Below are 72,089 nucleotides of genomic sequence, written 5' to 3'. Positions count from 1 at the left end.
AGAAGATGAAAAGAGACAAAAACGTAGATCAGATATCGGAGCTACAACCCTTCATAAACGTAGATCGAACAAATATGGCGCCATCAGAAAACTCTTCGTCGGAGAAGGCGGAGGGACGTCTCTAGTGGTGGACAGCGTCATCGACTTCGTCGTATGAACAAATCTGGATTTCACCTTGATCGTTTAGGAAAGCTTTGATAGAGATGACAGATTTGAGGGTAATGAGTGCTTGGTGGTCAACTGAGAAGACGAAGATGGCGGATTTGAGGGTAAGAGACGTGTCTCCGGTGGATGTGCAATTTTCCGGTGAATAAAGATTGAGCACATCTGAGAGAAAATGGAAGTGTGGGAAGAAGATGAATAGGTCGATTCTTGGAGAGAGAGAGAGAGAGAGAGAGAGGTATTTTATTTTTGTTATATTTTTAATTGTTTTTCAATTACATGTAATAAAACAAAAATGAAAAATTAAACAATAAGGGCAAAATCGTCTTTACAAAAAAATTCAAACCAAATTGGACCAAACTTGCAAGGAAATGAAACTATTGGACTATCCTTGCGAGCCAAACCCATTTTGGACCAAAGTTGCTATTGACATACCACAGGGACCATTCTGGCAATTTTGTCTTAAGAAAATTATTCAAAAATTTATAAATCTAATTTTAATCCTACAAAAAAGCGATTAATCGGCGATTAGGTCCGACTTTGACCTGCGTTGACCAAACCCGATTAGGTCCGGTTAAGTCTGATTAGGTCCGATTAAGTCCGATTAGGTCCGATTAATTCCGAATTTGACCTGTATTGACCAAAATTTATTATAGTGGCCGATTAACAATAAATCTCATCGGTGGAGGTCAGATTAGCTATTAATCGTCGATTAATCGACCGATTAGGCTGATTTTTGCAACACTGTATAATACAATTAACAAGTAAATTAGCATCACATGTGACAATCTACAAGTTTACCTACCTAACAACATACAACAGTATACCCACATTCTATCACCCTAAGACACATACTCAATACATAGTATAGTGAGGAAACTTACCTTACACACATAAGCATAAATCCCTATTACACGTTACACTCAACAACCGGTACCACACCCACATAGAGAATAAGGATAAATCCTCAGTCTACAGTCTAGAACCCTCAAGATATGTACGCTGGGCGAACTCAACTGCCTTGGAATTTGACTTTTGTTGACTTTCGTTGACCGTTGACTTTTTGACCAAGTTTGACCTTGGGCCAAACTTTAGGATTTTAGGCTATTGATTAAAATTTTATCTGGTTCTGGTGTTAGTGGATTTACGGGAGCAAGCAGTGCAGAAGGGAGCATATCGCAGTCTCTCAAGGTTCTTCGATTTAGGTGAGTTTCGCCTCAATGTACCCGTGGGTCGAAGGCACCAATGCTGGCCAACTAGTTTTGGTTATGTTTAGTATAAGGATACCATAGGGACAATATATAGTCATATAGGATAGACTGATGACTCTTGATCTAGGCTCTTTTACCTGTTCCTTGTTTGGTTGTGATTCCATAGTAGGATCATCTGTCCGGATGTCTATCTCACCTCTGAGTATATACGGTTATGCATTCCTTAGATTGTTGGTATTTAGTATTTTGTTATGCTGTAGTGATATGTTAGATCTGTATCCTGGTATATAAGATGTTGCTATGCTATAGTGATCTGTTAGATCTGTATCCTGGTATATAGGATGTTGCTATGCGGTAGTGATCTGTAGATGTATATGTTTACATGTACTTGTTGGTTATCATCTAGTGGAGTGCCTTAGGGACTGTATGTGGTCATGTAGGATAGCCTGAGAACTATTGATCTAGGCTTTCTTGCCTATTACTTGTTTCGTTATGGCTCTAGAGTAAGATTATCTGTTCGGGTGGCTATCTCATCTCTGGTTACTTATGGTTATGCATTTCATGGAGGATAACTAGTAGCGGGAGAGTGTGCGATGTGAGGACTGGTAGGCGGTAGTGAGATGTATGATCGTTGTTTGTCGATATTATGTGCCTACTTGATCCTGATTGTTTATATGTCGACATATGGTAGTAGTGGGCTGAGGCCGTCCTGCTTTGTGTTGTAGGCCAAGATACCCAGTGCGGGCCGACTGTAAGTCGTAGGCACGGAGGCTCGGGAAGAGCGGTTAGGTTGATGCGGTAGGCCAACAAACCCTGGGTATTCCAGCCCGATGGCTGAGTAGACCCGATGCATGCTTGTATGTTTATCGTATGTGGTATTTTGAGGGAAACTCACTAACCTTTACGCTTACTCAGTTGTTTATTGTTTCAGGTATCATCGGTCGTCATGGGAAGGCGAAGGCATGACTATACACATTCACCAGCAACAATGAAGATTCCACGATTTAATATTCCTATGATTTCAATAAATTTTTTCGGAATAAAAGGTTTTTTTTAAGATGGATTTATAAATATGAAGCTCTACTTAAATAAAATGAAAAATTTTGGTTGTGAAAATGGGACGTTACAAAAAGGTATATGGTGATCGCGATTCTCAAGCGTTACTTGAGTCGGATCCCATTATAACTTTGCATGGTTGATTCACCATTTAGATTCATGATCCTCGGCTAATCCAGTCATGAATGCAAAATGAGCCTTAGAAGAGACTAACATGCTATTGACATAAGTCAATAAAGCCCGTTTTCTAGGAATCTCATATAGATTGAGATTGACAATAGTTTGTCCACCTAAATAACTTCATTTTGTAATTTTCGGCTAATCCACTTTACATTGTGAAGCCAAATATGGATCCTATCCTTTTGGTTAATAATTTGTTATTGGGTAATTATAATAAAAGGATTCTTTATCAAACTAATTGTGTTTCTTTTCTTAATAGATGACCAATGGCTCTGGTGCTACTCCTCATCCTCCTCCTGCACCAACCACTTCATCAAACTTCTCACTACTCTCTATTATTTCGCGAGATAAGCTCACTAGTACTAACTACCTTGATTGGATTCGTAACCTGAGGATTATTTTGAGATTCGAAAGGAAGGAGTATGTGTTGGACGAGTATCTTGATAAATAACTTCATGATGATGCTATTGAAGAAAAATAATCCAAACACGGAAAGCATCGCTACCACTCTATCGAGGTCTCATGTTTGATGTTGGTGACCATGTCTTATAACTACAAAAGAGTTGTGAGAACCTTGGGGCATACGGCGTGAATGAGCAGCTCAAAGACATGTTCCAAGAGCAAGCTTGAACTGAGAGATTCAAGGTTATGCAATCAACTCTAGGTTGCAAGCAACATGAGGGTGGTTTTGTAAGTACACATGTCTAAAGTTTAAAGGGTACTTTGACATACTTGAACGTCTTGGCTTCCTATTCACTCAAGAGTTGGCTATTGATGTCATTATTAACTCTTTGACTAGTGGATATAAGCAGTTGACTATGAACTACTACATGAATGGTTTAGAAAAAGAGTATCAAGGAGCTACATGGGATGCTCAAGACAGCTGAAGAAATCATTACTCTACCTAGGAGCACAAGTTCAACCACTCATGTGTTGTCTATTAGGGAAGGTGGTGTCAATAGAAAAAGATCAGCTCATCCCAATGTCAAGGGAAAAGGGAAAAGGAAAGTTGGTGATCCCAATTCCAAACCTATGAAGTACATTTATGACATATCTCCAGTGAATGGCCCTAAAGAAGCCATTTTCTACTACTTCCAAGAGAAGGGTCGTTGGAAACGTAGTTGCGCTAAGTGTCTGGAGGATCTTAAGAAGAACAAGGCCAAAGGTGTTGTAACTCCAGGTATGTTTACAATTGAATTACATTAATAAATGGATACTTTACATAGGATGTGGAACCCACATTTGTTATGATGTGCAAGTACTAAGACGAAGTAGGAAGTTAAGTCATCGAGAGCTTGACTTGATCATGGGGAAGAAGAGAAGAGTGGTTGTTACCAAAATTAGAGATTACGAGCTTTCGTTACCTTCTAGTTTTTCAGTTGTTTTAAAAGATTGTTGACATTCGCCTTACTTGGAAAGAAACATTATTTCATTTTATGCATTGTGGCTAGATGGTTTTACTTTTGGATTTAATAATAATGATGCTTCTATTTTGGTTTACAAAGATAATGCTATTTATTTTAAAGCAATCCCTTTTAATGGAATATATGAATACATGATTGGTGTAAGTAGAAACAATAACTTAATCTTAAATGATGGCTCATTTACTTTGGATAAATCATGTCTATGACATTTTCATCTTGGCCATATAAACAAGAAGAGACTCGCCAAGCTCCAATCGGATGGAATCTTGGAACCATTTAACCTAGAGTTTAATGAGTATTGCGAATCTTGTTTACTTGGGAATATGACAAAGTCTCACTTCACATGTAATTGTGAGAGAGGGACATATATGTTGGACATCATCCATTCAGATGTATGTGGTCCGTTCAGACATATCACCAGACATGGTGAAAGATAATTTGTCACATTTACTGCTGATTTCAGTAGATATGGATATGTTTACTTGATTAAACATAAGTCTGAAACATTTGATGTATTCAAGAAATTCCAAAGTGAAGTTGAGAACCAACTAGGCAAGAAAATCAAGATACTTCGTTCTGATAAGTACATAGAGTATCTTAGCGATGACTTCTATGACCATCTTATAAGTTGTGGGATAGTATCATAACTAGCTCCACCAAGAACACCACAACATAATGGTGTGTACGAAAGGATAAATTGAACCTTGCTTGACATGGTTCGTTCTATGATGACTCATGTTACACTTCGAATTAGTTTATGGGGTTATGATCTAGAAACAACCGATTATATTCTAAACCTCGTACCAACTAAGAAGGTTGAGAAAACACCATTCGAAATGTGGAAAATTACTCGTCCCTCTATTGCACGAATCAAGGTATGGGGTTGGGAGGTTTTCGTTCATCGAGAAGCACTAGACAACTTGAATCCAGATCCGAAAGGTGCTACTTCATTGGTTATCCTAAAGACTCTTTTGGATACTTGTTTTACAAGCCTACTGAGAACAAGATCTTTGTTGGTTGTAGGGCAGTCTTTCGTAAGAAAGAACTGATATCTCAAGAAACTAGTGGGAGACAAATTGATCTTGATGAGATTCAAGAAACAAACAATGAAGAACCTGAATTTGACACTAGACCTCAACAAGAGATTGAACAACCTGTTGAGGAATCTAATATACTTCCAGCTCCACCTCGTAGATCTGATAGAGAACATCATCAACCTGAGTTTAAAGGATTCCATATTACTCTAGATGATGACAACCTATTAGGAGATAATGAGCTGTGTAGCTATCAGGAAGCCATGGCGAGCCCAGAGGCTGTAAAATGGAAAGAGGTGATGGACAGAGAGATTCAATCCATTTATGATAACCAAGTATGGAACTTGGTTGATCCTACACCTGGTCTTAAAACCATTAGATGTAGATGGGTCTTTAAGAAGAAGACTGTAATGGATGGGAACATACAGACTTATAAAGCTCGATTGGTCGCGAAAGGTTATACTCAGACTCAAGGAATTAATTTTGAGGAAACCTTCTCACCAGTAGCTATAATTAAGTCTCTCTGGGTACTACTTGCCATAGTTGTATTTCATGATTATGATATATGGAAAATAGATTTAAAAACTTCTTTCCTTAACGGGAATGATTGAGGATGTTTACATGGCTTAACCATAATGTTTTTTCCAAGACTCCTAATATGGTATGTAAGCTTGAGAGGTCCATTTATGGACTTAAACAAGCTCCTCTCCAGGTGGAACATCTTTTTCAATGAGAAAATCAAAAAGTTTGGTTTCTCGTGAAATGGAAATTAACATTGTGCGTATATTAGATCTAGTGGGAGAGCAGTTTTCGTTCTTGTCTTGTATGTCGATGAAATTCTACTCATAGGAAACAACATCCCTACACTTAATAGTGTTAAAGCATGGATTGGGAAACGTTTCGCTATGAAGGACTTGGGAGAAGCTGCCTACATACTTGGTATCAAGATCTATATGGATAGGTCTAGGCGTCTAATCGGACTTTGCCAAAACACATACTTAGATAAAATGTTGTAGAAATTCAAGATGGAAGAATCTAAGAAGGGATTTGTACCCATGAAACGTGGAACTGTTTTAAGTAAAACCTAATGTCCTAGTACTAGTGAAGAACTGGATAGAATGAGTCGAGTCCCATATGCTTCTACTATAGGATCGATCATGTACGCCATTATATGTACAAGGCCAGAAGTCTCATACGCCATTAGTATGGCGATTCATTATCATACCAATCCTGCTGAAAGTCATTGGACTGCAATCAAAAACATTTTGATGTATCTTAGGAGGACAAAGATACGTTCTTGGTTTATGGTGGTAAAGATGAGCTAAGCGTCAAAGGATATGTGGATGCAAGTTTCCAAACTGGTAGATATAACTCAAGATCTCGGTCGGGTTTTTTGTTCAAACTAAATGGTGGAGCACTGATTTGGAGAAGTTCCAAGAAAGAGAGTATTGTTGATTCAACTATAGAGTCATAATATATTGTAGCCAATGAAGCAGCTAAAGAAGCAGTATGGATAAAAGAGTTCATAAATGATTTAGGTGTTGTTCCAAGCATAGCTGAACCGGTTGAAATCTTTTGTGATAATGAGGGTGTTGTTCCCTTAACTAAAGAACCTCGAGATCACAAGCAAACAAGGCATATTAAGAGAAAGTTTCACCTTATTAGGAAGCTTGTTGATGATGAAGACATTATCGTGAGTCGGGTTCCATCTGAGGACAATCCAACAAATCCGCTCACCAAACCATTGTCACAGATTAAGCATAATGCTCATACTAGGTTTATTGGCATTAGATTTGGTAGTGAATTGGTTTGATAACACAGTTTGTAGTATGATCTATTTTTGGGAAGTTTTGGATATTTTGATTCGGTAATTATTAATAATAAGTTACTATGTTTGTTCATAATATATGTGTTCCTACTTTTGCATGTTTAGAACCCCTTCCAGAATAATTTATTATTCAAACATTCCACAATCAATCCTACTCTTGGAAGATAGTATTGAATTAAGATTTTCATAGTATTGGTAGATTGTTCATGGAGATTAGTTAAGCTTAGATCCATATGTTTCGAGTATTAGATCAAGTTGTTTATTGTTTCCGCTACCATTTTGTTTGTTCTAATGAGGCTTAAAACCCATCACTTTCACCACGTCAAGCCACCTACGTTGCCTTATGTTCAAATTCGGATGGTCCATAAGGTATATCAAACTCTTGTGATTTGTGTATATAGTACAAAGGACACCATAAAGGTAGTGTCGCCAAATCTTGAGGGCAAACACCATTGCCCCCAGCTCTAGATCATGCGTAGGATACTGCTCCCAAACATGCGATCGAAGCGTCAAAATGTACCAACAAGTCCTCGACACCTTCGGGAATGGTCAATACTGGAGCCTCACGTAATCTCTGCCTCAGAATCTCAAATGATTCCTACTGCTCATGCCACAAATGAAATTCAACACTCTTCTTCGTCAAGAGGGTGAGAAGAACAACGATCTTGGAGAAATCTTGGATGAATCTCCTGTAGTAACCCGCCAACCCAAGAAAACTCTAAATCTCAGATGGAGACATTAGAACCTCCCACTGCATCACCGCCTTGATTTTATCCGAACTGACCAAAATTATGTACTGATTGACTAGGTGTCCCAAGAACTGCACCTCGCACAATCAAAACTCACACTTGGAGAAATTAGAATATAGGTTCTCCCTCCTCAAAACTCCAATAAGCTCTCGAAGATGCTCCTCATGCTGCTCTTTGGTCTTGGAGTCGACCAAAATATCATCAATAAACACAATAACCAATCGTTCGAGCATCGGCCTGCACACCTGATTCATCAAATCCATGAATGTCTCTTGTGTATTGGTGAGGCCGAATGACATGACCACGAACTCATAATGGCCATAACAAGTCTGAAAGGTCGTTTGCTCAATGTCCTCCTCTCTGACCCTCATCTGATGGTATCGTGACCTCAAATCGATAATGGAGAACCAAGATGCACCCTGATAAAAAATGTCATCAATACTCAAAAGTGGATAATGGTTCTTCACTGTCAACTTGTTCAACTCATGTTAATCGATGCACATATGATGAGAAACGTCCTTTTTCTTCACAAATAAAATCGATGCTTCCCAAGGTGAACTACTCGGTCGAATGAACTATTTTTCCAACAACTCCTAAAGCTAGGGGCCGCACCAGTGATCAGATTGATCTTGAACTCAACCCGACTCTCCGGAGGCACACCGGGAAAGTCCTTCGGGAATACATCTAGAAAATCACGAACTACAGGAACATCAGATATCAAGCAATTCTTCTCCACTCGAGTACCAACCACGTAAGAAAGATATCCCACACAACCATGTTGAATGTGTCTCTTAGAGCATATCCAATGGGGACTTTTTTAAAGCTTATTCTTATTGATCAATCACTTATTACCATTGGAGCAAAGAGCTTATTTGCCTTTTTTATTGACCACTCAATATATATTGAATGGTCAATATACTTTTAGTTTTTGTCATTTAACCCCCTCATACTTTAACTATATTTCATTTTACCTTCTTAAATATATTTTATTTATTTACTAATTACTTATTTCTATTAAATATTTAATAACTTTTCATTTATGAAATATAAAATTATAATGATTATGTAATTTTTTTTTCAATATTTTTTATAACTGTTCTGTAATAGTTTTTTTGTATTAATTTTTCCAAACGATATGTTGTAATATATTTCTTTGAAACAATGTATTGCAATATTTTTAATAAAATTAAAATACAATGTGTGTTTAAAAAAAGAATAATTAAATAAAGGGGTTTTATAGAACATTTTAGATAGATGTGGATAAATTAGTTAAATTTTTATAAAAAAAATCTATTAGAAGGGGTTAACCATTGGAGTGGTTATTTAATTATAGGTTAAGTTATTAGAATGATGATGTGGCAAAAGTTTTAAGTCATATTATAACTTAACCATTGGAGATTCTCTTAGCTCTCGTTACATAGCAAAAAGCTGAACCAACTCTAGTACCCTCACCGTATACAGTTAACTCTCCCCCACTTGGGGTACGAATCACTACAAACTGTCTCTCGCAATCAATCAGAGCCTCAAACTGGCTCGTCCTATCCATCCCCACAATCACAAATACGACCCCCATAGGAACGGGGACCAAATCAATCTGAAAGGATACCCCAAATATCTCCAAAACACAATCACAGAAAACTCCTGAAGCGGAAACCTTGTCCTCGTCGATGATGGAAACTCACAACACGCACTCTAACTCTCCAATAGTCATATAGAAACACCTACTAAAAGACTGAGACACAAATGACCGACCTGCACCCGAGTCAAATAACACTAAATCAGAAAGAGAGTTCACTAAAAAGGTACATAAGCAGAAAACATAAACATAAGCATGCAGGAATAACTAGAACAAAATATAAATGAATACATACCAACAACAACTTAGGGTGCCACCCTGGCCTACAGTCAACTGAAAAGCGTGTCCTCTGGCCTTCGGGGCCTCAGTCGTCCCCTGGCAACGATCAGTGATGCGTAAGGTCGCATGAGTTGGAGTTTGCATCAGTTTAGCTGTAACTAGTGGACAATCGGCCTTCACATGGGCCATCTGGTTGCAATTAAAGCAAACCCGCATCCCCTAAGGGCAATCCCTCAAATAGTCGCCCTCCTTGCCATACTTGTAGATCCTGGTGTAACGCCCGTTTTTCTAGGCTAGGCATTAATATTGACATAATAGTATAGGTTAACCTTTGTAACCCATTTTGAACAAATGAAAAGGAATTATGTGAATATTATGTGAACTATGTGTTTTATGCTTAATTACTAGGATTTAATTAATTAATAGTTAAAAATAAGCGTCGAAAATAAATATTAGATAAAGCCAATATCTATTAAGAAAGTTGTAGTGGTCGTGACAAGGATTCCGGATATATAAAGAATACCGAAATCCGAGTTATAACGAAGAAGATATGACTTGTCGAAGTTTCGCGACAAAACCGACACGATGCCGAATGACGTAAAAAGTGAGTTTTTGATAAACTACTTTTTAGCTTTAGTGATCTAAATGAAAGTCGTAGTGTTCGTTAAACCGAGACTATGCATAAAAAGAACGCCCAAATCTGACTTCGTATGAGGAAGTTATGATTTTTCTAATTTCCAGCTTAGCAGTAGACAGCTAAAAATTCGAATTTTAGATCAAGTGATTTTTAGCCGACATGACCTAAACGAGAATCGAAGGTCTCGTCAATAGTAGTACAACGGTAAAAAAACAGACGAAAACGGACGTCGGATGAAGAAGTTATGAATTTTTAACGGATTTCCTGTCCCGGTCTGTTAAAAATAATAATATTAAAATTAAAGTCAAAATTAGCCGACGAAGTCTAAACAAAAGTTGTAGAGCATAATTTTACCTACGCATGCATATAAAGAACGTCAAAAACGAAGCTCGTATGCGAAAGTTATGGATTTTAGAAGTTTTGGCACAAAAATCAAGAAAAAAACACGAAATCTGAGGAATTTCGCATGGACAAACTTCGGCCACGTCACCCGGATTCTCGCATGCATGCCACGTGCTCGTTGCTGATTCGACCGAAGGGAGGCCCAACCAAAGCAGGCCGCGTGTCGCCTCGTGTCCGAAGGAGCTTAGTCACCGATGCGTTGTGCAGTCGAGAGTCCGACACGTGCCCAGGTGACTCCTCGCATCCGAAGCCGCCTCGCCTCCGTCCGACGCGTGTCGCACCAGGTGTCCGAGCTTCGCAGGCGCGCCACCTTCCACTCCTCGGACCATAGACCTCGGTCTAATCAGAAGCCAACACCTGGAGCCTCGCACGTGCGTACCACCTGACCCTCACATCTGCTGACACCTGTTCGCTTCTCAGCCCTCGGATCATAAGCCTCGCCCCTATAAATAGAAGGGTGCGAGACCTCCCGGGTATATTTTGGAAAAGTGTCATTTTTCACCCCTTAAACAATATTTCTTCCATTCCAACTTCTCCCAAAGCCCCGATATTATACCAAACACCCAAAATACGTCCCAAAGTGCCCGAAGACCCCGGAAAATTTATCTTTTCGGTTTTGAAGCCCAACCCTCGCAGAGCCCGGTTTCTCAATAAAACTCCCAGTTTTATTAGAAACGATCGTTTTAGGAAACGAAGTGCTGCCCGATTATCAATAAATCAAGTGAGTGTGTAGTCACTTTCACTTTACACATAGATATGACGTATTTTCTTTAAAATACGTGCTATGTGTAATTATATTAATTGTTTATTTGAGGTGACTGTTGAATAGATGTTTTATACAAGTTTTAAACTGTATATGTATTTTATCTACAAATATGTTGGGTAAAACATGGGTAGACGAAACAGTCGATGTGTGTTAAAATGATGAGGCCTCGATGTTGTTGTTGTTGTTGTTGTTGTTGTAGTCGTCTAGCGGAGTATAGATGACGACCACAGACCTTTGTAGACAGTCCAGTGGAACGCTAGTAGGTTCGCAACCTGTAGGTTTTGGTGAACTATATGTTCGTTGGCGTACTCCATCCCCCTCATGGTTGCCTTTAGGACATGTATGGTTGAGGAGTCCCCTTAGCGGTAGTGTCCATCCCGATGATATTCCTTAGGCTAGGTCCCTTGTGATAGGTGTTTAGGGACGTAAAGTGAGGATAACGGGAATGGGTAATCATGGTTATTGTTGATTGATGAATCTAATAGATTTATTATTATTGTGGGTTGAAAACCCTATATGTTCACCAGGCTCCCAAGCCTGACCCACTCAGCTTTTTATACTACAGGTAGTGGATCCCGAGCATAGTCGGATGATGATGAGAGATTTTTGGATTATAGGCTAGTAATTGTAAATAACTGTTGTAAGGATTATAATGTCTTGTTTATGCTTTTGATCTGTATCGGAACATGACATCCCGAGGTTTTGATATAAAAGGAAAATATATACTTTCTTAAAGAAAGGTTTTGATAAATTTTTATCATGTTTTGTTTTGGGGACCAATTCCGCAACATCTTTTAAAAGGATTTCTCTGAATTTATTTTTAAATCATAAATTAAATCGGTCTTTTCTGGCCGAGAAATTAGGGGATGTCACACCTGGATCCTGACCGACATGGTCCCTGATGAGTCTTCCCGCACTTGCTGCAACTGCAGCCTCTCTTCCCTCCAGATCTCGAATCAACAAGTTTGAATCGCTTAGTCGTCGACTATGACTGGATTGATTCTGGCCCCTCTCCTTCTTTTGTGTCTCCATCTCAATCTCTCTCCTCCAAGCATTGGACTGCAGCTCAGCCAATGTCTATTACTTGGTGTTCACCATGAACTCTATGATCTTCGTCTTGATCATACTCAAGTAATGAGACATTTGTACTTGTTTCGATGAAACATACTTAGGATAGAATATAGACCTTTCATGAAACATTTAGTGATTACAATCACTGAATCTGTCGTCTACTTGCGCGACGGGTACCCCTGAGCCAGTCACTCCCTCTACACAAATGAAACGTACTCAATGTGGAATATCTCTAAAAACTACTCCCAAGTAAATATGGCCCGCTTTGCATCAACATAGGTTTGATTCGGAACTTCCATCAATCCTTCGCTCCCAGACAAAAAAGGTTCAATGCAAATTGAACTTCTAGGTTCTCCGGACAAGAAAAAGTGTAAAAGCATCCATCCACATCATAGATCCATCTCATAGCATCAATCGGGTCCTTGACCCCATCGAACTCCGGTGTTTTCATGTTACTGAACTCACGGTACTGCATCGATCCACCTCCTTGAAGTCCAACAGCGGCAACCTCAGTGACGACAGCATAGCGCTCGTCAAACATCGTGATCAGTGGGCCGATAAGATATAACATCCCAAAACCATAGAACTTTTTTCATTTTCAAAATACATTTTCATAAAAATCATTAGCCATCCATTTCATTGTTTCAAAACATAAGCATAAAATCAGAGTATCAAATAACATCTCTCAAATATAAATCCACAGGATGATGTGTACAATCATGCCTTTGCCTTCCCCGGTCCTCAGAAGTACCTGAAACATTTAAATCAACAACTATAATAAAAAACTTAGTGAGTTCCCCAAAATACCACATACGACAATATACACATAAGCATACATGCTACTGGGTCTGTATCAACCCAACGGATGTCTAGAGTCACAACGCTCTAGCTGATCTTGTCATTAGCCGGACCATTGTGAATATCTAGACTCACAACACTCAATGTTGGTTTTATTGTCAACTCACACCTTTATTGCCCCCTACCTAACGTTGTAGCACCCGTACTATTGGCCATCCTCATAAAGTTGGATACCTCAACCCTTCACAGATATGTCGACATATACATAATACATATAACAAACAAATCAACATCACAAGTAACAATATACAAGTCTACCTACCTAACAGCATACAACAATCTACCTACATCCTAGTACCCTATGACACATACTGTAATACATATTATAGTAAGGAAACTCACCTCACAAACAGAAGCAGAAATCCCTATTACACGTCACACTCAACAACCAATACCACGCCCACCTAGTCAATAAGGATAAATCCTTAGTCTACAGTCTAGAACCCTCAAGTTGACCAAAAGTCAACTTGTTCAAAAAGTCAACAATCAATTTAGCTAACCACCACGTCATGGCCAAGCATATGTCACGTTGTGGTAGTCTCATGACAAATCTGTCGGGGGAAACCTTTCCACCACGTCGTGGTGAACACGTCGCCACATTGTGGGAACTGTCATGGACAACTTAATAGATTAAGGCCTTAATCCATTAAGCCACACACTCATACTCTCCAGAAGGCTTCCTTACACCCATAAGCATCATAAAAATCCATGCTTTATGGACATGCATGTCCAATGCATGTCTTGAAATCTAGTTAGGTCAAAGATGGTGAAAATGAGGTCCAAACCTCATGTATGGAGCCAAAACTCCATAGAATCTCAAATCTGTAACATATGACCACAAAGGGACCTCAATGATCCATAAAGTTTCCAACGTTATGGGATCCAACCACTCAAATAACCTTAAACATGGAGAAAAGTGTTAAGCCTAGATCTAGAAAGAGGGCATATAAAAGTCATGATCTTTAGTACTTACAAAGGTCCAGAAGGGGTGTAAGAAGGTGGTGAGGAGCTTGCTTGCTGAATCTTGGATCGAGAACACCTTATTCTTGCTTCAAACCCACAAAACACCACCAAAAAGATTCAAGATACAACTAAGGGAGGCTAGGGTTTGTTCTAGTTCAAGAGGGAGTGATGGAGGCTGAGGGTGAGAAAACCCTTGCCATCACTTCCCTTAAATAGGGGCACTAACCCCTAAAATTAGGGTTTTACACTTCAGCAGCTGCCACGTCGTGGCCAATTCCTTGCCACATCGTGACACTTACGAATTCACAATCTTTTACCAGTCGAGACCACGTTGTGGTCACCAAAAACTCTTGGTTTGAAGGTCTAAATAAATTAGTCCCGCAAGAATAATACCTAGAACGGATGTTACATAAAAAGGTTGGAAAAAGAGCAAATAAAAGTACTAATTAGTTGTTATGTCTAGTTTCAAATTCAAGATTTAAGGCATGACATTGTTGACTTCGACGAATGAACGTACGTGTATATGTCTAAAGTGGTCAATTTATGGCTTACCTTAGGGACATGTCATATACACCTTAAAAGATTTAAGACGCGATGGTTGTTACAAGATAGCCACCAGATACTATCACGTATATTGTTACCCATATACATACGATGAGTTAAAGAACCTTCTTCATGTCCTTCTGAATCGTGTGATTGTTAAAGAACCAATAATGGAAAAACAACAACCCGGTAGGCCCAAACACATTGACTGTATTCCATCAAAAGGTGAGGTCCAGTTATAAAGGAGTGTTCTCAATTCCACCGAAAATGCCATACTATAAACAAATGTACATATTTTTCCTCGAACTGGAAAGAAGAATCATAAACATACATGGTAAAATCAATTAAGAAAGAAGCATCAAGTACGAACGGGGCGAAGGTTTTACGTAACGACTCACAAAGCCAAAGTGTTTATCCAACTTATGACATAAGAGATCATATAGCAGGACAAAACATTATTATTTAGTTTAAAAAGAATCCCATACAATTTTGAAGACATTTACGACTTACTATTGGAATTAAATGTTTTTTTTTTTTGTAAAACATTTACATTCCACACATATTTATAGTGAAATGTTTCCACCATATTGCAAATTTCACCAAACAAACATAATAAATGTTGGTTGATAAAACATAAATCAAACATTTTGATTACTAAGTTAACTCGTTACACGATATTAACTTATTAAAAGACACTACATAACATTACGAAATAAAATACATAATAATACTCATTATACTAAACAAAGTACACAATGCTACTCATCCTCTACTATCCTCCGATCTAGAAATTTGTATGGGAATTTTTTCTGCTCGTTAATAGATGTTTGTTATCTCTACCACCACATCCTATATCTATTATTTAAATTTAATGATTTCCTATCACGCAACTTTTATCCATTTGTCATTTTCCTCCATTTGTGATTCTATGTAAACTACCTCATCCCCTACTACACGAACATTGAAAAAATGCATGTTGATTTCTTTTTCTTTGGAAATTATAGACTCCTTCATCTTATCGGTCATCCTCCAAGCTCCAAGTTTATCACTAGAGGTGGAAGTGTCAAGGTTGTTCACCATGTGGGTGATTTTTGTAATTCACTTGATAGAAAAGTAGATGATTTTCTTCCTATAAAATAGAAGCTTGTGTTTTCATATAAACTAAGAAGTTTTGGTATTGATTTGTTTGTGTTTTCATATAAACTAAGAAGTTTTGGTATTGATTTGCTTTGTGTTTATACTCTTTATATAAAAATTTGTGGTGGTGGTAGTTGGAATGGTAAGTGAGATGGTGGGAGGAATTAAATAGATTACTCATAAAAAACATTATGTAATATTAATACGTTAATAGACAAATTACATTATATTAATCAATAAAACATATCATAATATTCATGATACTACTCATCATTACCCATTATATAATTGTAATTGGACGTATTTAAGTCATTATATTTTATGTCACTATGTTTTATGAAAAAATTAGTAATAGACTTTGCATGTATAAATTAAAAACTATCTCGGGTTTCTAGTCGTCCCCACTTAAACACCCCCTCCCTAGTTTGTTGGAACCAATATTTTAAAAACCGGTTTTTTAGTTGAACCGGTATGGTACCGGTTCACGGTTTAACCGGTTCGACCGCCGGTTGAACCAGTTTCTATAGTTTTTATGTTTTTTTCTATTTTTCTACACATACATACATATATAAATTATGAATTTGATATTTACAAGTTCAAACATTAAAAATACACATAAAAATACGTTGTAAATGAATCCAAATACATTAGAATAACACATAAACATAAGTTTTAGTGTTTATATCAATCCATATACGTTAAAAAGAAAATAAAGTATAATACCGAAACGAAATATAGTTTTAGATGAATACAAACACATCAAAAAACTTTATAACATTTACCATATGTTTTTATTTAGAGAAAACGAAATAGATTTGAAAAAAATCACCAGAGTTTATTATGTAAAATGATTCTTTTTCATGTGTTTTTATTCGGTTTAACCGGTTTATTTTGACCGGTTCAACCGGGTTTTTCAAAAAATCGGCCGGTTCAATCCGGTTCAGAAATCAATGTAAAAACGGTGATCGTTGAACCGCTCATTCTCCCGGTTCCCGGTCCAACTGCTTCGACCGGCCGGTTCAAACCGGTTTTTAAAATATTGGTTGGAACTAGATGTGATCTTTGAAATGAGATCGATTGATATTATAATAATTAATAGATATTTATCTTAGCATATAACTCAAATGAAGTTTAATAAAATATCCACAAAATTTAATAACGTAACTAAAAATAGCAAAAAATTAGCATTTAGTTGAAAATAACCAATGAAATAGCATATGAGTAAAAACATTAATCTATTTTTGGGTAGTTTTGTAAAAGCATTAATCTTAAACTATTTTTGGGTAAACCATTAAAAACTTATGGTTATTTTTGGAAATTCTCTCAAAATAATACAATACTAGTTGTGACACTCATATATTATACGGGCTGGTTAAAACAAAATGTTAAATAGAAACCATTACATTGGAAGTTTATTTGAATTTAAAATCAAAAATAAGTAAAAATTATGAGAAAAAAATCATCCGAAAAATAAATAAATTAAAATTATGTGTTTAATTGTCAGACACGTATACTAAACATGTTAATTATATAAATATGTTAAATATAAAGGTTTAAACTGTAAATTTATTTAAAATTGAAATTGAAATTTGAAATTTGAAATTTGAAATTAATAGTAATCTTGGTCGGTTTAATTTATGGAACTAAATTAATGATATACTGGAAATGAAAAATAAAGTAAATGACAAGTGGAAAATAAATATATCTCAAAATTATGACAAAATGATATGTGACCAATTGAATGGGAGATGGACATGTGGCAAAAATCATTTTTATTTATTAGGCCGGACGGTATGGTATGCGGGGAGGTGTAACGCCCGCAGATCCGGGTTAGTCAATTTAGAGGCAATAAGTGTCGAAAACGACTTTTCGACAAAAGATTATTTAGAATCTTAACCAAGTAGTAGTATATGTTACAAGGGTTCCGTACATATAAAGAACGCCGAAATCCGAGTTATAACGAAGAAGTTATGACCCGTCGAAGTTTCGCGACGGAACCGGCACGACACCGGGAAGCGTAAATAGTGAATTTACGATAGAGCGATTTTTAGCCTTCGTGATCTAAAAGAAAGTCGTAGTGTTCGTTAAACCGAGAGCGTCCATAAAAAGAACGCCCAAATCTGACTTCGTATGAGGAAGTTATGATTTTTCGAAGTTTCGGCTTAGCAGTGTACAACCCGAAACTCGAATTTTAGTTCGAGCGGTTTTTGGCTTATGCGACCTAAATGAGAGTTGAAGATCTCATTAATAGGAACTCAACGATAAAAAGACAGACGAAAACGGAGTCCGTATGAAGGAGTTACAAATTCTTCGCGGTCATTTAACAGTCTAATCTCCTCCTACTGTTAAATTTAAGATCGGTCGAGAATTAGCCGACGGAGTCTAAATTAAAGTTGTAGATCTTGATTTTACATACGCGTGGAAAAAAAGAACGTCGAAAACAGAGCTCGTATGCGAGAGTTATGATTTTTCTAAGTCGGGAGGCTGATTACGCGAGTTTGGGTGACGTGGCACCACCAGAAAGAGGACACGTGGCACCACCAGAAGGCTGCCACATGCACCAACTCGGCGAGTTTGTGTCAAGACTAGGCGAGTCCACCAGATATTTTCACTATAAATAGAGGTGTCGGGTCTTGCCATTTCTTCACACCTCCCAAACTCACTTTCTCTCTCTAGTTTCTCTCTCTAGCCTCCCAAACCCCCCCTAAAGCCTAGGTAAACCCCCTAGCACCCGAAGGAAGCCCCGAGGATCCCGAAGCCCCGAGAAAAGAGCCTTTCGGCTCGGGAACGCTGCTCCGGCGAAGCCCGGTTTTGAGAAAAACCCGCTGTAAGTAAGCTACGCCTACCCTATCTTTAGTATAACTTATGTTTCAATATAGTAATGTTATTAGGACCTTATAATAAGTACTTGGGCTATTATTATGAGTTATATAAGTATCGTTTAACGTTTATATAATAGTAATAATAGCTAGTCTATTAATTAGTCTTGGTGAATATTAGACTAAACTCTAGTGGTAATGATACTAGGTTTTGTCGATGGAAATTGTTTTAAGAAGTAACGAAGCGCTGTCCGAATTCATAATCACCACCTAATCAGGTGAGTGCATAGTTACTTTCATCTTACACATAGATATGAAATATTTTATATAAATTACGTGCTATATGTGTATACTGTCTGAATACTTGCTGTCTATGCTGGATGAAACGTTTTATACATGTTTTAAATGATATAAACTGTATATGTATTTTATATCTACAAAATGTGTTGGGTAAAACATGGGTAGATTAGATGTGAGATAAATGATGAGCGATGAAAGATGAGATAAATGATGAGCGATGAAAGATGAGTGATAAAATATGGTGCGAAGCGATGACCTAAACGATGAGCCAAAGCGATGACCTAAGCGATGAGCCAAAACGATGACCTAAGCGATGAGCCAAACGATGACCCAAGCGATGGCCCCGTCATCTAGCAGAGTATGGATGACAACCATGGACTATTCTAGACAGTCTAGTGGAACACTAGCAGGCTCGCAACCTGTAGGTGTTGTGAACGATGTGTTCACCCGGTGTACTCTAAAAACCCATTGACAGGTATTACGAGTGGATTCTTAAAAACGATGTTGTCAATAAACGCGATAAACCCTAGTGACTATGCAGACTTAGTGCCGATTCCTTAGGATACTCCTTAGAAATGAATGAACGATGAATAACTGAATCTTAGGGTAGATCCCTAAGAGTAAAGAAGATAATGGGGGATGGGTAATTGGGTTGATTGTTTGATGTTTAACATAATAATTATATTATTGTGGGTTGAAAACCCTATGTACTCACCAGGTTTCCCAACCAGACCCACTCAAGCTTATTTGTATCACAGATGTCGATACGAAGCTACTTTACACTGAGGGATTTAAAAGAGATGTAGATCACTAGTGTAAATGAATGTAAGTTCTGTTTATGCTTATGTTTCTGTATTGACGATGACACCCCAATGTTTTAAAATGAATAAAAATACATTTCTTCAGAAATGATTTGATAACGTACTTATCATGTTTTACTGGGAACAAATTCCGCAACATTTTTATCAAAAGAAGTACTCTGATTTTTATAAAGCATAAACAAAATCGGTCATTTCTGGCCGTGAAAATGGGGATGTCACAGGAGGGGTGCGGGAAGATTCCCGCATGCGGGAACACCGCACCGTGGGTGCGGAAACGAAGCGCGGGAAGGAGGGTGGGGGTGGGGATGCCGCGTTCTCACTCCTCATTTGATTCGTCCGTTATTTTTTTTCTTTTTTTTGTTCAAACGGCTATATAGCCGTTAATATATATATATATATATATATATATATATATATATATATATATATATATATATATATATATATTCCTTTTATTAAACTATAAATACCACAACATCCAACCATTTTTTAACCCATACCTTATAATTCTCTCCAATAAATATTAATCAAAATGTCATCATCTTCATCATCCGATTCGACGGCTCTAGAGGAGGCTAAGTTTATCGGTTCCGTCATGGCGAAAACGGTTGCATACTATCAAAATCGACTAGGCGAAACATCACGTGCACGATCTAAACCAAGAAAGTCGCGGTTGCGTAGAAATCACGAAGCCGGACACGATCGTCTTATAGAAGATTACTTTGCAGATGACGCCATCTACGCTGTAAAGTTTCGACGTCGGTTCCGGATAAGGAAGGAACTATTCTTACGTATTGTTGGCGATTTGGAAGGCCGCTTTCCATATTTCCAATGGAAAATGGATGCGAGGCGGATAAAATGTTTCTCTCCCATTCAAAAATACACGGATGCAATTCGTCAGTTAGCATACGGCATGAGCGCAGACAAATGGGACGAGTATTTTAGGATGTCAGAGCGTACCGTGCGGGAGTGTGTGTACAAGTTCTGTAAAACGATCTGTTTGGTTTATGGGCAACGATATTTGCGCAAACCAACTATCAACGATATCCACCAATTGTACACGGTGCATGAAGGCAAGCATGGATTCCCTGGAATGCTTGGTAGTATCGATTGCATGCATTGGTGATGGTCATTATGCCCCAAGGCATGGCGTGGTAAGTACATGAGAGGCTACCACAAAGAGCCGACGATCGTTCTAGAGGCTATCACATCACATGATCTTTGGATATGGCATGCATTCTTTGGTCCAGCTGGTGCAAACAATGACATCAATGTGTTAGACCAGTCGCCGGTATTCAACAATATCTACCTTGGAAAGTCGCACGATGTACCTTTTCAAGCAAATGGGGTAGCATATAAGCGTGGATAATATCTTACTGACGGTATATATCCTCCCTTGTCTGTTTTTGTGAAATCGTTTACATGTCCTAACGACCCGAAAAGGAAAAAGGTTAAAGAGGCGCAAGAGTCAGCTAGGAAGGATGTGTAGTGAACATTTGGTGTACTTAAGAGACGTTGGCAAGTACTAACAGTCTGGGCAAAGTCATATGAAGTGAAAAGATTGCAGCACGTAATGTATGCATGTATCATATTGCATAATATGATTCTTAAATACGAAGGAAGAGTGATATGTCGGTACAACGAAAATGAAGTTTTGCCAAATGTTGAAGGAGTAGCCGTTGGTACACAAGAGTATAGGGCAAATAGAAGAGAAGTACACAATCGCGACATTCATCACGCCCTTCGTGCTGATTTGGTGGAGCACATTTATAGGGCTTATATTCAGCCGCCGATAGAGTTTTCTCACGATGATTTGTTTGACGAATCATACGAGGATTCTGATATGTTCGTCGAGAGCGAAGATTCCGACGACGAGAGTGACGTTCGAGAGAATGATGAAGACGATGAGGTCGATGACGAGGACGATGATTCCGAGTGACGTATTTTGTTTTTTTTTTAAATTAGGATATTAATTATGTTTTCTATGTTGTGGTTTGTTTGATTTTTTGTTTGCGTTTTTTTTTAATTTTCTACTTATTTAAATATTAGGTTTAATGTAATTTTTATTTTAATTAATGAAATGATTTTTATTTTTAATTAAATTTTATGTTTATTATTAATTTAAAAATTATAAATCATAAAAAAAAAAAATTTATTAAAGAAAAAACGAAATAATGAGGAAAACTTCCCACCTATTCCTTGGGTTTAGGTGAGAGAAAGGAAAGTGAAGGAAATAGCGGTGTGGCCCACAAAAAGTGAGAGAAACTCCCTCCCATACCTTCCGGTCTTGGGGTAGATTTAACATCTACATATTATAAAAATTATAATTCAAAAATAATAACGACAATTATTTTAACAACATATATTATAATATTTTAATTATACACACGAATATTTATCTTGTTCTATATATAAATAAAAGATGAATTGATGTTTAAAATTTTTGTAGTTGATATTATATAGATGAAAACGGATCGGAGTTTCCATGATGAGGAGAAGCCCAAAAACATAGTGGAGAACCCAACCATGCGTTTGAGTGCAACTGGACTGAAAAAATCGTACATTCACGAGACACCGATTTCTGTCAATCATTGACCCATACGACGTGTACATTTCGCTGGGTAGGAACTTGACACAATTTTCATAAACTTCTTTGTTTTAGAACGATTCGAACCATACTCTGTTTATCATTGTTTTTGTTCTTTAGAGGCCAAGAATCCTTCAACCAACTTTTAAATTTAAGATCATTTTTGTGTTGCCTTTTTTTTTAACATCAAATATAGAGATCTCTAAAAAACACAATTTGAACATTCAAATTTAACACTATTTTTGTGTTGTCTTTTTTTTAACATCAAATATAGAGATCTCTAAAAAACACAATTTGAGAGGTTCGTTGGAGTTGAATCACAATTTTGATGTTAAATAATCACTATATTTGTGTTATGTGTATTAGTTTATATGTGTTTACATTCGATTTTTCTTTTATGTGTAGTATATGGACAGTAGCGAATCTAGAACAGAATAACACATGGTTCCTACTTAAGTGAAGGCGAAAAAACCAAAGAGTCAACTCTATATATGACAAACTGGGTTGAGTCGAACCAACAAAAAAACAACCGGTTTGTAAAAACTGGAGTTCAACCGGACCAATAGAATAGTTAAAAACCGGTAAAATCAGTCTACTTAACACTAAAACCTGATTTTTGCAACAAAAAAATAACTACTTTGCACGACCGAGTCTCTTTTCTTTTTAAAAAGTTTATTTGCAACAACAATTTTTTACGACCAACAATATGAGAAGAGTTGTTTTGTTTTTTTTAAATTTCTTAATAACCATTCATAATTTATTTTTATAACATCAAACAACTTCAACTCTTTTTTTTTTTATCTCCGATGTCTGATAAGTTTTGAAAGTATTAACCATTTGCTTTGAAATGTAAGCAACAGTTTTCCATTATTTTATTTATTTATTTGTTTTCTTATTTTGTCAAATATTATTAGGTAGGTCCTAATTATTTTTAAGGTAATTCGTATTCTTTTTCTATTCAAATATTATATAAATTAAAAAATTAGGTGGGTCCTAAGACCCACCTTGCTTGTAAGTGGCTTCGCCTCTGTATATGGAACTCCTTGTAATATATATATATATATATATATATATATATATATATATATATATATATATATATATATATGTGGAGAGAGAGGTTCAAATGTTTCCTACACCTATTTTGTGCATGTAAGAACCAATAGGAATTTAGGAATAATTAAATAATTAATAATTCTTATAAGGGTAATTATGTAACTTAGCATATGATAATTAAAATAAAATCTTTTGATCCATGGAAACTTCCATAAAAATATCTTTGACTAACTCTTTAACCCTAACCACTCATATCATACTTATTCTAATTTTGACTCCTCCCATTTGCTTATTAACATCACCGTTCCTGTTTCTTCCCCAAAACTTCTACAACAAAACCCTATCAACGATTGATTCAAGCATCTGCAACATAACCGATCATGAAATATAGTCCAACACTTCCTAAAAATCTTTTTCTAGATGGCGTTCTTAATGTCAGATCTTCGATTCTTTGAGGTGTTTTTCTTAGCTAGTTGTAATCAGGTTCACAATCCGAAGTTCAGATTCATCAGGTTCGTTATTTTCTCATTCTTTGACTTCATATATTTATGTTTTATCCAAGTAAATCTCGTTATTTCACTTCCTTTGACGTGTATATGTAAACACTGATGCTAAAAAAAGTTAGATATTCCATCTCTAGTCTGCCTAATATGATTCCGCCATGGCCTCCATGTGTTCGATAAAATGCCTCAATGAAAAAATAGCTAATAATCTTTAATTTTTTTTTTACTTCGTTTTGTTCCTTATTCTTTTCAAAAATATATAACTTAATTTAGATTGGGTTGGATGCCCTTTTCATAACAACAAGTTGATGCTAGTTGATTTGGATTAAGTTTGGAATTGCATTCGGTTTCTTTAATCCCATTTCACTGCTCTTTTATTGTTGGTATTAAATTACATTAGATAGATTTTGCATTTCTTGTTCTTACGCGATTCAATATTGTTTGATTGAGTTCTGGCAAAGTGGATTTTGCTTGCAAGTTTCAATGGATTTTGTATATGTGTGTTGTTTAGTATTTTACTGGAATAAGAAAATAGTTGTATGTACTCTATGTATTCTGTCAGAATTTATTCTATGTATTCTGCTAGAATATATTCTATATATTCTATCATATTCTATGTGTTATTCCAGAATATATTAAGTGATAGGGATTGCAAGTAACATGATTTTAACTATTCTTAGTTTTTGTTTTATTTGTGATAGGAATGACTGAAAGAATAGGTTGAAGCATTACATTCTTACGATAATACATCACATTTTCGTAAGAATAGTTGGAATCAAGTCGATTCTTTGGACCATTGAAGAAGATTAAGTGCATTTGTTCAATAATTGTATATTTAAGAATGCAATATTGTAATAATTTTACTCATTTTTTATGACATTATGTTAGAACATGTATAATTATATTAAAATGTATAAGGCTGTTATTCTGTAAGAATATGTATTAATTTGTATTTAAGTTTGGATGTCCATGAATAGATATAAGAATGTTGTTATTATTCCACCGGTGGTTCAAAAAAATGATTCTTTAATAATATTCTAATAGAATACCATTCTAATAGAATCACAGAACATCATTTTAACAAAATAATATTCTGTCAGAATAAAATCGGTTCATGCTTACAAATTACGTTTGAAATTCAATTAATTTAAAAAAAATCAGATTTCTTAAATAAAGAGCATTAATTATCCCCTAAATCTCGAATTTTTCTCTTTTAAATTTGTGTCAATTGACTAAAATACCCTTATAATAAATTTAGATGATATTTTTGTATTATCTTTAATTTAATAATATTTATTAATCACTTACTTAAAATAACTAAAATGATTGGTCCACAATCAACCATACATGCACACAATACTTATCAAAAACACAATAACCAAACCATATATATATATATATATATATATATATATATATATATATATATATATATATATATATATATATATATTATCTTCAATGCACGCCCTTAATCAAGAGCACTTTTTCCACAATTAACATCGTATCAAGCTAGGGTTTTCAACCCCTTATCTTTGCGACGTACGAATCCTGTGGATCTGATTTTTTTTTCGACTAAACATCACGCAAGCTTCCTGCATGATTGATCTCATCTTGGTGATTGCACACGGTTTTCACTATCTCCTCTCGATCACAGTCTCCTGGTTTGGTTGTTACCTCTCATTGACTTTAGTGCTCATCTCCACTGGTCAGATCTCTACTACGCTCCTTGTTGTTGTTTCGGTTTTTTCTTGCTGCCTAAGGTATCCTCTCAATCTCAATCCCAATTTCCGCCTCTACAACGACTCCATCTAAATTAAGCCTTGTTTGCACTCTCACAAATGTGTATATTCAGTTTTCTTTCAACCTTAATGTTGATGGGTCTAAGTATAACTTTCTTAAATATGTGTCGTGGTACTTTCAGTTATGGTCACATATCAGGAAAATCCGTCCCTTCCAGGGATGATGATGAAGAATGGTACAAAGTTGATGCACGCATTAAATCTTGGTTCTATAGTACATGTGATTCTAGTTTGCTTCAAATAATTTGTAGCAATGATTGTACTGCTTAAGATCTCTGGGATAAGTTGGAAGAATTTTTTCTCAACAACAAAATGTCTAGAATGTTGCAACTACAGGATTAGTTTCGTATACCAAGAAGGGATCGATTTATATCACTGAATTTTGTCACACTCTCAAGAGCCTTGCTAATGATCTCAAAGATGTTAACTCTCCAATCACGGAAATTCAGTTGGTGATGCAAATCTTGCATCAACTTCCACCATCGGATCATAGCATAGTGGATGTCATCACCAATACCAAACCACTCCCATCCTTCCTTGAAGTGAAAAACATGCTCCTTTTGCATGAATCTCGTGAGGTTGCTTCCGAATCCATCATTGATCTCTCTATGTCCCAAAGTTCGACTCTCTATTCCTCATCTCATCAACTCGGAAAAGAAAAAAACAAGTGGACAATGAAACAAAACAATACCAAAACAAATTCCAAGATTTTTGCTTCGGGAAACTCCACGGATTAACAACAAAACTTTGTTGGAATATTGGGAAACGGACCAACTCAGTAGCTTTCTAACATCATCATACCAGCTATCTTTGGCTCCACACATCAACAGAAGCTGATGCCTACCCAACTACCTTTTTCCTCGTACCAACAACATCAGCCCCAATAGGTTTCTTACATGCCCACGAGCCACTTGCCTCTGCAGTTTTTGCCTTATCAACAGCATGGTGTTGCTGCTCACCATCCCTCTGCAGCTTCTTATGCTGTGCATCTGCATTATCAGCACTAGGGGTGAGCATCGGAACAGGGTACCCGCTTTCGGAACCGGAACCGCCGGTTCCGAAACCGAAACCTCCTTAGGCGGTTCCGGTTCCGGTTCCTAAAAATTTGGAACCGCCTTAAGCAGGTCCGGTTCCGGTTCTCATTTTTTTGGAACCGCTACCCGCTAGAACCGATATATATATATATATATATATATATATATATATATATATATATATATATATATATATATATATATATATATATATATATATATATATATATATATATATATATATATATTACATTATTTTCTTTAATTGCACACATTGATACATGTACACAATTTGAATGTTTGATTGGTAGGAATCGTAAACTCTAGTTATTTAAAGTTAAATAAAACTAAAAAAAATGCTTCTGTTAAGAGTAAAAAATGTGGCTAGGCATCAACAGTACCAGTAGCTAATGTTTTATAATATTGAAATATTTAATAAAAGTTGCCATTATATGTGGACTTGGGAATTGGGATACAGACGGTGGCCAAAAACATCCCACATCGTTTGACGGATCAGTAAATGTGAAAGAAAGGAAGTTATAAATTAAAAGATGACCAACAAGTTGTAAATATGTTTGCATTTGGTCCCACATCGTTTGTGTGATCATGTGTGTGAGAGGGATCTCATTATAAATTATGAGGACCTTTGATAGACAATCGATTGGAATTTTTAATATTTTTGCTTATAATAGTTTGAAAATTTTAGAAAGCGGGTACCCGGAGCCGGAACCGGTTCCGGCGGTTCTGGGAGCGGTTCTTTAATTTTAGGAACCGGTGTGATTGGTTCCGGTTCCGGTTCCAACGTCCTAGGAACCGCTGGTTCCGGTTCTGGTTCTAACAAATTTTGCCGGGTACCCGCTTATGCTCACCCCTAATCAGCACCCCTTGATGCTGAATCAGCAGGTGCAACAACATCAGAATCCACATCCTGCTCATTTTTCACAACAATCCTCTCTAGCAACAACCTCCTTCAGTGGTCATATGGAGTCCAATTCTCAGCATTGCTATATCTAGTCATTGGCCTATTCATCAACTAGATGTCAAAAATGCTTTCCTATGGTGATTTATCTGAGGAAGTATATATGAAACAACCTCCTGTCTATGTTCATCCAAGCCTTACTCATCATGTTTTCCGTCTTCAAAAAGTTCTTTATGGTCTCAAACAGGCTCTTAGAGCTTGGTATCATCGTTTTGTTGTTTACATTACATCCCTCGGGTTCACCAGCAGTTGATCAAATTGTTCTCTCTTTACATATCACTCTAGTAGTGATCATATCTTTCTTTTGCTCTATGTCGCTGATATTGTTCTCTCTTTACATATCTCTGCAACACTCCCTCTGATATGAAATATAATCTTTCTTCGGATGGTACTCCTGTCTTTGATCCCACTCTTTATCGTAGTCTTGCTAGTGCTTTACAATATCTCACCTCTACTCGTCTCGATATTACGTATGTTGTCCAACAGATCTGTCTGTTTATGCATGATCCTTGTGAACCTCACTTTCTTACTCTCAAACGTATCCTTCTTTATCTTCAAGGTACGTTGTATCATGGTCTGTTCATTAGACCATCCTCTGTCGATCACTTGGTCTCCTGTAGTGATGTTGATTGTGTTGGATGTCCTCACACTCGTCGGTCTACCTCTGGTTTTTGTGTCTATCTTGGTGACAATCTCATCTCTTGGTCCTCCAAATGTCAACATGTCGTTTCTTGATCCTCATCTGAGGCTGAGTATCGTGGAGTGGCTAATGTTGTTGCTGAAGCTTCTTGGATTCGCAACCTTCTTCTTGAGTTATCTTGTCCATTATCTAAAGCTACGATTGTGTTCTGCGATAATGCGAGTGCCATGTATTTATCTTCTAACCATGTACAACATCAATGTACCAAGCATATAGAAATAGATTTACATTTTTTAGGGAGCATGTTCCTATTGGACATGTGCGTATCTTACATGTACCATCAACTCACCTATTTGTAGATAGTTTTACTAAGGGTCTTCCTGCTCAGTTATTCCTAGACGTTCAGGACAGTTTAAACATTTGTAAGCCCCATGTTAAAACTGAGGGGTGTGTTAGTTCATATATGTTTACATTCGTTTTTACTCTTATGTATAGTGTAGGGACCACCTTGTAATTGTTGGGTATTTTATTCAAAAACCTGGTTTCACAAACGGTAAAAATGGCAAAGAAAGTTTTAAAATTGTTTAATAAAACTAAAACTATTTTACCCACCAAGGATCATTTTGCAAGAGTTAGAAAGATTAAAACAACCATAGAAAGAAAAATGTTACAACCTTTGAAGACTTTGATTCTCATGGGAGATTGGAAGTTGATGAAGTATGGCATGAAACTTCAAAGTAGAATTTCTCTAGAGATATTCACCAACAATAAATCAACTTGATAAGATGCTAGTCTTCTTCTTGTAATAAAAGAATCTCTTAAGCTCTTAAGACAAAGAAACTAGTTTGTCTTCAAAGAGAGTATTCAAGTATCATCTTCATCTTTATGTTTTTAACACTTTAAGAGACAAAAAACTAGAGAGAATATAGATATAAGAAGCACAAAATTTTGTGGCTTTTAGCTAGTAAAAGAAGAAATACATGCAAGCCTTTTAATCATCTTAATCGAAGTCCTTACCCATTGAGTCTTGATGCTTTAATACACCATGCATCTAGCAACAAAAGGCTACAAGTGTAAGAACATGGCTTTATGATTAAATAACTGCAAGCATGTTTTCTTTTCCCTTTATTGTCTCCTTGAATATTTTATAAAAAGAAGAAGCTAGTTTTTCTATAAAAACTCTTCTAATTTTTATAACTTATAAAACATATAAATCCATATAAGACAAAAAACCCTTTTGGTCCAAAAAGATGTACATGACATAATAAACCATACCTTACGATATATTATGATATATTTTGATACTTAACATTGAAAATTAATATTTCCATGAAATAAATAATTTCCAATTAATTACAAGATATATATTTATTTATCAAGAATCAAATTCTTATAAATAATATATTTTCATCAAGTTGTTGTTAGTGTGACCCTATAGGATCATATGTTATTAGCAATATCATTATATAATGATTCTTGGGCATACAAGATCTTTCAATCTCCCACTTTCACAAGACTCATCATAGATTGATATAGACAGTGGTGAACTTCTAGCAAAATTTCACTGCCCCCAATTACACATAACAAAGAATGTCATTCATCAACATCCAATTCCCAAAAGCCTCAAGCTTCAATTGATGTATTAAGGTAAGTTTATCAGTTATCCCTTTGTTACAGACATCCTGTTGAACATGAGACTTGGATCGCAATCAATCTCATTTAGTGTTCAACGTTTGGTAACGCGCGTTAGATGTCTAACTCTCAACACATAAGAGGAACAAATCCCATATTAACTACATAAGCCTCTTGCATAGTTCACACCATACCTAAAAACGGCTTTTATAACTGGCGGTTAAGGATCAGCATTTGACCATATCAAAGCACAAAAAATCTATACTTAAGTCCCATTATGTATCTGATGTGTTAAGGATACAAAGATAGTACCTTTTAATCAAGTATCACTCATAACTGTCATCTATGAGTTGATCTTGATGTGGATCCGTTCAAAACTATTTCTCTAACAAGTACCTATGAAACTTGGTTACAACAACTTGCCTACTTTCATCTGGTGAGAGTCAACCAATCCAATTCATATTAGTCTTACTTCATAGTTGCTCCCACAATCATGACCGACTATGAAATTTTAGAATAATAAGATTATTTATGGATTAAACATGTTAATATAGAACACAACAAGTATTGAAGTAATGATCATATCCCAATATATCATAAACAATATAATACTTGTTGTCTTAATGTTCCAATATCCAAATACTAAATTCAAATTAAATCCCAGTTCTAGAATAATGAAGTCCTATAGCCGAAGTGTGACCATTAATACTTAGCTTAAAAGAAAGGACTTTATTAATGGGTCTGACTAAATTTAATTTGTGTGAATTTTGCGAATACTATAATCTCCATATTTGACTTTACTCTAAGTATAGTTAAATATCTTGGAGAATATGATTGGTGCTCTGATGTGACATAGAGTTTCTTAGCTTGATTAAGTGAACTCTCGAAGTCACAAAGATTTCTATGTGATCCTTGAATGGCAGACATCAACATAGTTTTTCAATGAACTCATTCATCCAATCATATTTGACATCAAATTTAAAAGTTGTGTATTCTTATTTTGTAGTAGATTGTGTCATTATGTTTTGCTTGGACCTTATTCCAACTAAACTTGCTCTTAATTCCACAATGAATTCATAATCCAATTATAATTCATAGTTATCTATATTTATTTAGAATACAAAATCATATGTAGCTCTTTACATTAAGATTTTATTCTAAACTAATTATCTCATCTACATTTTCTTAGCTCTTCTTAAGTACTCTTAGAATGTTTTCACAGTCATCTAGTGACTTAACCATGTATTCAACTTTGTATCTCATGATATGACATAAATGACAGATTCATTTTGCCAGGAAAACAAAATATAAATCATTTCATCTAGCTCAAACCTATGTGCTAGGTCCTTTGAGATAGACTCAAAAAGGTGCCATGTAACAATGCACATAATCATCCAAAGCAATCTTGTATCTTGACCTCATTCAAGATATTGTTAACTCATGCAAAAGAGTTTAAAACTTTCAACATTCATATTTATCTATTTCTATAGATTTTACATTCCAAGAATGTATCTTGTCATTCCCAAGTCTTTAATTTTAGAAATACTTTCTGAGTCAAAGTGAAAACGACCTTGCATAGTCGGGATGTTATTTCAAATGATTAAATATGTCTCATTCATACAAGATTAGGAATATCACTATCCTCCCACTAGTTCTTAGTAAACACACATGTTCTTTTTATTTTGATATAAAAGCATACCTTGTATCTTTATATTAAAATGACTATTCCAACATTGAGAGGTTTGCTTTATATCGACAAGTGGATCTTAAGCCTTACACATTTGGTATAACATGGATTAAGAAAACCTCCACGCTAAGCTATATAGATATCTTCTAGTAGATGTCTATTAAGAAAAGCGGTCTTAATTGAAATCTATTTGCTATATCTCATATTAAGAATATGAAGTTATAGTAAATAATATCCTTGTTGATCTAATCATAGCTACTTGTGAAAATGTTTGATCATAGTGAATGTCATGAGTATGATAAGGACCATAGTCAATGACATGAGTATGAGAAATTCATTATATAACAAGTATTACTAAATGTGTGTGTGTGTGTGTATATATATATATATATATATATATATATATATATTCTTTCTAGAAGAATCTCTTACTCCTTCTAGCCTTGCTATAGAGAGGAAGATTAATCAAGCCCATACTGATTATTAAACATGGATTACATCTCAATGTTCATGACTCTAAGTCATTTGTCAGATCCAAGATATGATATAACATTTTGATAGTTGATGGTTTAACTAGAAACCATCAAGAACTCATCAATGAAAGATTCCACATTTCTCAAGTCATAGATGATTTCTTCCATTATTGTGAACAATTTGTGTTTATGAATAGCTATTATTCATGTATAACAATTTCTTGTTAAAACTAGCGCCAACAATTGTTACATCAGGCTATGGTTCTTGAACTACTTCAACTTCCATGTGCCTCCCACTTGCTTTGTTATTAGAAGCTTGCTTTATGCTAACTCAACTTTCAGAGGAATAAATGAACTTATTATTGGTGGGTTTGTATATAATAATCTAAATGCCTTTTTAGAATATTCTACAATTATGTAATTAGTTGGTGTTTGTATTCTGGATACAATTAATAGTGATTGAAGTATAATCCCAAAAAGGTTAAAAGGAGGACATTTCTACCGATTAGAACGTAAACTATATGAAGTAAAGTTTAATTCACCCTTTATCATCACGAAGGCTTTAGGTGGTATTACTGGTTTGTATCTTGTGCTTAATCATAGACATTCATTAGAAAGGAAGTCATACACCAAGGCGTATAGTTCCTCAATAATTATTTTCTCTACACTTTAGTGAAAATATTATTAGGAATCTTTTATATATAGATAAGATTCACATATGTCAAAGAAACTATATTATTTGCTTTCAAATATTCCTTTCTTGAAGTTAGAATACGTGATTTCATTTATACAATAAAAATAACAATGTCATGGATAATTTTGATTTAAAACAAGTTTAAGTCAAAAGTGCTTGTATATAGAACTTAATTTTATTTATAAATAGAAGTCAATCATTTCAGAATATGAGTATTATCGTTATGAAAAACGATTTAGTAAATAATCAAACATTTAAATAAATAACTGAGAAATAAATATTTAGACATGCTAAATTTAAAACATACATTGTTCCAAAACAAACATTGTTTATATTACAAGCAATTTATATTCTAAGCATAAATAATAAACTAAACTTCGAGAGTGTAGTTCCAACTTGCTTGTGCTCAGCTAGTTACTCTTCTGTAAATATCTGCAATCAAGTTACAAATATTATATTAACATTTAAATACTAAGTACTTAAATGTTATATGAAAAGTATGAGTTCCATCCAGTACATACCTGAAGTACTAGTCTCTTCCAGACTTTCTTTCTAGATGAGAGGAGCAGTTCCTCTACCAGTGTCCAGTTTCTTCACAAAAGAAACAAGATCCATCTATGTGGGCCTTATTGGATTTATTGGGCTTAAATATGTTTAGTCCATAAAACATGGGCCTTTTAGATCACCCAAGGTGACTCTTTTAGCCTTGCACTATTCCAACAAAATATCACTACATTTATTGGAATATTGCTTAACCTGTTATATTATCAGATATATATATATATATATATATATATATATATATATATATATATATATATATATATATATATATATATATAATCTAAAACTTCCTAGAAGTCATAAATAATTGTTCCTAGTATGATGTTAGAAGCATCACGAGCATCACTGTGATGCATTTACTAGGTATCATATTCAGGTCTATTGCTCAAAGCAATTTGTTTATGAATAAGACCTTTAAGTGTACACAATTTCACATCTCTCATGAGATTGTCTCTTAAGACATGAACTCATTCATTGAACTTGTATCTATTGAATGTTATTGTTTCATTAAGCCGTTTAAAAAAATGGCAATTCATGGTTACGAGAGTGGATTATATACCCACAAAATTTTAACAAAATTCATTTAGTATTTTTAATATTTAATCTTTAATAATTAATACCCTTTTAGTTTCTAAAAACATTAATTATCAAAGTCTAGGATCCAAGTTGCAAAACAAATAAATGGTTAGGTATCCTTTATCCCATCCATTTGAATTCAACCCGATAGATATCGATTATCAATTATACCTTACCATATAATTATCAGATTTATGGGATCACTAATAACAAATTTAATTAGATATGTTTGATCCCATATATGACTCGAAACTCTCTTGCTTTGGTATCCTTTATCACAAGAGATTTCCGATCAAATAATCCAATTTGAAAAACTTGTGTAATCGACTTATAACTTGGTTATAGAAATCGCGAAAACACCCCGTCCATCAAAAAATAACACTAAGTGGTTAGGTATCCTTTATCAACTAGTTCATACAAGAGACGTGCAAGTGTTCTTTAAAAAGGATTGCACACATTTGAGGTTTGTAAGGGGTCTTTCCTGTTTTTATAATTCTAGTTTAAAAAATATATTATATCATGGTTATTACATGCATTCGATAAACCATAGTATACTTTAAAAAATCTTATTTCATATAAAATCACATTTTTAACTATTTTCTATATATAAAACCCGATTTTATATGATTGATGCAATCAAAGTTTTAAATTAATAACTAGTATTAAGTTATATCGCTTGAGCGCTTTAGAACATTTGGAAACGTTTTAATAGAACTTTCTTTTATAAAATAAGGTTTGAAGTTTGATAAGTTTATAAATCTCAATTTTAAACTTATATAATTTTAATCACGAAATTTTACCGGTTACTAGTTTAACGATAAAGCTTGCTTTATTTTTAAAACTCTTTTTAACATCTTATGTTAAAATATAAATTTCATTAAAACCAAACTCCTTATGATGTTTATTTATGTTCAAAATATTATTTATCATTTGAAAACTAGTTTATCAACCATAAAATAATAATAACTTAAATATAAAACAACACAAGCAGGCATAACAATTATAACATATGTGTATAAACCAAGCCATAAAGTAGTAATAGTTTTGTGAGCCATCACAAAGTTATCAAGTACATTCCTAAAGGGACATAAGGGACCTTTATATTGTAAAGTCTTCATGTGCTCCCACTTGCTTCAACACCTTCTAACAAGTTTATAAAACTAATTTTAATAAAGTTTGAGAAACTTTAATAAAATCAAGTTTATAAACTTTTGTTCTTCAAAATGGCCACCATCTTCATTCTTGTTACATTTTTATAAAAATAAACTATTTATAAAACTAATCTATTACTTACAAAAATTAACAAAAGAAAACTATCTATTTAATTATTACATACCATATGAATAAATAAATAATTACAACCACTTTAAATAAATCAACACATGCAACAACACAAAGGTCCATGGCAAGTTTATGCACATCATACACATTTATATACTCAAAATTATATAAAACAACTCTTTGCTTTTCCATGACAAATTTTATGACCAAAAAGATGAATGTAAACTTTTGGTCAAAAATAACAATTATAAACATTTTCAAGTTGTCACAGAAAATATGTATGAATTTTTCTTGCAAAGAGAATGTCACACCCCCAAACTAGAACGGATGAAACGTCTGGGGGTGGATGACTTTCATGTACAATATCATAACAATTGAATGGTAGCGATCAAAGCATTACAACCATTGTATTGAATATTTAATAAGTTTACATTGTACTCAAAAACATTGTCTACTTGACATCAAATGCATATAAATAACGTGATGCGACGACGCTCCATCCATCAAAAACTCTTGTGATTACCTGTTTACTGGTTTCCTGAGAATACAAGTGATTTTGAAAAGTGTCAACAATTAAGTTGGTGAGTTCATAAGTGTTTTGTATGAGAAGGATTTGTAACTGTTTCGTGTAAAATGATAGTGTATACTTCCAGAAAATCCAATTTTTTCTTTAAAAACGAGTTGTAAGTCTTAAAACCAATACTAAAAATGTAAGTAATGTCGTACTGGAAAATAGTGTTATGAAGTTTTATCTTTATATAAAACTACTTGAATGTATGTTAACCCCGTAAAATAAATGTTTTGTTAATACCCCATGTGAGTTATCATAACCATGCTAATGACTAGTTGGCCTGCTACGACGTTCTTCAGGCGTCAGAATGTTATGATATTTGTCACCCTACGACTGGCCGATCTAACTGTAGCTAACAAATAAGGTACGGGGTTGTCAATCCCATATAGATCTATACACAAGTGTCACGCTCTCCCAACAAGAGACTCTGGTTATAATTTCAGGACTTAGTGTGTACTCTGGTAGGTACGGTGAAGCCAAATGTCTCACAAAATTGTATCAACCGGTTTACGTGAACTGACAATCCCTTTTCTTGTAAATGAATGCATTACTCTTCCATAGTGTGCAAATAATTATACTTTTACATAATTATATGTTTCTTCCATAATGATAGTGTAGTGATTGTGACTCCCAAACTATACCAATTATAGTTTATTATGTTTGTTTGTTAAGACTATTTATATAATCATTTATATAAATACATAGTAGTTATCTTGTCTAGTTTCAAAATGTATGGTTAAAACATCATATTTTTGGGTTGTATCCCTCAAAATGGTGAAATAACTAGAATGTAACCCTTTAGTTAGAAAAACTATAGTTTAGTAAAAAGCTCCAAAAACCTTGTAGTTTTGTAATCATAATTTTTCATTATGATTATATAACATAGTTTATATCTTGTGTTTGTTAGTTTTGCATCTCAAAACTATTATATCACAAATAATTGTCCAAAAGCTAGTGATAGTCATATTTCATGCAAATAATGTTTTATATTTAACATAGAGATGAAACATGCAAGTATTTGTATGATAAACCAATTTTACTTGTATCCCCCCCTAAAACATGAAAATCTCGAAAATGTGGGGGTATGAACTCACCTTGAGTGTGTTTGTGGTTGAAATAAGAGATGATTGTGAAGATCTTCAAGCTTACTAACATTGAAGTGTATAAAAACACTAGATAATCAAGAAATACTTACCAAAATTCTAGGAATCAACTTGGAGAATTTGAACTTGGAAGATTTGGACTTGATTCTTGAGAGAGTTTAGAGTAAACAGAAGGAAAATATGGAAATGGTGGGGGGTTTGTGGGGTGATTTCGACCCAAGTTAAAGAGGGAAAGGTGATGGGATATTTTCTTTGTTATCTGTTGGGCTATTGCATTGATATACATTGGGTATTATTCTGTATTGGAAAAGATGAAACTTCAAGTCACAAAGTCAACCCTTCCTTATCTTCTTTCCCACCGAAATCCCTCCTAAAACCCACCGAAATCACATGTGATTTCGGCCTAGGTATGAATTTGGCCTAGTGAGGATTTCGGTCTAACATGATTTTGGTTTGGTACCACCCACTAAAGGGTGATTTTGGTTTGGCATGGGATTTCAGTCCTTAGCATGTGATTTCGGTTCTTCACAACCGAAATCTCAATGTTTTTGGGTCTCAAAACCGAAAACTCTAAAGCAAGGCATAAGTTCATGCTTTATGTCATAACTATTTGACTTATATTTGAATTGCTTGACTTTTGTTGACCCGAAATAGTCGGTTGTCACAGAGAAAACCATCGATCTTTTCCAAAAACAAAGATTTCATCAACTTAACAAAGAATCTAACTAATCTTGCAAAAATGGCTCTGCTACCAATTGTTGGGTATTTTATTCAAAAATTTGGTTTCACACACGGTAAAAATGGCAAGGAAAGCTTTAAAATTGTTGAATAAAACTAAAACTATTTTACCCACCACAGATCATTTTGCAAGAGTTACAAAGATTAAAACAGCCATAGAAAGAAAAGTGTTACAACCGTTGAAGACTTTGATTTTCATGGGAGATTGGAAGTTGATGAAGTATGACATGAAAATTCAAGGTAGAATTTCTCTAGAGATATCCACCAACAATAAATCAACTTGATAAGATCCTAGTCTTCTTCTTGTAATAAAAGAATCTCTTAAGCTCTTAAGACAAAGAAACTAGTTTGTCTTCAAAGAGAGTATTCAAGTATCATTTTCATCTTTATGTTCTTATAACTTTAAGAGACAAAAAACTAGAGAAAATATGGAGATAGGAAGCACAAAATTCCGTGGCTTTTAGCTAGTAAAAGAAGAAATACATGCAATCCTTTTAATCATCTTAATCCAAGTCCTTACCCATTGAGTCTTGATGATTTAATACACCATGCATCTAGCAACAAAAGGCTACAAGTGTAAGAACATGGCTTTATGATTAAATAAATGCAAGCATGTCTTCTTTTCCCTTTATTGTCTCCTTGAATATTTTATAAAAAGAAGAAGCTAGTTTTTCTATAAAAACTCTTCTGATATTTTAAACTTATAAAACATATAAATCCATATAAGACAAAAACCCTTTTTGGTCCAAAAAGATGTACATGACATAATAAATCATACCTTCTGATATATTTTGATACTTAACATTGAAAAATACTATTTCCATGAAATAAATAATTTCCAAATAATTACAAGATATATATTTATTTATCAAGAATCAAATTCTTATAAATAATATATTTTCATCAAGTTGTTGTTAGTGTGACCCTATAGGATCATATGTTATTAACAATATCATTATATAATGACTATTGGGCATACAAGATCTTTCAATAATATATATATATATATATATATATATATATATATATATATATATATATATATATATATATTATCTGCAATACACGCCCCTAATCAAGATGGCTTTTTCCACAATTAATAATGTGGTTGGAGAAACTCTTAGCCGAAAACAATTTTTATCTTGACAATGGTATTTGAAAGGGTGTTATTATACGTACCTCTCACTCATATAAATAGTCAAATTATGGGATACACAAACACTATTACACTCATATAGGGGTACACAAAGAAATTTGGGGTACATATAGAATTTCGTATTTGAAATTTACTTATCGAACCTTCGTAGTTTTTAATTTAATTACCAAAACTGTGTGATTTACTTTATAATGGGTTTCAAATATTTTTTCTTAATCTTTTACTTTAAAATATTCATATCACAGGATTCGAAATATTAGATTTTAATTGAAATATATATTTGTCTAAAATTATATTTTCTTCAAAAATATTTATTTTCTTTATTTTAGAAAATTTGTATTCCAAACAAGATGTAGAAAGTCTATACCCTTTGCATCCATATTTATTGTCTATTTTGACATTTGAAGTCTTTATTCTTCAACTTCGATCCTAAATATTTTTATTTGTTTTATAAATTACTTGATTACTTGATGAAACTTATAACAATGAAAATACATTTAAAACACAATCCATTCATAATTTTGCATCAAGTGTTATATATCAAACAAAAAAAATATTTAAGGTAAAAATTGAAAAATAAAAAATTCAAAAGTCAAAAATGGACAATAAATATGGGACGGATGTAGTACTTCGCAAAAAAATGACTTCCACTAACTGAATTGTTTGCAAACAACTAGACCTGTCACAAGTCACTATTCTTTTTTATATAATTATATATGTGAGTAGACCATATTGCAAAGAGTAATAACTTACTTTTTCTAATTTTCTATTTTAATATTTGTTTGTATAAAAACAACATTTACAGTGTTTAAAGACATACTAATAATACAAAATGACATAAGACGACATAAAAACTAATAGTTACAAGTAAATAAAAAATTATACTTTTATAAATATTACAAAATCAAATGTGTTTAATATAAATCGAGTAAATGTAGCCTAAAGTTAAAAAAAACTTCAAAATTATATATATAAAGTGGATAAATTTAAAAAAGTACCAAAAAATAAAGAAATTCTACTGGAATAAACACAATTATGGATCAACAAACCTTCTACGTGATCTCGAAGTACATGTATTCTGATAATGACACCAGGTTGCCTAAAATTCCACAAATATTGTTTTTTTTCTCCTTTTTCAACATCTATTCCATTCCATAGTCTTGTCGAGCAGGGACAACCTTTCTTATTTCTTTCTAACTCTGAATTTGGAAGCATTCATTGAGTAGTTTTCCCCGACCAATATGATTTTATGAGGAACTAGGGAAAACTCGGATGCCCAAGTTGTTGAATACTCCACAATTGAATAATATTATTGAATATATTGACTACTATATAAAGAAAGATAGGCACACACACTCAAGACATGAGAACAATGTTATTTTTATGCCTCCCACTTTCCACATGCTCAAACGTTTTTCTCCAAATCAACTACTTGCACATATTTTCCTTTCTGAGTAACCACCTACAAAATTCCTTTCTCTTGGTTAAATGATTTCAAGTTGTGTGTAGTAGCTTTTGACATTGGTGTTGCTTGTTCTGCAAGCACATGGGGGTAAACATATCTCCATTATCTTGAGCAGTTGATCCCTAAAGACGCCCTCCATTAAAGTAGCGAACCAATCTATATAATGTAAGTTGGACACATGCAATGATTGGTAAAAAATGAGCACCTTTAAGCACATTGTTGAAAATCTCTAACATATTTGTAGTGAGAAACCCATAATAGTTTCCACAATAATGTGCAAGTGTCCATCTACAAAATGAGTACCCCTCATGCCACTGATGATCTTGTATATTTAGATTTTCCAATTTCTTTCATAATGGAGTTGAACTTACGAACTTGGTTTTGACTCCCAACACGGTAAGCTAAACTTTTAAGTGTGACTTATGAAACTTGTCATGGAAGTTGTTGACGAAATGCCGCAAACAACACATGTAAAAATATTTTCAAATGTCATTTATAAATTAATCCTACCATAAAAGTGGTTAACAAAATAAAATAAATATTACATGTGAAAACTATATGGCTCCAACCAGAGAGATTCTTGATCATTAACAACCTTTAGTATTCCATTATGACGATCATATATTAAACAAATGCCCTATCGTTCTTTTACCACATGCTTCTTGACACGATTAAGAAACCAATGCCAACTACTATAAAAAATTGTCAACAACAAATGCTAGAGGATTTTTTTATTTTTACCATCAACTCCCCTTGCAATCATCATTTTGCCCTTGAACTTGCCATATAAATGTGTATTGTCAATGCTAATAATAGGTCGACAATGCTCAAATCCATTGATAAATGGAGAAAAAGCCTAAAAACGCATATGAACTCCACCTGATCCACATTAAGTGATCTTGCATTGCACCATTCAACTATAGTCCCAAGATTAAAATATTGGAGTGCAGTAAGAAATTTTGGTAAAATAATATAGGATTCCCCCCAATTTCCACATATACATTCAATCACCTTCTTCTTTCATAGACAAACCTTCTTGTATGAAGGAGTGTAGCCTAATTTGTCGATTATTTCAGCTCTCAAAGTAGGAACACTAATAGATGGTTGTTCCTTGATAATGTGCTATGTTTCTTGAGCTATCAAGCTTGCATCTAGATTTAGGTGGTCTTGAGTAATCCTATTTTGAAAACAAGTTTGTGGACCTGTGTATCGTGTTATCTCAAAATACCAACTGAGTTGACGTTACATGCACATAATTGCCACTTACAACCAGCTTGTACACATAACTTGTATCTTATATTGCATATAATTGCACATGTTTTTACAACCTAATATTGTCGATGCTTCCTAATTGTGTAGACCTTAATGGCTATGATAAGTTCTTACTTATTTTTAAAAGAGTTTTCTATTAACTCTTGAGTTAAACCATTTGTACTTTCAGAGCGTGACATCATCCAATTGTCAAAATTAGCCACATCTATTCCTTCTAAACGTGTAAAACTAGTTGGTACATTAATGTCATCTCCATCTATAGTTGCATCTCCTTCATTATCATTTTCATAATAATTTAAATCTTATTGACCAATTTCATCTTATTCATTATCCATGTCTAATCCACTATCCATTCCACTTTTCACAACGACTAAACTAGGTACTTATGTCAAAGTCCTCATTTTGAATCAAGTCTTACACGACATCAATATTAATTATATCCGATGTTAAAGTTGTGTTGCTTTATTGTTCTATTGAAACCGTTTCTCAAGTTTATATAAAAAAATCAAAAAAATATATAAGTAAAACTTAACGTTGTGTTGGTGGAAGCAATAAAAAATAATTATGATGAAATCAAGTATAAAGATGGAACAATGATAATCAAAATCTATTCCTTATTTTTATGTATGAATGTATAGAAATAATGAGATACCAAAAAATAAATAACTCAAAAATTTATATCTTTGTGTAAGTGAAAGCAATAACAAATAAATATGAAGAAATCAACTATACATATGGAAAAAAGATAATCAAAATCTAGCGAAAATATGTGAAATGACCGAAAGGGGGGGGGGTGTTTAAAAAAATGACCAAGAAAATGAAACTTTTAGAAAATGACCAAGATTTCCGCAGAAAGGGTCTCAACGGAACTCGTTAGCCTCTAGGGAAGAGGAAAAACTCTGAGGAAATGATGTGGTAGGGGTAAATTTGTCAAAACACAAAAAATAAGCAAATTGATAGTGTATGCGGATTCGAAGAGGGAGTGCTGCGGAAGAAACGAGGTTCACTGCGGAACAAGGGAAACGAAGGAAGAAATGAGGCATAAATCGATTGAAATTAATCGAAACGAAAGCTGGAAATCGGTCAACAAGGTGAGGTGAGTGCGGAAACAACATCAACTAATCGAAGATGTGTTATCAGATGGCTATGAAACTCATGTAAGTTCATCATCTTCCTTTGAAATGCTATGAAACCGTAGATTATAAATTGTCTTAGAAATGTAGTTTTATAGTTTAAATTGTTATATTGAGTCAATGATACGTGCGAAATGGTGATACCTCGTTAAATTAAGAAGAAAACCATTACAAAAATCGTTTTAGGCCATGGTGAAGCGAAGAACAATTCCTCAGAGGCATGTGCTTGAAGAACAGATCCGAAAAGGGCTGCTCAATGGATCCTCTTAGCCCTCTACAAAAATGTTGATTTTGTAAAAGAAATGCAGTTTAAGAGTGGAAATTTGTTTTTTTAATTGTAGATCAAAGTGCTTTAATTTTTACATATATTGTGATATTTGTTTCGGATTGGTAGTGAGTATATACTTGTGATAGTGTAAATATTTCAATATATATATATATATATATATATATATATATATATATATATATATATATATATATATATATATATATATATATATACACTATCACAAGTATATACTCACTACCAATCCGAAACAAATATCACAATATATGTAAAAATTAAAGCACTTTGATCTACAATTAAAAAAACAAATTTCCACTCTTAAACTGCATTTCTTTTACAAAATCAACATTTTTGTAGAGGGCTAAGAGGATCCATTGAGCAGCCCTTTTCGGATCTGTTCTTCAAGCACATGCCTCTGAGGAATTGTTCTTCGCTTAACCATGGCCTAAAACGATTTTTGTAATGGTTTTCTTCTTAATTTAACGAGGTATCACCATTTCGCACGTATCATTGACTCAATATAACAATTTAAACTATAAAACTACATTTCTAAGACAATTTATAATCTACGATTTCATAGCATTTCAAAGGAAGATGATGAACTTACATGAGTTTCATAGCCATCTAATAACACATCTTCGATTAGTTGATGTTGTTTCCGCACTCACCTCACATTGTTGACCGATTTCCAGCTTTCGTTCCGATTAATTTCAATCGATTTCTGCCTCATTTCTTCCTTCGTTTCCCTTGTTCCGCAGCGAACCTCGTTTCTTCCGCAGCACTCCCTCTTCGAATCCGCATACACTATCAATTTGCTTATTTTTTGTGTTTTGACAAATTTACCCCTACCACATCATTTCCTCAGAGTTTTTCCTCTTCCCTAGAGGCTAACGAGTTCCGTTGAGACCCTTTCTGCGGAAATCTTGGTCATTTTCTAAAAGTTTCATTTTCTTGGTCATTTTTTTAAACACCCCCCCCTTTCGGTCATTTCACATATTTTCGCTAGATTTTGATTATCTTTTTTCCATATGTATAGTTGATTTCTTCATATTTATTTGTTATTGCTTTCACTTACACAAAGATATAAAATTTTGAGTTATTTATTTTTTGGTATCTCACTATTTCTATACATTCATACATAAAAATAAGGAATAGATTTTGATTATCATTGTTCCATCTTTATACTTGATTTCATCATAATTATTTTTTATTGCTTCCACCAACACAACGTTAAGTTTTACTTATATATTTTTTTGATTTTTTATATAAACTTGAGAAACGGTTTCAATAGAACAATAAAGCAACACAACTTTAACATCAGATATAATTAATATTGATGTCGTGTAAGACTTGATTCAAAATGAGGACTTTGACATAAGTACCTAGTTTAGTCGTTGTGAAAAGTGGAATGGATAATGGATTAGACATGGATAATGAAGAAGATGAAATTGGTCAATAATATGTCACACCCCCGAACCAGGATGGCAGAAACGTCCGGGGGCGGATGACGTCATTGTACAATATCATAACAATTGAATATGAATGAAACATAGCATTCCAAGCGACAATCATTGAAAATACACACTTACATAGTTTACATTTTGTACTTGTTCATCAGTTACACAAAAGTGATAAGAAGTAAAATTTGATAAAGTCGCACCACTTGATCTCACAGCAGAGCTGATTACCTGTTACTGGTTCCCTGAGAATACAAATTGTTTTGAAAAGCGTCAACTAAAAAGTTGGTGAGTTCATAAACATTTTTGTATAAAAATGGTTTTGCACATGTTTAGAATAGTTCTCGTAGTACTTTCAGAAAATCCGATATTTTCTATGAAAATGATTTGTAAGTCTCGTTCCAAAACTGTGAATATATGCATGCATGTCCTTTGTTATCTTTTGTTTGTAAAAGTAAAGCGAACGTTCCCAGGAAATCCAATATTTTCTGATGTAAGAAAAACTGTAGTATTAAACCCTAAGACCGGAAGTGTAAGAGACTGAATACTTGAAAAATGATTTGCAGTGTTATAGTTTAATAAAACCGATGAAGTGTAAGCTTCCCGTAAACCAAAATCATATTGTCATTCCCTATGTGAGTCGCTATAACCATGTTTGATACGACTAAAATGCATGTCATGACGTTCTTCAGGCGTCGGTTTGGGTAAGATATTTGTCACCCTAGACTGGCCCAGTCTAGCTGTAGCGAACAACTCAGGTGTGGGGGTGTCAACCCCGTATAGATCTATACACAATTACCTCGCTCTCCCTCCGGGAGACTCTGGTTATAACTACAGGACTTACGGTGTACGCTAGGTAGGTACGGCGAAGGAAAGTCTCACAAGAGCCTTAGCAAATTTACGTGAACTATGACTCCCTTTTACTTGCAAAATAAGATAATTATGCCTTTAAATAGTTATGTGTACCTTTGAAAAGTGTGGTTTGTGACCTCCAAACTATACCGATTATAGTTTATTATTTTTGTTTGTCAAGACAATTTATATAATCATATATATAAATACATATAAGTTAACATGTCTAGATGTTTTACAAGAATATATCATATAAACTTACATCTAACACAAGTATAAGAACTTTTAGTATGATAAAGACAATTTCTAGTTTTTGACTTTTCTGTCCATGTTTTTAGAAAAATTATAGAAAAATCATCGTAAGTCGAAATTTGGATCCGTAAATTCTGAGAGTTTAGAAAATGAGTCTACTTTGTTCATAATTTATTATAATTTTTAGTGGTCTCAAACCAGTTTGAAAATGTTCATCTTCACAGACTGGTCTGAAATCATTTCTGAAATGATAGGCAAGTTTGTAAAAATCGGAAAAAATTGTAAAAAAATTGTATGAACACGTGCGAGTAGTCTTTAGAAAGGTATAAACCTGCAATATTTGCATATTGAACAATTTTGAAAAATATTAAGTTTAAGATGGTCAAAACAGTCTGTGAATAAAACACAACTTTTCTGTTGAAAGCTGATGTTTAAGTTTAGATTGTGTTTTGGTGTTGTAACTTGTATTCCCCCCTAAAACTTGAAGAAAACATGAAAATGTAGGGGTATGAACTCACCTTGAAGATTTCGAGTGGTAGAAGAAAGGAAAGTGAAGAGATTTTGAGCCTAGCCTTGCACCTCTTGAAGATGTTCTTGAAATTTCAAGTGGTTCTAAGCACTTAACACACAACAAAAGTGTGTAAACAAGAATTTGGTATCATAAAAATGTTTGGAATTACAAGGGCTACATGAAGTTCTTACCAAATGACTAAGATTTTACTTGAAGTGAACTCCTTCCTTGAAGATGGACTCGAAAATTTTGAGGGAAAGGATGAGAGAACTTGAGAGAGTTTGGAGTGGGATGACTTGCAATTGAGTGTAGTGTGTGTGTGGTGGGGGTTTCGGCCGATTATAAGAGAGGGGGGGGGGTTGACTTTGTTGATTGGATGCTTGAGGTGATACTTGCTTAGAAGTATGGAGGTTAATAGCCTAGTTGCATGTTGAACAAAAATGAGGTGGCAACTCATTTTTCCATTCCCTTTTTCCTTTTTTTTTCTTAAGCCTTAACCGAAAATGTGAAGGGTTTTCGGTTCAATGGAAGGACCAAAAGAAGTTTTCGGCCCAATAAGGCCCAATGAGAGGTTTTCGGCCCAATAAGGTGTTGGGTCGAGAATTCTTGGACCAAGGCCCAAAATTGATTGGGCTTAGCTATTGGATCGAGTTTTTGGGCTTGCATGAGGCTATTTTGACTTGAATAACAATGTATGCATATATGAATTCAAATAACATTGTAGTTTGAATAAGATGCAACAAGGTTACATAGAGGAATTTGTTGTGAACAAGCTTGTGAGAACAAGATCGATGCGTAGGGACAAGGTTTGAAAACTCAAACCTTGAGTGAATGCTTAAGATCAATGTCTGCTTGCTAATGAAGGTTCAAGTCAAGTCTGGAAAGACCAGTCAAGTCTTTGATATTGTATTCAGCAAATGATCAAGTCATTTAATAAGCAATGAGAATAACTGATCAAAATAAAGATAATAAATGGAGAACCAGAAGAATGTTTGAAGTAAACTTTTAACGAGAATAACAAAAGTGATTGAAAGATTCGTAGTTGACTTGTATTGAATGCTCCTATATATAGGAGTGAAAGTTACAGCGAATTAACCCAAGTGTTTACATAGGACCGGACAAAAGAGATCAGTATGATATTCTGATTGTCCAAATATAACTATAGACTAAATCCTATGAAACGTTACATCAAATACAAGACAGAAGTAATATATGCACAAAAGACAAAACATTGATGTTCCGTATCAGCATGCATTCCGGACATGAGGGTCAGCTCCAGAATGCCTTCATTCTTCTCATCTTCTTCTTACTTGGTCCGGACAGGTTCCGGACCACTCTCTGCTTCGGAATGTACACTCTTCGGAATAGGGACTTATGATTGCTAGAGGTTCACTTTCAGGTTCTAACAATCTCCCCCTAAGTGAACTTAGCAATCCAGCAAGCTTAGTTCATTTCTTCCTTTATGAAGGTGTAGGCTCTGAGCAACCATTCCTGCACCGCAATATACCATGCCAATTTACTTACAAACTTTGCGTTGACCTTTTCCGGAGCATCAGACTTGGATGCCAGGGATATGAACTTCTTCAGAGCTTTGGTCGGAACTAGGTGTTTATCAAGGACTCAGAAGAAGTCCTACTTGTTAGTTCTTCTTGTGGTGTAGACAAAACCTAGAACCGGTTCTTCAATCGGACCATCTGCAAGAATTTCAGCTTCCGGAAGAACGAAGTCGATTTTGGCAACAAATTGTTCTGTTCCATAAAGGTGTGCAAACTCGTAGTCACATCGGCTGAACTCAGCAACATAATCTTTTAGAAAGATGAGAGTTGTGTGGTAAGCACCCATACTGATGTCATCCTTTTGATTTTCTCTGAAGTAAGAAGCTAAGGTGAGGATGTCGTTCGGATTCATTGAGGGAAAATCCGCATCAGTAACGGTCCGGGGAGTTGGCTTGTTGCGGAGGAGGTGGAAACGGAATAAGGGACAGTTCAGCTCAAATTTCACCAATATTTTTCTTCCCAAGCCTTGAACTTTGGTGATCCTCTTCCTTGTCCACACTTCCTTTAAGGGTTGAGCGTTCTTAGCATAGAAGGTCTTGAGCCTTTCTCGCTCTGTCCGGATGATTACTTCCGGATCGTCTGATGGATGAAGAGGGGCAAATTTGGTGTAGAATTTGCTGTAAGGAGAGAGAGGAAGATCCAGCTGATCGGAGTCATTGGTGGGAAGTGCGTAGTAGAGGCACGAAACAATTTCCTGAGCCTGAGGAATGCCTTCACGACAAAGAGGGGAAATGCCATGTATCGGATCAGGATTGTCTTTTAGGGCCTGGATCCGGATGCTGTCCTCTAATGCCGGATTAATTTCCTCCTGAGACCATCCATGTTTGTGCTTGAGAGGAGGTCCGGAGTGAAGGATTTGTTGTTCGGCAGTCATTGGTTTCTTTCCTTTATCTCTTTGGAGTGCATCTATAACCATCTTCATATTCTCATCGATCGTGAATTCTGGAGAGGGAGTTGGAAGAGGTTCTTCCGGAATTTCATCAGGGGTCCGGAGAGGAGAACCCTGGTCGATTGGAGCAATTTTTGGTTCTGGAATGGGAGGCTGAACTGAAGGAGTGGCTCGGAAGGCTTGACCGGTCAAGAATGATTTTGCCTTAGCCATTTTAACATCCATGTGAAAAGCGTCCGGAAGAGAGGATGGCCAAGAGACTGCGGACCAAATCCTCTTTTGTTCTTCAGTCATTTCCATCGGAATGGTCAGCTTTGGAGCTTGAAGACCAAGAACTCCTTTGGGAGTTTCATCCGGAACATATACATCTTCATCTTCACTTCCTTCTCCTTCAGTGATCTCTAGAGTTCCGGAGATGATATGAACGTCTTCTTCTTCGGAATCCAGATCTTCATCCCGGAGTACAAATTCTGAGGCGGGTTTCCATTGTCTACTTGGGCCTTCTCCCCCTCTTGCATCGGTGAATTTTAGAACCGGTGCAAGCAGCAAAGTCTCCTTGAAATCATCGAATTTGGAGAAGACTTTCTGAAGGCCCGTGGAGAGTTGAAGACTGAGAGTATCGTAGGCTTCGACCGTGGGGGCTTGATCAGAGAGGTGCTTAAACATGTTGCTGAGGATGGCAATCATCTCATCAAACTTCTGGTTCGGAACATCAACAATATTCCAAGTTGAGCGAAGAAGTTTAATAAGGACTTGTTGGATGATCATGTTCATTTCATCCTTTTTCCGGATCTCCTTCTCCAACCTTTAAATCTGTTTCTCATGACGAATGTGGGTCTGCTTAATTAGGTCGTTGGTAGCAGACACCAGATCGTCATGGACCTTGAGCATAGAAGTGATGGTGTTAAGATAATTATCCACCAAAGCGTCATACTTAGAGTCAATTTCCTCTATTGTGTGCTTGAGCCGGATGAAGATCAACTGATCAAGTTGGGCTTCTATTTCAGCAACAGATGGTCCGGACAGCTGGGATAGTGACTGGAGAATGGCATCAAGTTTGGAATCAAGTCCGGAGACTTTTTGATCCAATTTGGTGTTAAGCTCTGTTACGGATGTCTCCACAGATTATACTTTCTTCATGGTGTCAGAGACATTGGTTCGGATCTCGAGAAGAGCAAAGGGGTCAACATAGTCACCAGCTGATGATTCCGAATCGGAACCTGAGTGTTGCGGAGGAGGTTGATGTAAGAAAGGATTTGTAGAGGGACCCGGTTTGGTTGCATCATCATCTTCTTGAAGTTTGGACTTTGAACCTCCGTTCGGAGTGGTAGAGGATGAGGATCCGAAGTCATAAGCAGACTTGGATACGGATGCCTTGGATTGGTAGTGAACTAAAGTCATGAGATGTGCGTCCGGAATGGTTTTTGCCTCTTCTTCCAGCATGATTTTTTCAGAGATCTCTTCTTCCGGATCGGTATGGAAGATGCTTTGATGAGTTTTCCTGGGAGGCAGTTTCGAAGTGAGCTCATTTATAGCATCGACGTCAGTGGGAGGAACATAGGGCAAGTTGCTTTGGATGGCCCTGTTCCTCATGGAGATAAGAGTGGACTCCACTTGAGCTCTGGTGAGATCCGGACATTTAGATGCAGCCCTGTTGACAAATTCTTCCCATTGTGGATTATTAACACCTGGTCGTCCTGTACGCCTTCCGGGTATCAGACCAGTCGAGGCTTCCGGAGAAGGAGGGACTACTCCAGCTCCGGAAAGCGTAGGGTCCGGAATAGTGGTTCCGGAGTGTGTGCGTGTAGAAGAAATAATAGGATCATCAAAGGTGATTCGTGGATGTGTTCCAGGGGACTGCAAGGAACTATGATCAACACCGAGATCACCTTTTTGGGAAGGTGAGGGTGGATTATATGGAGACTCCCTGTGAGTGTGTGCAGGTGATTTTGAAACATCGAGGGGTACCTCAGATGAGTAGATAGGTGGGGTGTGCGGATGGCCAGAATCAACCGGAATGTCATGGGTGCTCTCCTGTTGAGAGGGAGCACTGAATTTGACTTTCTTTTTGGTTTTGGGCTTTGTAGGAGAAGCCTTTCGCTTGGCCGGTTTCTTAATCTTAGGTCCGGATGTAGTAGGTTTGGCCTCTTCCGAGATGGGCTCAACAGAGACAGGGGGAGGTTGTGTTGGGTCGAACACAACCGAGGTCTCTAAGTGTTGTTTCAAATAAGGGGACTCAGAAGGAATGAGGGCCAACATGTGGTCCAGAAGTCGCCTGACCGGACCAAAAGTGGATTGGTCCGGAACCCTATAAGCCTTTACAAGTTTAAAAGTGACACATACCTCCGAAGGGATGGTGTTAACCGGAAGTGGTTCAGAAAGCTCCTTGAATACTTGTTGGAGCGTCAGTGCCCAGAACCTAGGGCTTGAAATTTCATTCGGCTTCCTCTTAGTAGCAAACTTGCAAAAGTTTTGCCACAAGACTTCCGGAAGATCAACAGCATTCTCGCGTCCGGAGTAGATGCTGAAGACGACATTGAGCCAGTCCTTGCTTAGGGTGTCCGTTCCTCCATGCTTTCCGGACAGCCCTCTGAGGATGAGGTGCATCAGTGCAGTCCATAGTCCGGACACAACAGTCTTCTTGAAATCTTTGGCTTTGTAGTCTTGAGAGTACCCGATGTAGTTGAGAAACGTCTGAAACTCCTCAGTCGTTGGTTCAACGACTTTGAAACCCCTTGGGTTTGCTTTGACACCAATCGCCTTGAGAAAGGTCGATTTGTAGATGGCAACGATTCTGTCACCGATAATTGGTGTTTCTAGAGCACTATCGATGAATCTGATAATGGTGAAAGCACGATGGAGGTGATGAAGTGGTAGTGGAGGATCAGGAACTTTGGTGAGGGAATGACGATGGGGTGATTTGCTATGAACTCGATCATCACTCTTATCGATTCATCATAATCCAGTGGGTTTAGGGAAAATGACTGGGTAGTGTCTCTCAGAAAGGGTTCTTGATCAGCAGAAGAGGAGGAACCTTTTGATCCTTTGGAAGTTTTCTTCTTGGCAATCGACTTCTTTGGAATGGGAGCAGTTTGTGTGGGTTCTTGAGAAGACGCCATTGTTGCAGGTGATGAGTTCTTGAAGAACACGAAGAACAGTTGAGAGAATTTGGGAGTTGAGGGTTTTGAGAGCGTAAAGAGGTAAAATAGGGATTGGATAGGTATTTATAGGTAAGGAGTTGGGTCGGGTCAGTGAAAGTAATGATGACGATCTGAATGAGAAAATGGGTCGCATTTAATGACAGACGAATTTTAGGGTGTTGATTTGACTTGGGAGGTGAAAGGTAAAGTGATTTGTGGCTAAAAATGGAAGACTCAACCGGCGATTCGATGGCTATTTTTGTGGGGGCGTGCAATCGTGTCACGCAAATCGAGGAGGATTGGATAAGGATCGTCCTGGATGAGTTGTTCCGGACGGAGTATGATCCGGAGGGTAAGGAGTTGTGTTCCGGAACATACTTGTTTTGAAAAGAGGTCCGGAATGCGAAGATGATCCGGAGTGAGTTTTGATTCCGGAGCTGAGATTCAGTTTGTTTGGAAATTCCGGACCAGAAAGTTAGTTTGTTTGAAGAATTCCGGAAAGGTGATTTTAAAGAAATTCTGGAGTGAATTTGAAAATGGTTTCGAAACATGATTGTGACAGCCTTCCGGAGTGAAGGTTAAGGTTTCCGGAGCAAAAGTTGTAAACCATTCCGGAGCAAATTTTTAAAATTCCGGAGCAAATTTTGAAATTCCGGAGCAAGTTTGAAATTCCGGAGTACATTTGAAATTCCGGAGCAAATTTTTGAAAATTCCGTAGCAAAATTTTTGAAAATTCTGGAGCAGATTTGAAAGTTCCGGATAGTAACGTCTTTCCCGGAGTAATTCCGGTGTGCTTTTGACAATGTGGACTTTAAATGATAAACAATCAGGATGAACTGTACAGCTTAAAAAAAAACTCAAGTGAAGGTCAGAAACAAAGATAAGTAAAACGATCCTAAATATTTCGAGAGAAAGTAGTTACGAGATAAAAGGATTTTGAGATCGGAACTAGATTTCTTTCAAATACGTCTATCAAAGAGAACAAGTCTCTTGGAAGAACTGAGGATCTGGTATCATCATACCCATTTTGTTGAGAAAACCATTGAAATTGGTTTCGTCTAATGCCTTGGTAAAGACATCAGCAATCTCATCGTCAGATGGAACAAAAATGAGTTCAATGTTACCATTTAATACATGATCTTTTATGAAATGGTACCTGGTATCAATGTGCTTAGTCATTGAGTGCTGAATTGGATTGTGAGAAATCGAAATGGCACTTTGAGAGTCACAATAGATAGGAATGCGTTGAAAGCGATAACCATAATCCAAAAGTTGAGATTTCATCCACAGAACTTGAGATGTACAGCTGACAGCAGCAATGTATTCGGCTTCGGCTGTAGAGAATGCAATGCAGTTCTGTTTCTTGGATGACCAACTGACCAAACGACCACCTAAGAATTGACAGCCACCTGAAGTGCTTTTTCTATCGAGTTGAAGACCGCCATAGTTTGAATCCGAGTAGGCTTGAAGTAGGAAACTCTCATTCGCTGGGTACCAAAGTCCGAGACTTTTTGTGCCTTTAAGATATCGGAAGATTTGTTTCACAGCCAAAAGATGAGACATCTTTGGGTTGACTTGAAATCTGGCACATAGGCATGTAGAGAACATAATATCCGGACGACTTTATGTGAGATAGAGCAGAGAACCAATCCTTCCGCGATATTTCTTTTCATCAACAGGAGCACCCGATGGGTCGGCAAAGATCTTGTGTCCGAAGCCCATTGATACCTTTCCGGAGGCACAAGTGTCCATGGAGTATTTCTTGAGGAGTTCCGAAATGTACTTCTCTTGGTGAATGAAGATTCTTCTGTTAGTCTATTTGACTTGGAGGCCAAGAAAGAAGCTTAACTCCCGATTCATGCTCATTTGGAATCGATTGACCATAAGTTTAGCAAAGTCAGCAACCATAGATGAATCCGTAGATCCAAAAATGACGTCGTCCACATAATTTTGTACCAGCATGAGATGCTTTCCATTTGATATTCGGAATAGAGTGGGGTCTAGGATTCCTCTCTGAAAACCGGAGCGTTTGAGAAAATCAGTGAGGGTCTCGTACCATGCCCGAGGAGCTTGTTTGAGTCCGTAGATAGCCTTCCGGAGTTGATAACAGTAATTCGGAAAGGAAAGATTAATGAATCGGGGGGGCTGTTGAAGGTATACTTCAGTTTCAAGTTCACCGTTAAGAAATGCACTCTTAACATCCATTTGGTAAACTTTGAAACCTTTATGAGCAGCATAAGCAAGAAAAATTCTGATGGCTTCAAGACGTGCAACAGGAGAAAAGGTCTCATCGTAGTCGAGCCGTTCGATCTGAGTGAATCCTTTAGCCACCAGCCTTGCTTTATTTCTAATGATCATTCCTGCGTCATCCAATTTGTTGCGAAACACCCATCTCGTACCGACAATGGGATGATTCTAAGGGGGGGGGGCACGAGAGTCCAAACTTCATTTCGGTCAAATTCTGCCAGTTCGTCTTGCATGGCTGTAGTCCAGTCAGCATGCTCCAATGCTTCCTTGATGGATTTGGGTTCAACCATGGATATGAATGCTGAGAAATGACATTCATTTTGAATATTAGTGGCCGAGCGAGTCTATACACCAGCATTGGGGTTTCCGATTACTTGATTCGGAGGATGATCCTTTGTCCAAACATGTAATCGTGGGAGTTCTTGGGCAACCGTCGAACCGATGTCAACAGTGGAATTGATTTGCTCCCCCTGAATGGTTTAAATGTTGGGATGATGCTCCCCCTGAACTTCTGAACCACAGAGGTTGACATCATCATCAGATGGGAACTCAAAGAAGTTTTCATTTTCATCATTGTTGAGTGGATTGGAATCATTGAAATCAGCAGCTGCATCTTGGAAGCCTTCCACATTTGAAACGGAGCGGAATCAAATGGAGATAGGCTAGGGATCGGACCGGAGACGTTTTGAGAGACTGGAGCTTCCGAAGAGGGAATTGGAATGAGAGATGGTCTTGATCGAGATTCCGAATCAAGAACGGTTTCGGAAGGACCAAAGAGAGTTTCAAAGTCAACTTCAAGAATTGTCTGAGGGTTCGGACATCCTGGCGGAGGAGCATCAGAATCCATAATGTGAGTTGTAATGTGAGTAGGGCCAGCATTCCGAACGAAGTTGTCATCGAAGGTAATGTTGAAGCTTTCTTTCAGAACATGAGTTCTATGGTTAAGAACTCTATAAGCTTTCTATTTTGAAGAGTACCCAAGGAAAATGGCTTCGTTAGCTTTAGGTTGGAACTTGGTGAGCTGATCACGGTTGTTCTTGATGAAGCACCTGCATCCGAAAACGTGTAGAAACGAGATTGTTGGCTTCCGACCATTCATTGCTTCATATGGTGTCATGTTGAGGCGTTGATTGATGATACTCCGATTTTGAGGGAAGCAAGCAGTAGACATGGCTTCAGCCTAGAGGTAGAGTGGTAGATATGCGAAATTCAACATAGATCGAGCAGCTTCAACGAGAGTTCTATTGTGTCTTTCGACTACACCATTTTGTTGAGGAGTATAAGGAGCTGAGAAGTTGTGGTCGATTCCTTTGTCTGTGAGAAAGTTCTCAATGGTGGAATTAGTGAATTCCGATCCATTATAACTTTGGATTCTCCTAACTGGGAGTTTTGTAAGAACTTCTATTCCTTTGATGAAATTTATGAGCTCTAAGGCTGTTTCAGATTTCAGCCTTAGGAAGAAGACCCAAGTGAACCTTGTAAAATCATCTACAATCACAAGAATGTATTTCTTATGATGAAGACTTTTTACAGTGGGATGGTCCACAGAGATCAATGTGTAGAAGCTTCAATGGTTCCGAAATGGACTTTTCGATGATAACAGGATGACCCTTCTTCGATTTCTTACCACACTCACACGCAACACACAAATGATCATTTTCGAATTTGAGAAGAGGTAAACCTCTCACCATTTCGCCGGACACAAGATCATTCATATACCGAAAGTTTAGATGAGCGAGCCTTCGGTGCCATAACCAACTGACGTCAGGAACAACTTTGGAGAGAAGGCAGAGTTGCGGTTTGCCAATAATCATATTGATGTCGAGCGGGTACATGTTCTTGTTGCGAAGCGACTTGATTAAACACTCTTTCCGGTCTTCGGTCATTACATAGCTGTACTTTTTGCAAAATTCCACACGTCGATTTGAATCAGTGAGCTGAGCAACACTTATCAAATTATGTTTTAGATCAGCCACATAAGCCACATGTGAAATAGAGAAATTTCCGTTGGTGAGAGTCCAATAACCACAAATTTGAGAGTTGGAGTTGTTGCCATACGTCACGTAACCAACACTTGGAGAAAGCTTTAAATCTCGCAGAAAATCTTTCTGCACCGTCATGTGCATGGAGCAAGCACTATCAATATACCATATTGTTTCTTGCTCCGAAGCACAAAGTGCCTGCAAAATTAGTGAGTGATGGAGGTTTTAGGCTCCGAATTAGACTTTGGGACGTAGGCACGGGCTTTGGACTTTGATTGTGACTTAGGAACAACTTTGTGTTTCTGGGTGATATTCTTGGAATTCTTTGGAAACAGACAGAATGCTAATGTCTTTTCATCTATCCAGTAGTCATATTCAATGACTTGAAGGTTCCGAGTTGCCTTCTTCGGACCTTTGACGTCCGGAGGGTTGGTATCATTTGTTTCCTCCGGAATTGTTGTTTCAGCAATGGTAGTTTTGACCTTCCACACACAATTTTTCTTGGAAGATTTTAAAGATGTTTTCTTTTCATTTGTGGATTTTCTTGATGACACATTGGTTTTTGAAAGATTTGGTTTAAAAATTTTGCCATCAGATTTTGCAATAAGGACAGATGAAGCATTACGAGATTCTATTGGAGTATTTCGGACGGATTTGGCAGTTACATGAGCTTGAGACAGAGTTGAGCTGATGACTTTCTTAGGTTCTACATGACCAAGAGGTTCGGAAGGTCTTTTGAATCTTAGTGGGAACAAAAGAGTTTTGACTATGAGTGGATGCAAGAGACTTCCGGGATGAGCTTGGTTTTGAGTTTGCAAGGAACCTAGAAATTTTTTCTAGTCTTAACTTCCTTTTTATGTGCATTTCGAGATTCTACTTTGGGATCTACATTATCCTTCCTATTCAGCATTGGTTTTCTCTTAGGATGAGACGAGGATTTGGAGGTTTGTCCTACGGATGGATTCTTAAACTCAGGAGTAATGGGAACCAATTTAGTTTTTGAGATGACTAAGGAATCCGATTCACAAGAATCAAAGGACACACAGCTTGAGACTTCAACTTTATCATCTAAGGATGGCCATACAACCTCAGAAGGAGTGGTTTCAGTTGTCACCGGATCAATTTCTTCAATCACACAATTGTTCACGTGATTACTTTTTGGAACGTAGTCTACACAATTTGTAAGACTGTGATGAAAATCTGTGGTCCGATTCAGGTCCAGGTTTGTCAGAGGCGGAAGAGGCGTGGAATCAGGACATGTGACAACTATTGGTATGAACTCAGGAATTAGGGACTCAAAATGGTCTGTAGTCTCAGGGAGTGGAGACAAGGGAGAAACAGGGGTGTCCGAATGTTTGATACTCGGAACCTCTCCCATGAATGTCAAATTTTGCAATTCCTTCAAGGGACTGACAACTAGTTTCGAAAACTCGCTTCCGAGACCAGGTGCTTTAGACCATGGATGACGAAAATTGTGAGTCATCCGAATGTCCGCTTCAAGCATATTAACAGAATTATGTAAAGCATCTATTTTTGCATTGAGACGTTTGTTATCAGAAATTAAAACATTTCGTTCAGAATAAGTGATTTCACATTTATCTTTCAAAATGATACATTCATCATTTGACATTACAAGCTCATGCTCTAAAGACTCGATTTTCAATTTTTTATCCTCAAAACATAACCTAAGACGATTTAGTTCACAATCCTTCTTCTCACTGGCTTCTATGGCAGACTCATAGGCTTTATAAATGGTGTTCATATCTGTTTGGATTTGGGTCAGATAAGGTTCACAAAGAGATAAATGAAAATTATTATCAGAGATCATAGATTTTACCTGCTGAACGATGCTTCGGCCAGGTGGATTGTTGGTGGCCATGTAGCAGTGGTGAGGTTCAATAACATGATCATCATCTTCGGAACCAGAAGACCAGTATCCTTCATCACATTCAACCGTTTGTCTTTCCATGAAACACATGTTTCTTTCAGTTACCATGTCATCATCATCTCCGGATGACCAATATCCTTCAACATCTAATGAAACCGTTGTAACAAATGCTTTCTCACTTTCAGCCATTTCTTGTGCTCTTCGGACATAGTAGGCCGAATCCTTGACTTTTGGTTTTTGTGGAGCATCAGCCAGGCAATCTTTGGCAAAATGATTTGCATGTCCACACTTATGACACATAATCTTTGGTTTGTCCGATTTGGAACTCTGAGAGGGTTCCGGAGTAGTGTTTGGTTTAGTGATGTTTGGTTTATATGATGGAGGATTTTCGGAGGTTGGTTTAGGTTCCGGAGCTGAGTGAGGTTGAGGATTGTTATGGTGAGGAGCATTGAATCGGTTTTGGTATGGTTTGTAAGAGGAGTTTAACGGACGTTTGTACATCATTGAGAGTAGGGCGAACTCCTGTTGGAAACGGAGTTCAGAGTTCATGGCTTCAAATTCATCAACCGGATAGGTTTGTGTGGGTAAGGTAGGTGCGGATGTTTGAACCAATGGAACAATGGGTGTGAGGGGATCCGAAGTAGATGAGATCGGAATGGTTGGTTCAAAGGAACTGACAAGGGCAAGAGGACCTCCGGAGAGTTCCCTTATGTTCTGAGCAACATTTGACTCATGTCCTTGAAGTTCATCAAAAAGTTGATAGAGCTTCAAATTTTTCAAGGAACCATTGCTTTGGAGACAAGATTTCACATTACCCTATCCTTTGCCGAGACTGTTAATAAACTTGAGATTGTACTCCAAAGGAGTTCGAACAATCCCATGAGCAGTCATGTTGTTGACAACAATTCGGTAACGGCTGGAAGCTGAGGCCACAGATTCACCTGGAGTGGTAGTGAAGGTGTCGAAGTCGTTGACAACTGAGGTGAGACGCTTGTCCTTCATGTTTTCAGAACCTTCAATTAGGTCCTGAAGAGTGTCCCATATCTCTTTGGCAGATTTGCACAGCTTGATGTGCTCGAAGAGTGAGGGAGGAACACCAAATACCATTTCACAGAAAGCAACTTGATCAGCATGAAGCTTTTCAATATCATCTGCAGTCAGAGGAGCAGGATGAGTTTCATCTTCTCTCATGAGCTGAGCAGCCGCATCTCTTACAATTGTTCTTACAGGAACATGTGGACCTTCAGTGACGGATCTCCATATTTCTTCACCTTTTTCTTTGGCAATTAGAAATATTTCCATTCTAACTTTCCAGTGATCATATTCTTCCACAACTAGTAATGAGGCACGTGTAGGGCCACCCACACTATTTGCGATTTGCATTGAAATCATTTGCTGAGAATTAGAAGCAGCCATTGAAGTTAAGATATCTTCAAGCTAAAGTGGTATATAGAAGAACTTTTATCCTTGACAGAGAAATGGTTGAAACACCAAGGTAATTTCAAACCAACTATAATCTGATCTTTATGGATTCAAAGGACAACCACTCAAGCTCTGATACCAATTGTGAGAACAAGATCGATGCGTAGGGACAAGGTTTGAAAACTCAAACCTTGAGTGAATGCTTAAGATCAATGTCTGCTTGCTAATGAAGGTTCAAGTCAAGTCTGGAAAGACCAGTCAAGTCTTAGATATTGTATTCAACAAATGATCAAGTCATTTAATAAGAAATGAGAATAACTGATCAAAGTAAAGATAATAAATGGAGAACCAGAAGAATGTTTGAAGTAAACTTTTAACGAGAATAACAAAAGTGATTGAAAGATCCGTAGTTGACTTGTATTAAATGCTCCTATATATAGGAGTGAAAGTTACAACGAATTAACCCAAGTGTTTACATAGGACCGGACAAAAGAGATCAGTCTGACATTCTGATTGTCCAAATACAACTATAGACTAAATCCTATGAAACGTTACATCAAATACAAGACAAAAGTAATAAATACACAAAAGACAAAACATTGATGTTCCGGATCAGCATGCATTCCGGACATGAGGGTCAGCTCTGGAATGCCTTCATTCTTCTCATCTTCTTCTTACTTGGTCCGGACAGGTTCCAGACCACTCTCTGCTTCGGAATGTACACTCTTCGGAATAGGGACTTAGGATTGCTAGAGGTTCACTTTCAGGTTCTAACAAAGCTTCACATTTTAAACCCTAAATTGCTAGTTGTGACATGATAATGCCAATCTTGAAAATTACGTATACATTAGTCTTGGAAGAATATGTATTCTTTAGAAAAGAGGAGAAGTATTCTATGAGAATACATATTCTATAAAAATACATATATCCCTCTGTAAAAATACTTTTACGTATTTTGTGAGAATAAGTGAGAAATGTGATATTTTTATTCAATTTTGATTCTTATTCTGAGTTTCGAATAAATTACAACATGAAAAAAATGACATTTTCATAAGAATTATCATTAAATTTCACAAAACACATAACATTCTATGAGAATATCAACATTACATAATCCGATTCTTCTTAATTTAATTTTATTTAAAACAATGCTACATATTTCGATTTATTCTTTAAGAATCTGTAAACAACTTTGAAACAAATAATAGAGATTCTATGAGAATAGAAGAAGTAAAAGACATTCTTGAAGAATGACAACATTCTTGCACCATCAGTTGAAGAATAAGAACATATGATTATAAACAATGTTTTCATTTTGTAGATCGATGACCATTGATCATCTTCACCCCACACTCCATATGAAATCATTCATTCTTGCAATAATTCTTGTTAGAATATGAAACCTAACATCAATACATCACTCAAAAAATATTACAAAAATTAATGATGAACCGGATAAAATTTCAAAGAAAACATATTAAAAACATAAGTCTTAAATAATGATTTGGAACATTTTATTCGGTAAACATTCTGTCATAATGGTACTATAAATATTCTGTCAGAATGGTTTTGAATATATAATAATGAGTAGTTATTAGTATAAATATTATGCTAGAATGGTTATGTAAATATTCATTCCATTGTAATCATGTTTCATTATTCTAATGGAATAAAATGGATCACTGATATATAGGTTGGAAAAGAAAATGAGAATAATTGAATTAATTGTTGCTGACAAAAATAAACCACGCAAAACCATGTAATTTATGATGTTTATGGTAATTTAATATTTTATATTGTAATAATGCGTCATAACGAAACACAGTTATTCTACTAAAATAAGTAAATTACATGTTTATCAAAGCTTTTTATATGTAAATCAAACACCATTGAGATGTTAGAAACTTGAAAATCCCAAGTTAAACACATCTAGGCACTTCTAGATGCTTGAAAATTCCACACATGCTTTCTTAAAATTTGAAAATCAAACATGATACAACTAACTTTTTTGTCAATAAGCATGAACCTATATCAAAATTACTGTTGAAAGATAAAATGTTTTGACATCAAAACCGAAATACTCCTCGAATGAAAAAAGTTGTAGTCAATTCAAAAGATGATTTCATTTAGGCATATAATCAAAGAGTCCATGTGCATGTAAAAATACAAATATATGAAACCAATCAAGTATTTGTTGACCACATAAAATTACAATTTAACTGGTATAGAATATAGACAAACAAAGCTGAAGAAAAAATCCAATACGGTGATTTACTAATGATCTTGTATCAGCTGTTACAAATATTTATAAACTTATCCAAAAACAAAACAGAGTAAAGCCAATCAGGTTTTGGTTACACATTAGCAACAATCAGAGTTCAACTTCACATAGCTATGTACAGAAATTGAATCATCTATAATCAAAAAACCATACAATGAAGATTGGTGTAATACATACCCTAGCAGATAAGAGAGGCGATGGTATGTGACTGACCATGTGTATTTGAAATTGATTAAAAATGTCAAAGAAGGTAATTATATAATCGATTCAGTCCTAATTTATATAGGCAACGATTTTGGAGAAATTTGGTTGGCAAATTCTTTTTGATTTGGAAGGAAACCGATAGTTGATTCTTCAGTCAATTGTGATAATCAGCAAGGGCAAAACTGGTAGTGGGACTATACAATATGAATAGAATAAAAAAATAGGGGTATCTGATTGAACTATGGCAAAATCGAGATAGGGTTCTTATGTGAGGGACGGAGATGGTGATGGTACTAGTGGTGGTGGTTTGACGATAGTGTTGTGTGTTTATGGAGACTACAAGTCCAAGGAAAGAGATGTCATTTTTTATAGCCAGTGGTTTTGACATCAAAAACCTTGTTAATCTCTATTACCATAATTATAGAATCAACATTTAAAATTAATTAATTGAATTATATATCAAATTACTATCATACTCTTATCAAACAATTAGGTGAGAATATGTCTTACATTCATACAATATCTGTAGGTTATATATGAACCTAACTCTCCCTCTCTCTCTCTCTCAATATATATATATATATATATATATATATATATATATATATATATATATATGTTGTCTTTTTTAGCATAGTATGCGTGGATGAGCTGCACAATTAACTTTTAGAGGGCATGGGGACAGTCTTGAGGAAGTTCATTTCAAGACTAAATACTAGGCGAATAGAATTATTTCGAGAGACACCGTTTGAGACATTCATCGGTATGCCCATCCGAAATGGTGACCGGATGCTTTGTCATTTGATGATGTTGCTTGAGGTTCGTGATGAGGTGGTAGCCGGTGCTGGGAGGGTTCGGTTCAAGTTACATGGGAGGGTCGTGGAACATGGTGAAAATGAATTTTGTTTGATAAGCGGGTTGAGATTTGGACTTTATGTCGATGTAATAAATACAAAATTTGACACCAAATCTTTATTACGGAATCGGTTGTTCGCAAATGTGAAAGATGAAGATCTGCAGCTAAAAGATATAAAAGACTACATAAAAGGGTCAAAATTCCCGATTTGTGGTGATGATGATGTGGTATTGATTATGCAAATTTTGTTATTGTTGAAAGGTCTTATAGGACAATATACAAATACATGCATTCCATCGGTAGTGTATGAGCTCGCCAATAATGTATATAATTGGAATAGGTACTAAATTTAATATTTATTTATCAGTACAAAATGATTTATATTAATTCAAATGAGCACGACAGGTTTGCGTGGGGTACGTTTTTGTGTAGGTATAGTGAAACACAATTACGTCTCGTGTTTGGGAAAATCCACATATTTTTACGAGATCACGACAATGTGGGTTACCCGACGATATTGAAGTATACGGTGACCGGTTTTCACCTTCCATTTATGGTGAGTTTTAAGTGCAATTAATATTATACATTTACATTTAAAGTGTTTATATTTATCGATAAATCATAACATTTTTAAGTAATACTAGGTATGGATTTTGGTGACGTTTCCAGAAGCTGTGAGGATGCGTATCACACTGCAAATGAATTTCCAAGAATGAGGGCATGGAGAATAAAAACACAATTAACTGTAGAGCAATGTTTACGTATATTAGACGTGTCACTGGTATGTTTTCTTAGATAATTAAATTATACATAGTTATAAAATTATAAAATTAAAAATTCGTTATAAAGTTATATATAGTTAAAATTATACATTCCATAGTAAATTATACATACTTATATATAGTTATGTAGTTAAAAAAATATATTTAATTAAAGTTAATATTATTATTTTTGCAGGAAAACAACATTCCACGTGCTGTTCAAGCAACAAATATTGAGATCGGACTACCATTCTATACGCGTTATCTGGATTGGACATTGAACGGAGTTGAATCTCCATCGATGCAACAGAGCCCCCCTAAGCAGCGGTCTCCATCACCTCAACCCTCTCATTTTCGGGAAACAGACTACATCACCTCACCCTCTCATGTTCGGGAAGCAAAGTACATCACCTCAACAGACAATAAATTAGACAAGATAGTAGGTGTTGTCAATCATTTGGCAACCACAATCAACCACTTAAAGAAGAAAATAGACAAATGGGAAAACGAAAGACAAAATTCAAGATTTGGTGTGCATGAAACATTTGGTGTAGATGTCCCGGAAACATTTTTCGATGGTTTGGAGACGGAGTCACCACGTATGTATGTGTAGTCACCACCGATTGTTGTTGAAGTTGACGATAAGACAGTTACATCGATAAAGCGGGTCAGGATGAAATTGAAGTATCAAAGGGAGCCTTACGTACAGGTATTAAATCAATTTTTGTGTTTTTATAAATTATAACATCGTTGATAATTAAATAACATTGTGATTTTATAGGTTCCGTCGACAACACCAGTGAAGAACAAAAAAGGAAGAAAATCGCAAAATGATGCTACTGTAGAGAATGAAGAATTACTATTGGACCGTTACATGCTTACTGATGATAAATTTTGGAAATTATGGGGAAAGAACCAGGAGGCGTTTTTTTGGAACATAAGCATTATAGAGGCTTTGATATTGATTGGGAATTATGGGCAAGGTTACTTGGTATGCATGGGAGTGGGTAGTTGGACTCTGTGGTAAGATATGCTATTTCATAGCACAAAAAGTTTTGGATAATTAATTGTACAAAATGTAAAATTTTATCTTATAACACACAACATTTGGTAATATGGACGTCATTGCTCAAGTAAACCAATCCTACGATTGCTAGGTGGACGATTATTAATCCTCAAGGCACCACTTTGGAAGCTAGTAAAGAAGTTTATTTGAGGCGTATAGAATCAGGGAAGGTTGGCGGACCTCATTGGAAGGATGTTGATCAGTTTAGTATATTTTTTATATATCATATAATTTAAATTTTTATGTATACTTTTACATTTTTATGTAGCTTTTAATTCCCATTAATGTTGTGAATTTTCATTAGTTTTTGACCGAGTTGAATCTCATTACGTGGAAAGTGACCATATATGATTCAACCAAATGGTGTGGTTACTTTCTGATTATGGGAATAAGGGTTGTTTGAAAACCTTGGGTGATAGTATTTTAAGTGAACTAGAAAAAATTTCATACTGGAAACATTTCTCCGATAGACAGAAACCTAGTTTGGTGGAATTTTTTGAAGCTTAAAACGTGTTGCAACAGGAACAAGAGGCAACCAGAGGAGACTGTGGAGTATTTGTGTGCATGTTCATGGAAATTCTAGCATCAGGGGTCGCAGTGGAGACACGCCTGTCACCTAGAGATACGAGTCTTAATTACTGAAATAGGATGGCAGAAACTATTTGGGCAACTAGAGGTTGATTGTGTAGTATGCTTACTCTATTAAGACTATTTGCTTGTGTTATGATTATATTAGTGCATCATTACTAATAGAGTTAAATTCATAACTTACCTTCAACTCGAAGAAAATACATATAGCAAACCTAAAACACATAATAAAGTTACAATAATTTTTTACCAATAATTAACTTAAGGGAACTGCAATGGATACCTTTATTTCTCCATTGTTATATATTCATCCCTAATTCTTATTTTATCTTCAAAACGATCTTTTTGCACCACAAGATCTATCATTTATGCATCCTTCTCATCAAGCCATTTTTCAGTCATTTTGATAGTCTTCTTAGTCTTTTTTACCCATTCTTCATGCTCTTTGATTTTCTCTTTACTAATCTATATCCGTTCTTGAGCCTCTTTGCACTCTGATGCAATGACATTACGACGTTCAGTGAGAACCCCATATGACTCTTTATTATGTTTTTGTTGTTCTTCAGCCCATTGCAATTCTTGCAAAGTTTCATCGAACATATATGACCCTTTCGAAGAGGGTGCAACAAAAGGATCGATTAGATCACAATAGTAACAATCAACTTCGTTGCAAAAGCAAATTTGGAAATTTGAAGCAGAGATCATATTGAAGTTAAAAAAGTATATATTTTTTACTAAGAATTCAACAATCATATATGTGAATTTATCCACCCTTCAACTCCACAGAGCTGATTGTCAGTCCATAGAGTTGTTTTTCGGTCTGAAGAGCTATTTGCCAGTCCTTTTTCTTATATAAATAATATGTTTATCTATAGGAAAAAAATCACATCCAAAGTAGGGTTCGTGTTGCTAAAAACGACATAAATATACATTTTACATAATAACATTATTCATTATAATGTAAACAACGCACATAGTACAACTAAGGTTTAAATAGAACTTAATAAAAACTAATATTCGTTGTGATTTGTACTTTACAATTCCATTATATTGAAAATGGAGGTAAGACGACCACCATTTCAACTAGTATTTACCAATACACAAGGTTTGGAATAGGATTCAACATCTCAGTTCAGAAAGCATTTCGATACACCACATAAGTCAACTTATAATTTACCATTTGCTGTATTTCTTCAATTGTAAGCCTTTATAGTGATGCTATAGCATGTTCACAAAGTATACCACATCTTTTCCATTTTCTGTAAGTACAAATCCCACGTTCTAGTTGTGCCAATTCAGTGGTTAAATACTTTCTCACTTCAAATCTATAGCTACCAATATGTCTAAGCTTACAACCATCAGATTGGATAAATCTTTTTTGAAGCACCTTCTTTGCAAAAGGGGTCAGATGACCATCAATCCCCCCCTGAAAAATTAATTGAATTACATATAAGAAATAATATTTGATAAAGTATAATAAAATTTAATTATTACCTCCGAATTCACTCCTTCAATCGACTCATTGACCATCTAAATGATAGACATTATTGGTAACTGGTTCCTGTTACCTCGTATCCTATTCACGATAACAGGAATGGCGATGGATTTCACATTGAAACGTACTTTAAGAAAAAAAGCTCGTTCCCATTTTGCAATGGCAATATTGTCAAGCCAAACAAGATCATTCCCATTAACAGTATTGTGTAATCTGTTCAAACACGCGTAAAAATCAGACACACTATAAGCTTTTAATGTCTTCCATAAAAATTGTTCAATAATGGTATTACTTCCGGTGGAAGCCTGTACTTTGTCATCTATATTTGTACAACAATACCCACAATATGAATCAGGGTAGACTCTCTGAATGACGTATTCTATTAAATCAGACATATGGATTATGAAAACAACTTCCGTACTATCACTTAAACATTCTTTCAACCTCCTCATGAACCATTCCCAAGAATCGTCATAGTCTATGGTTCCCATAGCGAATGCTATGAGCAAGGGTTCATGATTTCCGTCCAAAGCAACTATAATGTACATTTTTGTTATGTTGGTCCCAATATGGGGTACCTGAGCAACAAATATGACTGGTATCATAGACGTGAGAAAGGTATGAATCTAAAAGAAAATATGCCAACGTTAGCCAAATAACAACTTTAAATTAAAAATAATTTTCTATAAAAGAAGACATACCATGCATCCCAAAGCAACAAAACAAAATTGAAAACAATCTCTCAATCTCTCAAATCTTTCTTAATGCACGTGAAGGTATTAGGATTGGTTCTTTGAGAAACTTTTTCTAAATACCTCATTGAACGAACTCATTTTGATAACTTATAAACATGAAATTGGTTATTCAATTCAACGATCATATATGTGAATTAACGCACCCTTCAGTCCGCATAACTGCTTGTCAGTTGCCAGAGCTGTTTTGTCAGTACGCATAGTTGTTTTCCAGTTCGTAGAGTTGTTTTGTCAGTCCGCAGAGTTGTTTGCCAGTCTTTTTTCATATTTAAGTAATGGTTAAATATATATGAAAATCAAACCTCTATTCATAAATGGCCACGAATGTACCAACTTCTTCCAATGGAACAACTCCGTCTAATGCCCCATGTCCATGGATGACAGCAGAGGTGATGTTCGTAACTTGACGTTGGATGAACGTTAAAGAGGGTGTTACAATAATGGCTCCCCCTCATTTCCTTGTAGGTGACGAATGGACCTGCATAATAGATTTGTTCAATCATGAGATGGGAGAAGGACAACACCGAGTAAAAGGAGATATTGTTAGTAAGTGGATGGATTTAAAGGAAAAAATCACATGGTTCAATCGATGGTATCATTATGTTAAAAATAGCAAATATTATTACGCAGAGGATGAAGAAATTTTAGAAATTGTTAAAGAACATTACTTGTGCGAGGGTGATGGAAGCGAGTTCGAGTATGAGGAAGCTTGGAATCTAGTTAAAACTAACCAGTATTTCATGTAAATGCCTCATTTATGTGTAATGTTTGAAAGTGATTTATCTTATTATTTGTAATGTTTTATGTTTTCATATATTTTGTAATGTTTGTGTTTTATGTTTCATGGAATAAAGTAGAAAATAACCCAAATTTTTCATAAATAACCTAGTACAAACGAAGTACATGAAAATAACCTAATACAAAGTAGTACAGAAAAATAACCTAATACAGATGCAGTAGAAATAATTAACCTCATACAAATACAATACAAATTAAAAATATGGGAGACCTTTCATAAGATTCCAAAGGGGCTTCATACTCGAATTTCAGCCCGTTGCTAATGGATTTGTATTCCTATTTTGCCACCTCCAAGATGTCTTCCTCATTATCATTCAAATATGTGTCTTCAATTTTGTTATAAAGATCATTGAATATGTAACATCCCGGCATGAAGTATTTCCAAAATTCACTCTTAAGTATAAAGGTTTTTGATTTTTAGCCCTTTGGTATGAGGAAGCTTGCAAAACGGCCCATTGTGTCATTTTGGTAATTTTGGGCAAGAGGATAGTATGTTGGGCATACGTTGTGTACGCTAGGCGTACTGGGCGGACCCTAGTACGTTGGGCGTACACCACGTACGCGGGGCGTACGTGGTAAAAGCCCAAACCCTATTTTTTAGGGTTTGGTCCATATATAAGAATCATTAACTCTTCATTCCTCAGTCCCTCTCCAGCCTCCAACCTTTATTTCGTACTTTGCAACCGTAATCCATTGTGTGTGATCATTTGAGCTCAAAAGTCTGTGTTTGTGGTGCCTTTGAAGCAAAGTGAAGAAAGAAGCATCATCTTGGAAGATCAAGACCTTCTAGATCCAGGAACACCTCACCTTCAAGATCCATTTTGAGGTATAAAGTTATGAACTTGATGATTCTATACATAGATCTAAGTTAGCCATCGAGTTTGTGTCATTTTGGTCCCATTATTTGGTTATTTTGAGTATGAGCTACTCTAATCCATTTAAGCTTTGCTTTCCGTCACTTTGAGGTGTTTAGAAGCATAAAAAAGTAGTCTTGATCATGTCTTTCCTTCCATGCATGTGTTTTGAGGTCATAATGGGTTAAGTGGTTGAGGTTTTTGGTTTTAAGACCTTATTGGCCATGCAAGACCATAAAGTTGGAAACTTTATGGTCAAAAATGTTATTTGGGACTTGGATCTGTATTTGGACGTAATAAGTTGAAATATAAGCTCTTAATCGGTTAAGAAGAGAGTTGTTGCGTACGTTGGGCCTACCAAATGGTACGTTACACGTACGTAGATTTGGCCCCGATGCCTCGGACCTCGAGTACGCCCCGCGTACCTCCGGAGTACGCCCCGCATATGAAGCCTGAGTAGACTCGTTTGAGTTACTCGGTTGTGTTGACTCGGTTGACTTGTGGATTTTTACTGGTTTTGACCAAGGGTATTTTGGGAAAATTTTATTAATTTAGAATGGAAAATGTTTTGACATTTAGGATTTGGGTTGAGCCGGTTGTCGGAGTTGGGAGTTATTTAAACTACATTCATACTGTGAGATGAGTTGTCCTCACTGTACTTATGGGTCGAAGGCACCAAGGCCGACACATTGGATTGAAATGTTGGTTTACTGTATATTGCTATACTGTAGTGATATGTAAGATATGTATCCTGGTATATAGGATGTTGTTATGCTGTAGTGATCTGTTAGATTTGTATCCTAGTATATAGGATGTTGCTATGTTATAGTGATATGTTAGATCTGTATCCTGGTATATAGGATGCTGCTATGCTATAGTGATATGTTAGATCTGTATGACTAATAGTGTTTGCTAGATAATGATTGTTATGGTATATGTTGATATGTTTTGGTATACTGGGTTGAGGTGGACCAGATGGGACTGAAGGCCAAGACACCCAGGGCGGTCCGGATAGATTGAAGGCCTGCAAGGCGGACCAGCCAGGCTGAAGGTCCAAAGATTGGTCCAGATAGGCTGAAGGCCCAGTGAGGCGGTTCAGTCATGCTGAAGGCTATGTATGCATGTTGTTGTTTGTTATGTTTATGTGGTGGTACTTTGTGGAAACTCACTAAGCGTTGGCTTACAGTTTTAGTTTTATTCAGGTACTTCTGAGGACCATGGCAAGGCGAAGGCATGACCGTACACATCCTTGGTTTTATGTTGTTGGTCTTGGGAGGCTCTGAGTTTTAATAATGTTTTTGGAAACAATGGTTATGTAAACACTTCTTTTTAGTAAATGGGTTGTTTTGAAAAGTTAAAATTTGTTGTGATATTGTTACAAGTTGGTATCAGAGCCTTGGTTTAAGCGAAATGGAGGAACATCCATGTGAATCCAGGTTCAAACTAAGGAACTACAAAACTTTTAAAAATGATTTTCAAGAAAACAAGGAAGGATGTGATATGTACGATCAGTCGGAACCAGTAAGTATACCCCAAGTTACCACACTGTTATTGATATTATGTTTATGTTAGAACAACATGCTAGTCATAGGCTAGGGATCTTCAGGAATTGCATGATAGAATTTCCTGAATGTTGATGCCTGATAGCCTAGGGTTCTTTCTTGTATGGAATTGACACCATTACTATAGTTGCTTAGTGTATGTATCATAATTGTATATACCTAAGATTCTATAGCCTGAGAATGTTTGGTTTAGTCTTATTTCCTATTCTTGTTTGATGAAGGGATTAGGGTAGATTCAAGTATTCGAATGTCTATAGAATCCAATGTTATGTATGATTAGCATACACGCGTGCTACAGGGTTGGTGGAAGTTTCATGGATGAGTTATGTGGTGTTAGCCGGCTAGTTGAGGGATGTTTAGCCTTTATCTAGGAAGCGAGAATAGGATGTAAGCGTATCCAAGTGTGTACTGTTAGGGTTGTTTTGATAATCTTCTGAGACAAATACAAGTAGGTGCGGAAGGTAGTATGGGCCCGTACTACTAAAAGCACATGACCAGAAGTTTCATGGATGAGTTATGTGGTGTTAGCCGGCCAGTTGAGGGATGTTTAGCCTTTATCTAGGAAGCGAGAATAGGATGTAAGCGTATCCAAGTGTGTACTGTTAGGGTTGTTTTGATAATCTTCTAAGACAAATACAAGTAGGTGCGGAAGGTAGTATGGGCCCGTACTACTAAAAGCACATGACCCGTACGATTAGTAGGGAAGTCACAACCACTAGGGTTTTGTTGTGGAATGGCTCATATGGTATGACATGTACCTTATCTGATGTTTTCTAGTTAATTTTCAGTATGGTGGTTACAAGGCGATTTGAGTCAGGATCCGGATCAGGAGTAGGAGCGAGTGGCCAGGATAGGCCAAGGATGACTGAGGATCAGGTTAGGGAGATGATTCATGTTGAGGTTGTTTCTATTGTCCGAGGGTAGATACCAGAGTTGTTTGGGTTTATCAAGACCGCCTTCATGGAGTTCTTTGATGACCGATATGCTGCACTTTCTGAGACTACTGCTGCTGCAGCTACCGTGGTCGTTGCTTCTGCGGGGATTGGCATAGAGAAAGCCTTCCGGTATCGGAATTTCAACTATACGAAGCCCTTGGTGTTTGATGGGGTTCAGGATCCGATCATTGACATAAGCTGTGTCACACCCCTGAACCAGACGGCGGAAACGTCCAGGGGCTTGTGCGTGACTGCATCTTAAAATATCATTACAGTAAATATAAATGAAACATAACATCATCATTACCATGCATAATATAATACACTTGCCATTGTTTACATCGAGTACAATCTTTTAAATAACATGACCAAAACATTAAATGTATGATGTTTGACAGTACACAAAACAAAATCCCTTATTCATGTTGATTCTTCTGCTTAACGAGTCCCTGAGAATACAAGTTATTTTGAAAACGTCAACATATATAATGTTGGTGAGTTCATAAGTATATTTGAGAAAATGATTTGTATAACTTTGTAATCACAAGAAAATCCTGTATTTTCCTAAAATAGTTTGGTATGTTTATGTCTGATCTTGTATTAATGCATGTGTGTTATTGTTTAATAGAATGTCAAAAGTGATTGAAGAGAATGTATATAGAATGTCCCCGGACAACCCGATGTTGCCCG

The 72,089-nt window shown here is 35.9% G+C and overlaps 1 protein-coding gene and 1 long non-coding RNA gene across 2 annotated transcripts; one reads left to right on the top strand and one right to left on the bottom strand.

Moving 5' to 3' along the window:
- Positions 1-20,348: 20,348 nt before the first annotated feature.
- Positions 20,349-20,942, top strand: LOC145164362 (uncharacterized). The gene has a single exon (XM_079083083.1). The coding sequence runs from the start codon at positions 20,349-20,351 to the stop codon at positions 20,940-20,942; it is 594 nt and encodes a 197-aa protein (XP_078939209.1).
- A 14,764-nt stretch (positions 20,943-35,706) lies between these two features.
- Positions 35,707-40,189, bottom strand: LOC145162801 (uncharacterized). The gene is made up of 2 exons (XR_013739343.1): positions 39,942-40,189; positions 35,707-35,862 (listed from the first exon to the last, which is right to left on the bottom strand). It is a non-coding gene; the product is annotated as an uncharacterized LOC145162801 (long non-coding RNA).
- Between the last annotated feature and the right edge of the window lie 31,900 nt (positions 40,190-72,089).

The sequence above is a fragment of the Lactuca virosa genome, chromosome 3, assembly GCF_052849685.1.
Source record: "Lactuca virosa cultivar CGN04683 chromosome 3, Lactuca_virosa_CGN04683_v6, whole genome shotgun sequence".
NCBI lineage: Eukaryota > Viridiplantae > Streptophyta > Magnoliopsida > Asterales > Asteraceae > Lactuca > Lactuca virosa.
Note: the sequence above shows the minus strand (reverse complement) of the source record. Positions and strands in the feature narration are given on the sequence as shown.

Bases quoted from the DNA above. Each gene is read 5' to 3' on its own strand.
- LOC145164362 (XM_079083083.1), top strand. From the start codon at position 20,349: ATGTCATCATCTTCATCATCCGATTCGACGGCTCTAGAGGAGGCTAAG.